This window comes from Peromyscus californicus, unplaced genomic scaffold (genome assembly GCF_007827085.1).
Source record: "Peromyscus californicus insignis strain IS unplaced genomic scaffold, ASM782708v3 Scaffold_23__1_contigs__length_62951481, whole genome shotgun sequence".
Lineage (NCBI taxonomy): Eukaryota > Metazoa > Chordata > Mammalia > Rodentia > Cricetidae > Peromyscus > Peromyscus californicus.
This window is the reverse complement of record NW_026294534.1, coordinates 59,037,823-59,109,911: the sequence shown is the minus strand read 5'-3', so window position 1 is coordinate 59,109,911 and position 72,089 is coordinate 59,037,823. Positions and strand designations below refer to the sequence as shown.

Genomic DNA, 72,089 nt, shown 5'->3' with positions numbered 1-72,089 from the left:
AATTTTGGCACAATCTGTGAGCCTCCAGTGCCCCAAACACAACTATTAATTTTTTAAAAAGATGTCTAAATAACAAGCTAAATGAGGGGATAAATCAAATGATAAACCCAATCCCAAACCAGACACAGAAGCAAATAGTAAGATTCTAGGTAATTTTTCAGAGAATTTGCTCAAGTTTTCAAGGGTTAATTTGAAAAGGCATATGCAAAGCCATTGTGCTGGTTAGTTTTCGTCACCCTGACGGAAGCTACTGTCACCTGGGAAGAGGGAATGTGAACGTGTCTGTGGGGCATTTCCCTGATTGATGACCAATGTGGCAGGGTCCAACCCAACGTGGGCAGTGCTATCCTTAGGCATTTAGACCTGGGCAGTATAAGAAAGGAGGCTGAGCAGGCAAGTAAGCAGTATTCCCCCATGGTCTCTTCAGTTCCTGCCTATGTGTCTCCCGATGACAGACTATTACCTGGAAGCCAAATAAACCCTTTCCTCCCCCAAGTTGCTTTGGTCAGCATTTTACCACAGTAACAGAAAGCCAAGTAGAACATGTTACCAAATTCCATGCCTATCGAGGATTGTGTCATAAGCACAAAACAAGATTGAAGTTGTTCAACAAATTGAACAATTTCTTTCTTTCTTTTTAATGAAAAATAATGATCAAGCCACACATAGTACTACATGATAGTAACCAGCTCAATTAGGGGCTGAGGCAGGAAGATGAGTTTGAGGCTAGCATGGTTTATAAGACCCTGTCACAAAAACAAAGACAAATTCTGGCTGTGCAGACATAGGTCTTGTCTGGTATTTGTAACATGTGTTCAAGTGAATACAAGTATTTTCAATGAACACATGCTTCTCACAGACATATATTTAAAATAAACGAAGAAAAAAAATCATTAAAAAACATTCTCAGTTTTACTTTTTTCTCTCTTAAGAGAAAGCCTCCTAGCCCATGCTGGCCTCAAATTCACTAACGCAGACTAGTCTTTAATATCCAAATTTCCTGCCTCAGCTTTCCTAGTGTTGGGATTAGAGCATGCCACAGCATATATCTCAGATTTGCTTTCTAATGTCAACAAGTGATCCTACCCATAAGCCATATAACATGAGAAAGAGCCACATCCACAAACCACAGAAAGGTTCTTTGGGCAGCTGGGGGAACTGGTGGCAAATGCCTGTAATCCCTGCGAGGAGGAGGCAGAGGGTGGGCCTACCAGGTGTTTCAGGGCATCTTCTCCTACATATTGAACTGGAGACCAACATGAGCTACGAGAGACTGTCTTAAAAGAAAGGCTCTTTGGGCTTAGTAACTTTCACTTTCCTATGGTGAGCAATAGACTAGAAAGCTTGGGAGCTTCCAGAAACTTCTGGAACCAACACTACTGTTTGTTCACTCAGTCAAGGTCACTGGTATTGGCAGGCAGAAAACTAAAGCTCCCTCTCCAAAAACCTATCTGCCACCTTCTTTTGGTGTATTTTTTTTTTTTAATTTTTTTTTCAGACTGGGGTCCTAAGAGGGTGGGCTGGCCTCGAACTCTCGCACCTATTTGTCAGCCTCTGCAGGGCTGGGACTCCAGGCAGGAACTGCAGTCTGCCATCCTGAATCATCATAGAGGGCATGTTGGCTTTATGAGAACTTGGGCTGGGAGGAGTCACCAGGCTCTGGGAAGACATGTTGCCCTGGCCCTTTCTGGTCCTGGGCTAAGAGGAGACTGAGGCCTTCTGGGCCGCTTTATCTTCACCGCTCGTATGGGACCTTGGGATGTGAGGAGACTCTGAGATGGCGGTGTCCCACCCTCAGAGACCCTGAGGCAGGCCACCTTGGCCTGGGGCTGCTCTCACCATGTTAAACTCCACAGATCTCCTCCTCCACGCCTCAGCAGCTCCTTCCTCTGCGGTTTCTAATGTGCATGCACGCTCTGTGTTCCAGGCAAGAGGCAAGTTGAGGGGGAAGGGGAGGAGGAGGGGTGTTTAACTCTTCCCAGAATGCTCATTGGGCTAGAGAGCCTTAGGGGCGGGCTTAGGCCCCACATTCCATTACTTGATTGGATATGTTGGATGGGGCTCTATATGGAGGCTGGCACTTTCTGGTGGGATGTGGCTTTGGTGGGAAGGGTCTGGCGTGGCTGAAGGGGAACAAACAAACCTCTAGAGAATGGAGGCCTGTGCATCTCAGACCTCTGACTTTGGCAGGACAAATGGGGCACTCAGGCCTAGCTGGTATATGCATGAGTGACAGAGGGAAGGCCTATGGCCAGGACTGTACACTTGACATTCATAGTCGTTGGCAGGTCTCGCCTTACATGGAACAAAAAAAAAAAAAAAAAAAAAAAAAAAAAACCCCTGCTTGGCCATAACCCAGAGGCCACCAGAGAGCGTTGCTTTATTGCAAAGAGGAGGAAATTAAAATGACAAGCAGGAAAGTCACTTTCTCAACATCACACGCTGCTTGTATGTGACAGGGACCCTATCCAAGTCAAGTGCACACATACCTGAGTAGAGTTGATTTCTACTCCGCAGAACGGACCAAGAACTACTGTGTTTAGTCCCAGTGGTGAAGTGGTACCTGACAGTGTTGATTTTGTCTTAGGCTGGCGTTCCTGTGACTCAGCATGGACAGGGTTCTTGCATCAGCTGGCCTGCATCCTCACCATTCCCCTGCCCCAGTGATTTGGTAAACCTTAGGAATGTAGAATGACGCAGTGGCTCCTGACTGACAACGAAAGCAAGCGTAAGTTACTGTGATTTCATGACATTGAAGACAGGCGCTGTCATGCAGAAGGGAAAGGAGGAAAACAGTTTGGTGTCAGAGAAACAGAGTGTTTTTTTTTTTTTAAGTCTTACTATGCAGTTTCTCAAGTTGTGCCTCTTCTGTCTTCCCTCAGGGTCTCTTGGGACAGAAGGTGTTGTTGGCTCAAATACCCTTTATGTATAGATTATATATGAACATGTGCATCTGTTGAAGACCTTGAATGTTAAAAAGCCATGTATATTGAGTACAAAGATCTCATTTACTCAACAGAAAAAAAAGTACATATTTACATGTTCTAGGCAGGTAAACACTAAACTATAAACCGTGGTTCTTTTCAAGAGGTAGAGAAGGAGTTAAGGAAGTTTTTTAGTTTGTTTGTATTTTTGAGAAACTCATGAGAGAACCAGGTATTTTTATTTTTCACCATCTAAAGTCACCAGCAAACAACAGCAACAACAAAACTTTTTTTTTTTTAATCTCCAACTGAAGGGTCTTCTGTAAGTTCTTTAGGGCACCAAGATAGCTGTATGTGATTTTCCTCCAGAACACATTCTCTAGCCCCGCGTTCCACAAACCAGCCTCTAGTTGACAGTCACCTGTAGGACGGTTGCCCGAGTGAGGCTGTGAAGGCATTTGAAGCATTTTCTGAATAAACGTTTTTGATGTGTAATTTACGAAGACTAAAATTCCACACGTAAACGTTTGTATAACTATCGTCACAAGATCCATAGATCATCACAGACAGTGTCACAAGATCCATAGATCATCACAGACAGATTGCTACACATTTCTAGAAATTTCTTGTAAGTTTGGGTCTTGCTGTGTAGCTCTGGCTGGCCTGGTATTCTCTTTGCAGACCAGCACAGCCTCAGACCCACAGAAGTCCTCTTGCCTCATCTCTTGAGTTCTTGGGTTATGGGTGTGTGCCACCAAGTCTGCCTGTTTCTTGAACTTAAAATACAGTATGGTGTGATGTACGCACCAACAAAATTAGGATGTACAGCAGTTCTGGCCCCCTGCAAAGCTCTCTAGTGTTGCTGATGTCATCAAACTCTAACATTTAACCCTGCCAATTGGTCCTCTCTTCCCTGCTTCTGGAGCTTACCTTTACCAATACACCATATAAATAGAACCACACAGTTGGCGCCATTTGAGATTGGTTTAGTTCACTGACCATGGTACATTTGAGATTCATTTATGGTTCTGTATTTATCAGTGCATTCAGCCTTACTTGGGGGACTGGATCTGGAGGAGCAGAAGGAGAGGTGTGCATCCACCCTCAGCCTTCTTGTTGCCCTGGCAGGAACAGCCCTTTGGGTCAGAGAGTGCCTGCTGGGGTTGGGAGCTGCCACATAGCAAGGAGTTAAGGGAGGGAGGTTAGAATGGAAAGATCTTCATCCCCAAGATTACACATTAATAAAGATATTAAAAACTTAAGTCCCACAGCCTTACAGATTCAAACATTTTGCAAGGTGTCTCATGAATATCCAGTCTCTTTTCAAATCCAAATTCTCTGCAGAACTCCAAAATCTTTTTTAACGTTTAAAGTCTCTCAACTGTGGGCTCCTTTAAATTAAAAATAAATTAAGTACTTCCTTATTTCAAGAGGGAAGAACCATGGCACAGTCACAGTCTGAACAAAGCAAAACCAAACTGCAACAGTGTAGACGACACAATGTCACTTCTCCAGCTGCACCCTCTGCAGCACACACATCTTTTTTCTGGGCTCTGGCTGGCTCCACTGTTCCATTCTTGGTGGTCAGCCCATGGTACTGTCATCTCCAAAACTGCTGGGGACTTCGGCTGCAACTGGGCTATATTTTCATCAGTAGTCTCTCCTGGGCTGTCTTCTGAGACTCCAGTCCTACCACACAGTGTCAAGCCTAATCTGCTCTCCATGATCACCAAATGCCTTCAAAACCAGTACCACTTGGGTAACTTTAAAATATATATATATATAATTTTTTATTTTTATTATTTTCTATTAATTTTACATACATACCAGCCACAGATCCCCCTCTCCTCCCTCCTCCTGCCCCCAGCCTTCCTCCCAACCCACTCCCTATTCCCACCTCCTCCAAGGCAAGGCCTCCATGGGGAGTCAGCAGAGCCTGGTACATTCATTCAGTTGAGGCAGGTCTACCTGGGTGACTCTTACACTACCAAGTTTGGCTGTTTTTCTTTGTTTTTTGTTTTTTTTTCGAGACAGGGTTTCTCTGTGTAGTTTTGGTGCCTGTCCTGGATCTCACTCTGTAGACCAGGCTGGCCTCGAACTCACAGAGATCTGCTTGGCTCTGCCTCCCGAATGCTGGGATCAAAGGCATGTGCCACCACCGCCTGGCTCAAGTTTGGCTGTTAAGAGGAGGTACAACATTGGACACTTCTGGAACACAACTTCTGCGTCCTGACCCTGGGGAAACACTTCCCAGAAGATTTCACCTCAATGATGCCACTCTCTTCTTAATCATAGCTGGTTCTTCAGGCCCAGTTGAGCAGCGTCTAGTGACCTAACAAAGCAATGCTTTTTCTTATTGGTTGTGGTCTCTTGCTAATCAGCTGATTCTTCAGCTCCAGTTGGCCAGACACAGCAGCTTGTTCACACAAAAAGCCTGGTAGAGTCTTCACTTCCCTCTGAAACTTTGCCAGCCCGACATCCATCGTCTGTACTGTTCTCAACATTCTTACATTCCAAGCTCCTGCAGAACAGCTCAATGAGCTCTCAACACCCAATGGCTTCTCTGGCCCAAAGTCCCAAAGTCCTTCCACAACATGACTCCAAAACAACATGGCCAGTCTTTCACAGGAATACCCTACTTATGTTGCCAATTTGTCTTTGTTAGGGTTACTGTTGCTGTGATGAAACACCATGACCAACGCAACTTGGGGAGGAAAGGGTTTATTTGGATTATGCTTCCACAGCGTAGTCCACCACTGAAGGGTACCAGGACAGGATCTGATACAGAGGCCGTGGAGGTGTGCTTCTTACTGGCTTGTTCCCCATGGCTTATAACCAGGGCCCCTTGCCCATAGATGGCTCCACCCACATCAATCACTAGTTAAGAAAATGCCTTACAGTCTTTCTTATAGCCTGATCTTATGGAGGCATTTTCTCATCTGAGGCTCCCTCCTCTCTGATGACTTTAGTTTGTGTCAAGTTGACATAAAACAGCTAGGACAGTATGTCTGTGTACTGCCTTCATGGATGGTGGCCAAGAAGGCCAGAAGAGCAAGTCATATACCTCCCAATTAGAGTTACAGATGGTCATAGGCTAACAAAGAATGACTTCAATGGCCCAAACAGCCGGGGTGAGGGAGTCCTGAATACATGTTGTCATTTTTTTTTGTTTGTTTGTTTTTGAGAAAATATCTTGCTTATAACCCGGGCTTGCCTAACATCACAGTGATACTCCTTTGTCTGTGTGCTCAGTATAGAGATTTATAGTTGGCTTCCACCCCTAGATGCTTTTTTAAAAAGTAAATATGCAGAGTTGTTAGCTTTCTGCTGACTCTGCCCATGTCCCCCCTGAAAATAGTCTATTAGATGCTGTACTTCTAAAACTTGCTCGGCACGAGGCATCAGCTTATACCAGACCTACTGATTCTCAGGGTTCAAGTACACTTCAATCAACATAGGAGACCTTCACTCAAAACCACTTTTCGAAAAGGCTGGAGATTCAGCTGTTCTAGAATTAATATGCCTTCCCAGGGAGAAATCACACCACCCACTTGGAGATTAATAAAGAAAAAAATTTCTTTAATAGTAATGTACATTCAGGTCTGACTAGTGTTCAAAGAGGAGCTGCTCTGGAATAGATTTTACTAACTCATATATACCTTAGGCTTATGCATTCCACACACCCTGTCATCCTTAAATCTCTCTCAGGTCTGGGTACCAGGTTACACTTTGAACAATTTAAATAGGGAGAGGAGATTGCAAATCCTGGCCTTAGAGGGGGAGATTTACACCCCAAATATATTGTCAGAATAAGGTTTTAAGCAAAATGTCAGCTGCTGTGGTCCCATGTGGTCCTGCATTGCCCTTGCTTAGCGGCACGGTCAACAGTATCTTGTTAATAGCACTCCCTCAACTGGGAAGTGTCTATCCACTTTTCAAAGTCAGTAGAGCTTAGACTTCTTCCACCATTTTTACCTTTTTAAAAAGTCAAATATTGATATCACTTTTAAATTTCATTTTCTGTGCAGGGATCACTGCTCCAATCACTATTTGTTTCTGTTCTCCAATGTTTCCTGGCCATTAAGAACTTCATTCTATTTTCTCTCATGGTTATTATCCATTTATTTCTGCTTGGGGCAATGTCTCCTGTAACCCATGCTATGAATCTCACACTATGTAATTGAGAATGGCTTTGAACACCAAGCCCAAATGATACCCTGTCAATTCCACCCACAGTACTGGGGTTACAAGTGCATGCATCCATGCCCATCTTTTCATGTGGATACTGAAGATTCAAACCTAGGCTGTTGTGTGTGGACACGTGTGTCAGTCATTCCAGGCTTGGCCCTGACTGGTGAGTAAGGAGGAAAAAGAGACAGAGGAATGAGTGTCCTAATGCAGCCCAGGCTTTTATAGGGGGGTGGCGATGCAGAGGTGCTTGTGTAAGAATGGGAATTCATTGTCCACACAATTACAAGCTGTTATAGTCACAGTACAGGAAGGGAGTGGGGCATGAAGGAGCTTGAAAGTTTTCTGGTTTTGACCTCAATTGGGATTACCAATGTGCAATCAGTTAATCAATTATTGGTAATCCATAAATGTCCTGAGTAGTCCTTTCTTGGGCTCCACAGACCAGGTCCCTTGGCCAGGAGTTGACCTGTCCCCATTGAAATGTTAGGTCTGCACCCAGGACAGAGATTCTATTCTCTTGACCAAGGGCCTTTTTCTCTTAACAGGCCTTCATTACTACTTATAACTTTCCTCCTTCCTAGGGCCCCCAGAATCACTTAACATCAGATATCATAGTTCCCAAAACACTTTTGGCATCTTTGGCCTCTGGCAAGGATGAAATTGTTAAGAGTTCCAGTGATACTTCTGGCTTCTAGTCAAGAAAGCAACTGGTTACTTTTCTTTTCTTTTAATCCTGCCTCCAGTTCTTATCTCATCTCCCTATGACAAGGCAACCCTAACTGCTATTATGGCATTGAAACAATGACCGATCTGCCTCCTTCCAGTTGAATTTGGGGTATCACATGGCAGTATTGGAATACTCTTCCAGAGGACCTCTTGTAAAGTCCAAACTGTCAGATACATAACAGGAAAGGAATTACTTTATTGGTGCTTGGAAAGGACTAAAATGTTCAAAGTCCAAAAGATATTCTTGATGGATTCACAATAGGCCCCATCTATTAGATGTTTCTTTTTGACCTCTATGGTTGGTCTCCAGAGTGTTGAACCCACAATCAGCTTTCACACTCATCATTAGCCAAGAGTCAGCATGAAACCTATCCCATGTGGCTCTGGATAGGGAGAGAAGAGGCATTTAGCATCATTTAATTTGGGGCTCAAAACAATCATGGGCCTGTTTTCCTTGGCTGTGGGCAGGTGCTCAGGGAGCCAAGGTCTGACATCTCACATCTGGGCAAAATCCTTTTACCAAGAAGAAAATATCAGTGAGACTGGTTGTTTAAATAACCCCTCATATAGACTTACATCTAATGTCTGTGGAGTGCAATCCCTTGGGGTGTTACCAATTCTCTTAGTCTTTGGTTAAACTTTCCTGCTGAGTGCTGAAGACCATGTAGGTGGCCAAAATTAATATTTCTTACTGTGCTGTCAAGACCAGTGGAGCAACTAGTCCTCAGGGGTCACTTGGGCTTTAGAGGAACCTCAGACTCTTCTAGTTTTTCTTTTACCAGTTGTCCATTAATGTGAGGATGAGTTAAAGGCTTTGCTTTAGGTACTGTGGCTTCCTTTGAAGCCTTGAGAAAATCTTCCCCACAATGAACCTCCTTTTGTAGACTGAACAGTATTTCAGATTTATTGAGTGGGGTCTCCATGATCTCCATGAACAAGACAACAAGTGATCAATGGCTTTAGTCCCTGGGACCTCATTGACATTGTAGGGGTCTCCATGATCTCCATGAACAAGACAACAAGTGATCAATGGCTTTAGTCCCTGGGACCTCATTGACATTGTAGGGTAAGGGAAGAAATATTCTCCCTTTTAGTCCATCTAACCACATTAGAATTGCCTCCAAGAATGATTATGAAACACCCAGAAGATCAATTTTGTTGGGGACCGACTCCGGGCAGCTGTGTCTTGAACTTTGTGTGACCTTCCTTACTTTATCAAACCTTGCAAAAGCAGGAAGTTCCTGGCCTAACTGCAGGATATACGATTAGATAAACTTCCTGGAGTACTGCTAATCAGCCAGCTGCAGGGGCCTGGGACCAAAGTGACCTCACCCTCCCTTAGGAATTTTCTTCCCCTGCTCCCCCTCCCTGCCTGAAGCCCTGCTTATAAGCCTCAATACCCAGTCAATAAACGAGACCTTGACGCGACTCAGACTGACTTTGTCTTCCTTTATGCGCCTGGTCTCCTTTCTCTCTCGCCCCCATTGATCTTTCAGGAGGTGCCTCCTTGGGTCTCATCAAATAACCTGGCCCGCGGGACGGGTCACAATTTTACACCAGTTTGGTATTTTAACTACTGTATATTTCAATAGCCAGACATAACTCAATAAACTTAATGTTTATTGTGATATACATTTTAGCCAGTCTTTGAAAGAGTTGATATCTGACCTTGCCAACTTTAATACAATATATGATCTCTAAATCTCTTCCTTTACGTACCTTAAACAACTTACTCAGACCTTCATAACTTGCCAAAGCTTTCCAGTCTTTTTTAGTCTGGAGCCATCCAGTCATTATCATCTTCATATATCTAAGTCCTTCTTTACTAAGGCAATTTCAATATTTACATTCTTCTATTATGTCCTTCTATGTACTGGTTCCTTTTCCTAATACTGTGAGACATAGGAACATTAACAAATATATTTATGATCTGTTGTGTGAATTTACTCTCCATTTGAGGGGTGCAAAGCAATGTGTATCTCATCCTTATAAGTCACAATGCCGATGCAAAGTGCAATTTTACCAAAGTCCACCATGGAAAACCAATGAGTTTATTGATCTTACTTATTGAACATGGTTGAGGGGATACAGGAGTTTGGATACTGTGGGGGTTTGAACCAAAATGGCCCCCATAGTCCCACAGGGAGTGGCATTATTAAGAGATGTGGCCTCATTGGAGTAGTTGTGTTCTTGTTAGAGAAAGTGTGTCACAGACACTTTCTGCTGCCTGCTGATCTGGATGTAGAACTCTCAGCTCTTTCTCCAGTGCCATATTTGCCTGCATACCGGCATGTTTCCAGCTATGACAATAATGGACTAAACCCTCTGAAACTGTAAGACAGGCCCAGTGAAATGTTTTCCTTTATAAGAGCTGCTATAGTCATGGTGTCTCTTCATAGCAATAGAAACTCTAACAAGACAGATACCTGAAAGCAGCCACACAGGAATGTCTCTACTCAGGCTCTCCCATAGCCGCAGATGTGGAGCTCACCTTCTCTCTACTCTTCCACTGCCCATGTACTCAAGCATTACATTACATTTCTCAGTGTACATAGGTGGTAAACCTGATAGCACTCAAGGTAAATTCTCACCTTTAAGATGGCTTTCTCATAGGTGCAAATGCAGAATCCACCTCCTCCCGAGTCTTTCCCAGGCTATGTGCTCTAGCTCCTCCCACAAACCACAAGGTCACATGTCATTAGTGCTGAATTGCATACAGTTGCCTGGGAAAGAAGCTGTATACTCAGAAGAAAGGAATAACTCCTTCTGAGAAGGAATATCAACAGTCAGCAAACCTGGTGGTGGTCATCCTTTGTAAGCAGGCACAGCTGATCATAGGAAGGTGCCAATTGTTTGTCTTAAGAAAATGCTGAGCGCTGGGCAGTGGTGGTGCACGCCTTTAATCCCAGCACTCAGGAAGCAGAGCCAGGTGGATCTCTGTGAGTTCGAGGCCAACCTGGTCTACAGAGTGAGTTCCAGGACAAGCACCAAAACTACACAGAGAAACCCTGTCTCAAAAAACCAGAAAAAAAAAAAAAAAGAAGAAGAAAAGGAAAATGCTGAGCAACAACAACTAACTAAAAACAGATGAATAGAAACTATGTATAAGATAATGTAATACATTAATGTTTCCTAGGTACAATCTGTTAAACTAAACCTTAGAGAAAACACAAGACAGTCTTTATATAATACATGGCATCACTATAACCATACTTTTGTTTTTTAATGGGTATATGTAGTCAATACAAAGAAGCAGCAAATAAATAACAAAACATTATCAAATTGATATGTACAGTATCCAGTACAACACGATTAAGAAATCCTTCTTGCCAGGCGGTGGTGGTACACGCCTTTAATCCCAGCACTCGAGAGGCAGAGCCAGGTGGATCTCTGTGAGTTCGAGGACAGCCTGGGCTACAGAGTGAGTTCCAGGAAAGGTGCAAAGCTACACAGAAAAACCTTGTCTTGAAAAAAAAATGTGAATTTTAAAGAAATCCCTCTGAAAGCTATGATTCTCCAGCTTACTACAGAGAGATCTTTGCACAGGGGGGGGGTCTCTCTGTCCTCTCCGTGGATGAGCATCCCATTAGCTATTTTAACTACAGACATGTGACCAATAACAGTATACATAAAAGGTGAACATATATTTACATCCTAACATCCTAATCTCTAACAGGCCTGGTTTACATACTACTTATCTTTGAGGTATTTTAGAGGCAGCCCTCCTTTAGCTAAATTCTCCTTTGTGTGATTTACTGTCTCCTAAGCATTGGTAAATCCTTAATATCACCAATTCTACCTTTCTACATCACAGCTTAGTAGTGGAGCTACCCAAAACATGAGATGCCTTTTAAAACCTCCAAAAAATTAACTATGAATGGATCTTACATGTAAAGGTTAAGTGCAAAGTGCTGAACTTCTAGAAGATACTTGAGAAACTAGGCCTCTCTGAGTTTGGCAACCTGCTTGGGCCATGAGAAGTTTCTTTAAGGTCCCGATGTATAGAGCAAAAACAGCTCCTTCTCTAAAACCGGGAATATGCTTGGGAGAGCTGGTCATGTTCTGGGGGCAGAGCCTTTGGGAAGGGGTTGCTTCAGACCTTGAGAATGCAACTCTTTCCACACATCAGGCTATGGTTATCAGTCCCAGGGCCACTGCAAACTTTGTTCATAATGTTCTTGAGTTACCCCGTGTTCTTCTTGGGCAATATTGTCTGATTAGCCTCCTCCTGAATTTGTACACTTCCTTTTAAAATTGACCCCACTGGTTTATAGTAACAAGAGACTTGCTGTTGAATTTGGCACAAATCTGTGTCCAATCTGGGATAGGTCTCTGCTTCAGGTGGAAGCCAGGGCTGGAAAACACTGTGCTGTGTCTCTTCAGCTCACCTAGTCCTGTCACTCAGTCCACACTAACTAATCAGGCCCTCCAGTGGACCCTCCAGTCAGATGGGAGGGTTCTTCCGGGTGCCAGGCTTTTGGCTCAGCTGCTCTGCTGAGGAAGTCGGAAGTTGGATTGTGTACTGCGCCGTGGGCTCCACTGCAGGGAGCTTTGGGGAGAGCATGGGCGAGCTCTGCGGCCGAACCGTGGTGAGCGAAGGGCTGCTGTCCCCAGGCGGGGAGGAGTGGCCGGCCATGGTGAGCAAGGGGTCGCTGTCCGCAGACTAAAAGGAGTGGCGGGCTGATCTGCGGGAGCCGGTGTGATGGGTCCTATCCCGCTCCGTGGGAGCCAGCGGCCAGATGCAGAGCTCAGCGTATTTCTGCCTGGACCTGCGTGGTCTTGCATGGTCCTGCTTGTCCAGTGTGGTCCCTGCAACTCCCTGGGCTGGGGCAGCAGCCTCGGAATAACTTCACTCCACTGGCTGTGTCTGTGCAGAGCACTGGGAGCTGGACTGTGCTTTGAAGTGTCCTTGTTGACGTCACTGTGAAATGCTGATTCCTGTAGTGCTTGTATTGTCCCGATGGAAGGCAGATTTGCCAAACTCAGAAAGCCCTGGTCTCTCTAGTATCTTCCAGAAGTTCTGCACTTTTAACATTGAACATTTAGGTGTAGGATCCGTCTAGAGTTAATTTTGTGGAGCTTGTAAACAGTATTTCCTATGTAAGTAGCACTCCACTGCTAAACTGTGATGTAGTGGTATAAGAATTTACTAATTCTTAGGAGACATTAAGTCACACAACATAGAATTTAGCTAAGGAAGGGCTGCCTTCCAAATAACCCAAAGACAAGTGGTATGTTAACCATGCCTGTTAGAGATTAGTATGATAAAATGTAAATGTTTGTTCACCAGGACTAACCAGCCATTAAGCTACATTCCCATAACAAAGGAGACAACCCTGATTTATAACCAGCCTAAATGCCCACCTCCCCATCACAGAACAGGCTTCTAACTTGCTGCTCAAGGAACCATTACAGGGTCACAACCAGCCTTAAGTCCTGGTGTGCCATGAAGGTATATTAATTCTAGAACAGCTGCATCTCCAGCCTTTTTGAAAAGTGGTTTTCAGTCAAGGTCTCCTATGTTGACTGAAGTGGACTTGAACCATGTCTGTAGCTCCAGATGGGCATTGCTCTTGCTATCCTCCTGACTAACCACCCTAAATCCTTGGATTACAGGTCTGTAGCACCACAGAGAAATTACCAGTTTGAGTCACATAGTAGACTGTCCATTGCAGTAACAAGAAAAGGATTTGTGTGTGGAGCTTGGCTTCTCCCTTCAGACCAGAAGAGGAGGAACAGTGTACTGTGCACACTGCAGGGGAAACAGACTAGACAACAGCTAGATCACAGACTGAAGTTTAAGGCAGTGAGCTGCAGGGGTCTCCACCATCAAGAAGGGGCATGGTGAGTGACTTTCTGTGCAGTTTCCTGCAATGAATTGATTCCTTCCATGTGAATGAACACAGACAGCAATGGTGGGTATACAATTTAGGGAGGGTAGCTACTGAGTATTCAGTTTCCAGTTAGGGAACTCTCCTATGCAGATATGTGCAATCCTGATTGCAGTTGAGTCAGCTCAGAAGTTTGAGACACAGGCCATTGGCTGTAACTCTAGGTCAGCTTACAGCACCCAGCAGCTAACATTTTACATGGACAAAGTCATACAATGTCTTATTAATTGCATTCTCTCTACCAGGGAAGTGCCTACTCTGTTTCAAAGCCAGTATAACCTAGTATTCTTTCAATTATTATTATTATTATTATTATTATTATTATTATTATTATTATTATTATATCACCTGACTGTACTTAATTTGTTTATTATGTATACAAATGTTCTGTCTGCATGTGTCCCTGCAGGCCAGAAGAGGGCACCAGATCTCATTACAGATAGTTGTAAGCTACCATGTGGTTGCTGGGAATTGAATTCAGGACCTCTGGAAGAGCAGCCAGTGCTCTTAACCTCTGAGCCATCTCTCCAGCCCCTCTTCCAATTATTTTTATCATTTTTTAAAAGTCAATTATTGGTATCATTTTAAAATTTCATTTTCTTTAAATGAATTACTGCTTTAATCTTTGTTTCTGTTCTCCAGTGTTTCTAGGTCATTGATAGTTTCATTCCCTTTTCTCAAGTGCTGTTGATTATTTATTTCTATTTAGAGCAATGTCTCCTATAGTCCAGGCTTGCTTCATGCTATGTAATTGAGAATTGCTTTGAACACCCAATCCTGCCTCTGCTACCCAGTGCTGGGAAGTCAGTCAGTCAGTCAGTCAGTCAGTCAGTCAGTCAGTCAATCAGTCATTCCTGCATCTCCTTCTGGGCTGGGCCTTGACTAGTCAGTGAGAAGGAATAGAGACCAGTGAATGAGTGTCCTCCAATATCTGGCTTTTATTAGGAACTTAAAATGCTGCAGGACCTGTCTGAGAACTGAGTTCATTGACCAGCTGTAAAGCAGGTGTAGTCACAGCACAGAGAAGGATGGGCAGGGAGGAGGGTGAAACCTTGCCTGCTTTGTCAGTAGTTGACATTAGCAGTGAGTGGTGAGGTAATCAGTTTTAGATGATTGACACATGTCCTGACTGGCCATTTCTTGGGTCCACAGACCAGGCAATCAAGAATCTGAATACAGAACTGGAGTTCTTGTGAAACAAAATTACAGTAGTTACACTAGTTCAAGCAAATAGAAGATCTGGGTAAAATAGTGTGGCCCTGCCTAACATGACTGTATTTTCGAGTTTGAGATGTTAAGTCTGAGAGAAAAGGTATGAGTAGTACTTGGTATGCTCCAAATCTTGAGTCTCTGGAGCACATGGCCATAAAGCCTGTTTCAACTTCTTAACATAACTTTATGAATATAATTACATCATTTCCACCATATCTTTCCTGCCTCCAAGCCCTCCCATAGACTCTTTATTATTTTCTAATTTATGGCCTCTTTTTGCTTAAGCAACAGCAACTATTTGAATTTGAGCTGTGTTTGGCTGCAGGACTTCCCAACTATGAAGCAATGGGTTGGCTGCACTGGACATTGAGTGTGTAATGGAATGTGCACACAAAGGACCCTGTGCCTTGGAAGAGGAACAGGAAGTGCCCTAGGAGATTGGAAGATTCTACTAAAATACTAATTTCTCAGACTAGAGCCCTGTATCATAGGGTGGAAGGGCAGAGCTGGGAAGGCCTATGCTGTTTGAGTATTTTGATTTCTGCTCACCCAGCAGGGTAACTGCTACTGTCCTGAGGCCCAGCTGGGTGGCCCTAGCTAATGAGGGACCCTTGGAAGGCTTAACAATCAAGAGTCCCTGTGGGAGGTAACTTGCAGATTCTTTCTAAGGTTCTATTCTAATGCAACTGTAAGGAGCTGTGAGGGAGACCACAAGCCATGCCATAGTGAGTGTGGGGTCACTGTCTTCACTGTCACAGAGCAGGAGGAACAGTTCTGCTGAGCTGTCAGAGCTGCTGGGACTGAATTGGACCATAATCCAGACTGGTTCTGTTAGTCCTTGTGGTGACCTGGGTAGTGGCCCTTGGACCCTGACCCTCCTTGAGTGTGGATTCCCTGGGGTTAGGGAGGCTCTTCAGACCTGGCTTTGGGAGCTGTGGTGCTTATAATATCAGGCCTTGCTTCTGGTGTGTGGTGGGAAGACAGATTGGAAAACTGAAGGTCTGGTTTCTAGAAGTTCTAAATGTTGCATTCCCCGTTCAGTTTTGTGTGATAAATTTTACAAATAGCTTAGAAACTGGTAGAAATGAGGTGATGGGGATCATTCTTCAGCAATACTTGATCAGAGAAATTCAATTCCAGAGGACAAAAGGAGTTTCTGAGCTGCAAAAGTTTTTCAGGCGTGCATGGGGTTGCATTGATGGAGAGGGCAGATTCCACATTTTGTGCCTGAATGTGTGTGGCAGGAAGCAGACTTTAAATTATTCTTGTTTATTGTTTTGTGTGTGGGGGCATCAGTGGGGTTGGGCTTGCCTCCTTGAGTGTGGATTCCCTGGGGTTAGGGAGGCTCTTCAGACCTGGCTTTGGGAGCTGTGGGCACAGTGGGCAACAGAGCCATAGTCCACCTTTCTGATGACTTCCATTTCCAGAGAGAGGTCTAGAGCATGGGGCTGTTTGGAAGAGAGATCAGTAGCTGGAAAGTCAGAAATATAACAGTTTAGGGATCCCTTTGAGTCATCTGTGTGAATTTTGAAGTCTGTGTTATTTAATTTCTATACATCTACAATCATAAATAACATTGGCCAAGTTCACAATTTCCCTGGCTGAGTTTCCTTAGGTCTTTTGATGAAAGCTTGACTATATTTTTTTGCTTTTGTTCTTGGCTTTTTCTTTCCATCCTTTTATTTTTTTTTTTATTTTTTTTTTTGGTTTTTCAAGATAGAATTTCCTGTGTAGTTTTGGTGCCTGTCCTGCTGGATCTCTCTCTGTAGACCAGGCTGGCCTTGAACTCACATAGATCCACCTGCCTCCCGAGTGCTGGATTAAAGGCGTGTGCCACCACCACCCCGCTCCATCCCCTCATTCTTTCACAAATATTGTACATATTCCCAATTGTTGTAACATTGTGGTAAGTACAGAAGTCACATTGTATCAATGTGTGTACTATTTCTTCATAATCCTATTGAGAATTCTTAGTTTTTCCACATGGAATGTAGCTTTAGAATCAGGTTTCCTGTTAATTTTTTTTTTTGCAATTTTCCTTGGATTGTATTGAATTTATGCTACAAATTGAACATATACAAAATCTTTTTTTGTAGTATGTCATGTTAATGATGTTGTTTACAGAAATATAAAAGGGTAAAAGATATTATTCTACATAATCATTCGTTTAGCAAACTACAGTAAGTGTGTGAATCTGAAACTGATGTGAAATAATGTACAACACCATAGAAAGAAGACTGCAGTATAGAGTTCATTGACACAGAATATATTATTATGTTCACGTAAAAGATATCCCACTAAGTATGATTTAATTGAGAAACCAAAAAGAGTGAAAATAAAACATGCTCCAGAATTGAACAATGAATCTGAATGTGACATGGGATTATGTAATAAACTTTTGTGATTGTTGGTTGGGATTTTCCACAATATTAACTAAAAGCAGTTAAAGTCATGTTGCGCTGTTATAGTTGATATAAAATTGTACACATTTAGTGCATGTATTATGATGCATTTGGCCATATTACCTACACCCTAGCAACCTCATTACCACAAACAGCAGAGTAAACCATGTTCTCCAGACAGTCTTTTTCTATCCATGTGTGTCTACAGTAAACAGAGTTCTCATAAAATGACAGAATTGCTACGGACCCAGCAATCTTCTCAGTGTAATCTTCCCTGCACTTGAAATTAGTATTAAGAAGTATCAGAACTCTAGCTGGGCGGTGGTGGTGCACGCCTTTAATCCCAGCACTTGGGAGGCAGAGGCAGGTGGATCTCTGTGAGTTCGAGGCCAGCCTGGTCTACAAAGCGAGTTCCAGGAAAGGCTCAAAGCTACACAGAGAAACCCTGTCTCGAAAAACCAAAAAAAAAAAAGAAGTATCAGAACTCTCATACTCATGACAATTATATTCATGGTGGCCTAAGTAGGAAAGTAACATAAGTGTTCCCTTGTTGAGGACAAGTTGGGTGCCTCATATAGTGTTAAATGAATGAAGACATTCACAATGGTTAAAGGACCCTCACGCTTAGTGCTGTGTCTGTCATGACTCAGCATGTGATTTCAGCTTAGGCTTTGTCAACCCACTTCTTTTTTCCTTCTGATTTTAATCTCTAAAGTACTGTCATTTGTTAGATGGATATGAAAGCTTCATCCATCTTGTCTACCCTACAGGTAGCAATAGAAAAAGAAGGGCAGAAAGAATACAGAATCTAGCTGAAGCAATCGTCTTCAAAGGGTTTTTTCTGACAGGTCTTTCATACAAGTCTTTCTTTTGTTTTTTTAGAGTTACTCCAACATGTTTTATATTATTTGAGCCTATTGTGAAGGGTGTTGTTTATCTGATTTCTTTTTCTGTTTGTGATTTGTATATAGGAGGGCTACTTTTTTTTTTTTAAGTTAATTTTGTATCCAGCCACTTTGCTGAAAATGTTTATCAGGTGTACGAGTTTAGTAGTGAATTTTTAGGGTCATGTATGTACTATCATATCATCTGCAAATAATGATACTTTGACTTCTTCCTTTCCAAATTATATCCCCTTGATCTCCTTCAGTTGTCTTTTTGCTCTAGTGAGAACTTCAAGTAGTATATTTAGTAGATATGGAGAGTGGACTGCCTTGTCTGTTCCTGATTTTAGTGGAATTGGTTTGAGTTCCTCTCCATTTAATTTGATGTTGGCTAAAGGCTTGTTGTACATTTCCTTTATTATATTTATGTATGTTCCTTGTATCCCTAGTCTTTCCAAAACTTTAATCATGAAGGAGTGTTGCATTTCATCAAAGGCTCTTTCAGTGTCTAATGAGATGATCCTGTGCTTTTCTTCTTTCAGTTTACTTATATGGTGGATTACATTTACTGATTTTCATATGTTGAACCATCTCTGTATCCTTGGGATGAAGCCTGCTTGATCACTGCGGATGATCTTTTTGATATGTTCTTGTATTCTGTTTGCAAGTATTTTATTGAGTATTTTTGCATCAATGTTCATGAAGGAAAATGGTATGTAATTCTCTTTCTTTGTTGAATCTTTATGTGGTTTGGATAGCTGGGTAACTGTGGCTTTATAAAATGAATTTGGTAATGTTCCTTCTGTTTCTAGTTTGTGGAATAATTTGAGGAGTATTGGCATTAATGCTTTGAAAGTCTGGTGGAATTCTTTACTAAAACCTTCTGGTCCTGGCCTTTTTAGTTGGGAGACTTGTCAAGAGTGCTTCTTTTTCACTAGGTGTTATATGTTTATTTAAATTTTTTATCTGATCTTTATTGAACTTTTGTAAGTGGTTTTTATCAGGAAAAGTATTCATTTCTTTTAGATTTACCAGTTTGGCAGAGTACAGATTATTAAAGCATCTCCCTATGAGTCTCTGAATTTCCTCTTTGTCTGTTGTTATGTACCCATTTTCATTTCTGATTTAATTAATTTGGATATTTCCTCTTTGTCTCTTAGTTTGGATAAGGGTTTGTCTATCTTGTTGATTTTCTCAAAGAACCAACTCTGTGTTTCATTGATTCTTTGCAGTGTTCTCTTTGTTTCTATTTTATTGATTTTAGCCCTTGGTTGGATAGTTTCTTGCTGTCTACTCCTTTCTGTTATGCTTACTTTGTAGTGGGAAATTTAGTAGAGCCGTTGTACCTGGTGGAAACTCTAGAGTGATGGCTTACTGAGGCTTTGAAGTAATGTTTTGTAAATAATCAGTGATTGTTATCTGAGGTTTATGGAGTTGTTTTTCCTGTCGGAGCTTCAGAGCCTTTGCATGACTTCAGTCACAAAACATTTTGGCAAACCAAGAATTCTTTTTATGGCTGAGAATTACTTGGGTAATGTGTTTCTTCAGACAGTTCCTAGATCAGATTGAAGGTTCTGGTATGTGGAAATTGACTTGCTAAAAATACCTTTTGTGTCTTACTTGGAGTTCAGTCCACTGAGTCTGACCTCCCTGCACCTTTAAGGCTTCATTACATCCTTAAGTATCTCTCTTTCTTCAGTTGTCCTGTATGAAATGTATGAAATGTTTGCCAACATTACTTCTTTTTGTTGTAGAGCTTTCAGGTGTGCTGTTAAGTTGCTAGTATGAAATCTCTATTATTTTCTTTAATGTAGGCAATTAGTGATTTGAACTTTCTTCTTAGCACCACTTTCATTGTGTCCCCAAAATTTGGGTAACTGTTATTGATTATGTTCCTATGCTGGCATCTAGGCATCTGGGTTTGGGTTGATTATAAGTTTAGGTGCTGAATTCTGCATTTGTCTTGGTTGGGTGGGAGTTTTGTTCCTAGATTTCTGTTTTCTTTCTGGATTTTCAGAGAGTGTGTATGCTGAGTGTTACCCCTTTTACCAGCCTGCTTGGCTGGTGTGTTCATGGGAATGCTTGCTGCTCTTGGAGGCCAGAGGGAGAACATCTTAGGGATCCACAGGAGGCATGGACAGGGGAGGGGAGGCTGCCTTTAATGTTCTATTTCTGTGCTAGGGGCAACTGTGAAAATTGTGTCTGGGGTAACAGTGTGGTAGATCTTCAGACAACCTACCTGGTCTTTTGACAGGCATGGCTTGTGGCTGAGCAGGGGATGTCTTTCTGAGTTGGGTGGTGGGACACAGAGATGAGGCAAGTGGAAATGGTGTCAGGGATCCAAAGGATATGTGGATGGGGGAGATAAGGAACCTCTGGCATTCTCTTCCAGTGCTGAGGGCAACTGTGAGAATTGGGTCTATGGTAACAAACAGTGGGGTAGGTCTTTGGGCAGCCTGCCTAGTCTTCTGGCAGATATGATCTGTGTTTGTTTGACCAAGCTGGGGGCTGGAGCACAGAGATGGGGCAGAAAGAAAAGGGCAGGTAGGGATGGTCTGTGAGATCTATAGGAGGCTTGGACAAGGGAGAGGGGAAGCTGCAGCTGGTGTGTTGCAGCACTAGGGGCAACCCTGAATACTGGGTCTTTGTAACAGAGTGGCAAATGCCCATGGGCAGCCTACCTGGTCCTGTATCCAACATCTTATTACTGAAGCATCAGGTTCACAGGAATCATTTATACTTCTTTCTTTCTTTAAGTTTTTGTTGTTAATCTTTCAGTTTATTGGATAAAAAGTACTATGTGGGCTGGGCAGGTCATTCATCAAGAACCTGAGTTCAGATACCAACCCCCAAGTTGGGAGGCTCATAATCACCTACTACTCCAGATTCAGGGGATTTGACACCCTCTTCTCTGATGTGTCACTTATATATACGTGGAAGACCTTCTCACACACAAAAAACATACACATAAAGATGGGGATAAACTTGTTTTGAAAAGTGCTTATGACTTATAAAGCAATTAGAGTAAAACAACGTGCTTTAGATGTATAATACAAACCATATACAGTTTCTTTAAAAATCTGTTATCTTGCATTTGCTTTCAAAAGTTTGCATTTCCTCACTCTGGTGTACATAAATCTTCAGTCATAGGAAACAAAATAGTTCCTATGTGATCCTAACAGACACAAGGGAATGAGATATTTTAGTAGTCAAAACTATTTTCTACCATGTTGTTGAAACATCAGAAGGCTTTAATCAAAGCTCTCCCATTATGCTGAAATGGCCCTCCTTGCCAGACCCATATTCTGTTATTGGCAAAGGAAAAAACTGGAGTGCATTGAGTGAATGCTGGCCAGTGATGATTTTGATTTCAATTTTGGTTAGAATCTTGTATTTCTTGCTTAAGGACTGTGTTAAATTTGTAGGTCTATCTTTGTGTCTGCTTTTATCAGTGGTACCATCTATATTGTGTAAGTTTGTTAATTATAGTCTAATTAATTATATTGTTGTTTCTCTGGAAAATGATGGACCTTTGGGAGTATTTGTATTCAGAAAATTTACTATATTATGTTATGAGTTCCTTGAGTTTTTGTTGGTTTGGGGGCTTTCTATGGAGAAGCAGTTTTAGTTTTTTCTTCTTGATGCTGTAGGCTCTTCTCTCCTCAATTCTTGGCACATCTATTTTTCCAGGTGTTGCAATCATCAAAGTTTGGGTTTTTGCTACTTCAAATAATGATATGGTTAACATATTGATTTTGAGTTTTTAAAAACTGTCTCATATATTATTGTTATGTGTCCTAATTAGTTTCAGTTGTCAACATTGCAGGTTCTGTAGTCATCTGAGTGAGCCTCACTTGAGCGTGTGCCCCCGTCAAAATGATTGGTTGCTATGTCTGTTGATTGTGTTGATTGATGATTGATATGGGAAGGCTCTTCCACTGAGGGTAGCAATATCATTAAGCAAGTGGGCCTATGCTGGATAAGAGAGCTAGCTGAGGATGGGACACTGACCAAGGCAGAGAGAAAGCCAGGAAACAATGTTTGCCAGTGGTTTCCCCCTTCACTTTCTAGCTTGATTTTCTATTCTAATCTCCCACAATGGAGTATGATCTGGCAGAATCAGCCAAATAAACCTGTTCATTATGTGAGATACTTTTGGTTAGAGGATTTAATCACAGAAACAGAGAAGCAAGTTGGAAAAAAAGATGGCACAACAAAAGTGGTTATGTTGCTGGGCAGAACCTGGAATGTTGTCTTTTGGAGGAATGTGGAGATACCAGGACTTTAGATGGCAAAAGCCATAGAAAGTTGTGCATAGAGTTTAATTGACTGTTCTTGTAGGACCAGGGGGATGGGAATGTTGAGAGTAATATAAACAGAGGAGCTCAAGGTTATAGAATTTTAGTGGGAAATAGAGTCCATGAAAAATTAAGCTGGAGGTTGTTGTGTGATATTTTGGCCAATTTTTTTTCTTATTCTGCCAATGCTCTGAGAAATTGAGTAAGGCAGAATTAAAAAATAATGGGCTGTTTCTTAAATGGAATATAAAATCTGTTGGGTAACCACCAATGATGACTTTCAGGACTGCAGTGAACAAAAGCAACAACTGGAGCAGAAATAAATGAACAATCTGTGGGTTGTAGAGAAAACACTAAAACATCTTTAGGTAGTTTCAAATGGCAGTCAAGTGCTGAAACAGAGGCAGGAATTTCCAAGGCAGTTATCACCATTAAGTAGAAGGCCCTTAGTCTACAGTGGAAGCCTAGCAAGGTGCCCTGAGGATAACACTCCATCCTGTTAAGCCTTCAATTAATGGAAAGGGTAGGCAAAGTGATTCCCAGTCCCAGGAAGCAATTTCAAACAGAGCCTGATGCAACTGTGGTCCTAGTATGGTAGGGTCCATTCTAATATAGAAGCCAAACTTGGCAGGATCACTCATGTTGTGCTGGTTCTAGAAACAAGAAAGGTGCAAAATTTCAGGTCATGGATTCTTAGTCTGTGGTTTTAGTTCAGCACTGTTACAGGCATCTGTGTTTTTGGCAAAGTCAGAGCCCCAATGAGGAGACTGTGAGAGTCAATTACATGAAGCTGTGAAGATGAAGCCTGGGTTGCATTTTGAGACCACAAGATGTTGAGATTCTTAAGCTATGATTCATCTGCCACAGAGAGCTGCATATATGGAGTGGAGGTAACCAAAGAGAGATGTGTGAGAAGTTGCTGAGATAGGGTTATCTAACCCTTCAAACTGACATCCCCTATGTCTGCCACAGAGGTACAGGATTTTGTGTTTACCCTGCTGGGTTTCAGTTTTGCCTTGGTCCAATCTTCCTATGTCCCCATTCCTATATTTTGGATTGGGAACAGGTATTCTGTACCATTGTATGTTGGAAACTTGTTTTCTGATTTTACAAGATTTCACAGTTGCCTTGAGTATCAGAAGAGACTTTGGACATTTGAACAGTGTTGGGACTATTGTAGATTAGGGGGATCTTTGAAGTTAGATTAAATGCATTTTTATCATGGGATGATCATGATCTTATAGTGACTTGGGTCAGAACGTAGGTGATTGAATAAAAGTTCCCAGATAGGATGTTATATTTGAACACTTGTCTTTCCTTGTTGGCTTTCTTTTAGGCACTTATGGAACCTTCAGTAGGAAGAGCCTTTCTGGATGAAATTCCTCACTGGGGATGGGATTTGCTTGTCTATAGCCTCACCCTATTTTCTGTTCTTTATGTCTGGTGTGTTGTGATTGAAACTGATGAGCCATCTTCCTTGTCTTGCTTCACGACTTTACTACCATTATAGACTATCCCTAAATCACAGAAGATACTGTAGAAGCAATTGCTATTCAATGCCAAAACATTTTGCTGGGCTGATATTTTTGTTTAATTTTTTTGTTTTTGTTTTTGAAGACAAGGTTTCCCTGTGTAGTCCTGGCTTCCCTGAAAGTAGCTCTGTAAACCAGGCTGGCCTCAAACTCAGAGATCCATCTTTCCTGGTCTCCTGAGTGCTGGGATTAAGGTGGGCCAACATGCTGTCTTTTTTGTTTTTATATCATTGGCAGATGGGCCTTGAATGTAGGTTTTTGTACATGCCAAGCATATGCTGCTGTGCTGAGCTTCACCTACATCTTGAATTGTGAAATTTGCAGAGGGTCTCATTCTGCTTCTCTGGGTGGCATGAATTCATGACATCAATGCTGCCTGAGCCTGCTGAGTCATTGGATTACAGATTGTGACATTCTTCCTGCCTATTGTGTTTGTTTTGTAATTTTTTATAAGTTAATTTATTTTACATCCTGTCTACAGTTTCCCTTCCCTTTTCTCCCCCCAGTCCCTTTCCCCCACCCCTCTCTGTTCCCACCCCAAATCCACTCCTCTGTTCTTGTTTAGGAAAGGGAAGGTCTCCCGTGAATATCAATAAGACATGACATATAAAGTTACAGTAAGACTAAGCACTTCTCCATGTGTAAGACTGCACAGGTGACCCAGTATGAGGATTAGGGTCCCAAAAGCCAGTAAAAGAGTTGGAGACAGCCCATGTTCCTACTGTTAAGAGTCCCAGAAGAGGACCAAGCTACACAACTATAACACATATGCATAGTGCTCGGTCAGTCCCATGCAGGCTCCCTGATTCTTGATTTAGTCTTTGTGAGCCCCAGTGAGCCCAGGTTAGTTGATTCTATGAGTTTTCTTGTGGTGTCCTTGACTCCTCTGGCTTCTATAATTCTTTCTCCCCCTCTCCTGCAGGATTCCCAGAGCTCTTCCTATTGTTTGGCTGTGAGTCTGCATTTGTTTCCATCAGTTACTGGATGAAGCCTTTCTGATAACAATTGGGCTGAGCACTATTCTATGAGTATAGCAGAATATTTTTAGGCCTCATTACGTTTACATTTTTCCCCCTCCATTTGTGTGTGGTTCTATCCTAGGTCTCTGAGTCATCCAGCCTGTTGGTCCTTGCTATGGGCTGCAGGAAAATATTATAAGAACTCAGCTGGTTATGGCAAAGCCACTACCTGAAAGGATCAAGGAATTCCTTCAGAGGAAGCCAAATTCCAAGGAGCTTTTTATGCTTTGGCTTGTTATATATCAGCTGTCTTCTGTTATGAAAGTCACGTGTGCCTTCATAGTTTTCCCAATTGATTTTTCCCTAAGAATTGCTAACAGTGTGGACTGATCACTCTTTGGACATATACATTCAAGGTATTTGGAGAACAGCCTCAGGAAAGGCTTCCTTCCCCCAGCCCATCCGTTTCTCCCATTTCAGCACTGGAATCAGATATCTCCCTTAGCCACTTTCAAGGACTAACAGAAATAACATTCCAGACCACCACATGCTAGTCTCCTGATTTAAGGAGACACTGCCTAGGTCAGGTGGACCTTAAGTTATAACTTTACACAATTTAGCTCAGACCCTCCTTTCTTACAGCCTTGCTAACTCTATAGACCCCTAACTTCTTACCTAACCACTTCTTGAAATATAGACCGAGCACATAGACCCCCTTTTTCATATACTAACTGGTCATTAGCACTCAGTTGATCTCTTTTACTACCATTTTGGATTGTAAAGAAAGCCTGATGGTCACTGCCTGAGGGAAATTCTTACCTACCTTTATGACCCCATAGAATTCAAGCCAGGTGACCTTGTTCCACCAGGGGCTTACTGTTGCTTGGGTTTATAACTGGATTCCTGGGAGATTTAGGGAGAACTGAGAGAATAAGGAGTCAGAGAAGAGAAAAGAGAATGGAAGAACTAGATGGGTAAGAACTGGAGAGGAACAAACTGAGATGGGGAAGAACTAGATTGAAGGGCTAGAAGAGAGTACTAGAGGAATGAGATGGAAGATGAACAAGAGCCAGATGAGAAAGAACAAGATGAGAGAGAAGGAGAAGGAGCTGGAGCTGATATAGGAAAGAACTAGATGGATGAGAACTTAGAAGGGGCAGAACTAAGATGAAGGAATTTAGATAGAACCTAGAGGGGACAGCAGATAAATGTAGAAAGAAATCAGGCAAGAAAGGAGCTAAAAATGAGAGCAGAATAGAAGCTTATATAGAGAGAACTGACACAGAATAATGAAGTGTATGGACTAAGGAGTTTTGTGTACATAGATTCATTTTTTTTCATCAAAGATTAATTATCAGCTGGTTGTAGATTCTTCCCAGACCCTAGGAGGGGACTATTGAGGGGCTGGACCTCCGTAGTCCCCCATAGGTCCTGGTGTTCCAGGCAGTGTCAGGGGTGGGTTTACTTTCCTGGCATGGGTTTTAGTATAGACTGGTCATTGGTCGGCCACTCCCTCAATCTCTAGGCCACCCTTACCCCCGCACATCCCATAGGCAGGACAGACTATAGGTCTAAGGTTATATGTCTGGGTTGGTTTCCCACTCCTTCCATTTGAAGTCTTGCCTGGTCAAAGGAGATGGCCAGATCAGGCTATGTATCTGCTATTGCTAGGAGTCTTAGCTGGGGTCATTTTTGTAGATTCCTGGGAGATTCCCTTGCACCAGGTTTTGATCTGACCTTGAGATGCCCCCTTCCATTAGTCTCTTTCAGTACTTCCCCCTTGGTTCCCTCCCCCCAACCTGGTGCACTCATGTTCCCTTTTCCACCAGCAATCTACTCACAAAAATCTCTTCTATATCTCCCCTTCCCAGGGAGAGCCAGGCATCCCCCACCCTTTGAATCTTCCTTGTTACCTAGTCTCTCTGGGTCTGAGATTGTAGCATAGTTTTCCTTTATTTTACAACTAATACCCACTTATGAGTGAGTACATACCATGTTTGTCTTTCTCGGTCTGGGTTACTTTACTCAGGATAATTTTTTTTCTAGTTCCATCCATTTGCCTTCAAATTTCCTGATATCATTGTTTTAAACAGCTGAGTGATACTCCATTGTGTAAATGTACCACATTTTCTTTATCCATACCTCAGTTGAGGGACATCTAAGGTGTTTCCAGGTTCTGGCTATTACAAATAAAGCTGCCATGAACATAGTTGAGCATGTGTCCTTGTGGTTTGATTGAGTAACCTTTGGGTATACACCCTAGAGAGTGGTATAGCTGGGTCTTGTGGTAGATTGATTTCCTGTTTTCAGAGAAACCACCACACTGATTTCCAAATTGGCTATACAAGTTTGCACTTTGATGAGTAATGGAGGAATGTTCCCTTTGCTCCAATCCTATCCAGAATGATCTATTACTTATATTTTTGATCTTAGCCATTCTGACAGGTGTAAGATGGAATCTCAGAGGCATTTTAATTTGCATTTTTCTTATGGCTAACGATGTTGAACATCTCCTTAAGTGTTTCTTGGCCATTTGAGAGTCTTCTGATAAGAACTGTTTAGATCTGTCCTCCAGTTTTTTTGTTGTTGATTTTTTTATTTATTTTACATACTGACCACAGTTTCCCCTCCCTCCTCTTCTCTTGTTCCCTCTGCCCTCTACCCTATTTTTAAATTGAATTATTTGATTTGTTGGTCTAGTTTCTTGAGTTCTTTATATATTTCGGATATCAGCCCTCTGTTGGATGTGGGGTTGGTGAAGATCTTTTCCCATTCTGTAGGCTGCTGTTTTGTCCTATTGGTGGTGTTGTTTGCCTTACAGAAACTTTTCAGTTTCATGAGGTCCCATTTATTAAGTGTTGATCTTAGTGTATGCATTATTGGTGTCTTGTTCAGGAAGTTGTCTTTTGTACCAACACATTCAAGGCTCTTTCCCACTTTTTCTTCTATCAGATTCAGTGTATCTGGATTTATGTTGAGGTCTTTGATCCACTTGGACTTGAGTTTTCTTCAGAGTAATAGATATGGATCTATTTGCATTTTTCTACATGCCAACATCCAGTTAGACCAGCACCATTTGCTGAAGATGCTTTCTTTTTTCCATTGTATAATTTTGGCTTCTTTGTAAAAGTCAGGTGTTCATTGGTGTGTTATGTCTGGGTCTTTTATTCAGTTCCATTGATCCACCTGTCTTTTTATGTCAATACTATGTGGTTTTTATTACTACAGCTTTGTAATAGAACTTAAAATCAGGGATGTTGATACCCCAGAAGTTCTTTTACTGTTCAAGATTGTTTTAGCAATCCTAGGTTTTTTGTTTTTCCATATGAAGTTGAGTATTGTTCTTTCAAGGTCTATAAAGAATTGTGTAGGGATTTTAATGGGATTGCATTGAATCTGTAGATTACTTTTGATAAAATGGCCATTTTTACTATGTTTATCCTACTTATCCATAAACATGGGAGATCTTTTCAACTTCTGATATCTTCTCCAATTTCTTTTTTCAAAGACATGAAGTTCTTGTAATACAGGTCTTTCACTTGCTTGGTTAAAATTACACAAAGATATTTTATATTATTTGAGGCTATTGTAAAGGGTGTTAGTTCCCTGATTTCTTTCTCACCCTGTTTATCATTTGTATATTGGAGGCCTACTGATTTTTTTTACATTAATCTCATATCCAGCCACCTGACTAAAGGTGTTTATCAGCTGTAAGAGTTTCCTGGTAGAATTTTTGGGGTTGCTTATGTATACTATCATCTGCAAATAATGATATTTTGACTTCTTCTTTTTTGATTTGTATCTCCTTTATTTCCTTTGTCTTATTGCTTTACCTAGAACTTCAAGTACTATATTGAATAGATATGGAGAGAGTGGACTGTCAGGGTACACTGTTTAGCTCAGGTTGGTTGAAGAAAGAAGGCACTCCCCAGATGAAATTTTAAGGCCTATGTGGCAGCAGGGAGGTCCAACCTCTTCTGATGGACTGAACCCAGCAAATAGCCATACAAAGGTATATTCATTGAAAGTTACACAAAGTATTTCCTCATACCAAGGTCCTTAATCTAATTTACATGTCTTACTAAAGGAAAGCATCTTATGCCCTCATGACTTTAGTCCTTTATTATGTATCATTTGCCATATACAATAATACAAGAGCCTCAGGTGTGCATCTTGTGATTAAAGTCATGGGATGGCTACAATGCCACTTCAGGAAAACAATCACTGTTTCCCACAAGGATTCTTGAAGGTCAAAGTACTTCTAAAAAAAGCTGTTCATTCTGGTGTCTACCCATATAGTAATTCTGCTAAATTCCTACACAACAGTGGACAGTCTTGTTTTGTTCCTGATTTTATTGGAATTACTTTGGGTTTCTCTCCACTTAATTTGATGTTGGCTGTTGGCTTGCTGAATATTGCTTTTTTTAAAAAGATTTATTTATTTATTATGTATACAGCATGTATGACTACAGGCCAGAAGAGGGCACTAGATCTCATTACAGATGGTTGTGAGCCACCATGTGGTTGCTGGGAATTGAACCCAGGACCTCTGGAAGAGCAGTCAGTGCTCTTAACCTCTGAGCCATCTCTCCAGCCCAGCTTGCTGAATATTGCTTTTATTATGTTTAGGTGTGTCCCTTGTATCCCTAATCTCTCCAATACTTTTAATATGAAGGGGTGTTGGATTTTACCAGAGGGTTTTTCAGCATCTAATGAGATAATGATGTGGTTTTTTATTTAAGTTTGTTTATGTGGTGGGTTACATTGAGAGAATTTTCATATGTTGAACCATCCCCACATCTCTGGGATGAAGCCTACTTGATCGTATGGGTGATCTTTTTTATGTGTTCTTGGATTTGGTTTGCCTGTATTTTATTGAGTATTTTTGCATCAATGTTCATGAGTGAAAATGGTCTGTAGTTCTCTGTCTTTGTTGAATCTTTGTGTGGTTTGGGTATCACAGTGATTTTGGCCTCATAAAGAATTTGGCAATGTTCCTTCTGTTTCTGTTTTGTAGAATAATTTGAAAAGTATTGACATTAGCTCTTCTTTGAAAGTCTGGTAGAATTCTACACTGAAACCTTCTAGCCATAGGCCTTTTTTGTTTGGGAGACTTTTAATGACTGCTTCTATTTCCTTAGGGGTTATAGGTCTATTTAAATTGTTTATCTGATCTTGATTCAACTTTGGTAAGTGGTATCTGTCAAGAAATTTGTCCTTTTAGATTTTCCAATTTTGTGGAGTACAGATTTATGAAGTATTATCTTATCTGATCTTGATTCAACTTTGGTAAGTGGTATCTATCAAGAAATGTGTCCTTTTAGATTTTCCAATTTTGTAGAGTACAGGTTTTTGAAGTATGACCTAATGTTCCCATTTTCATTTCTGATTTTGTTGATTTGTATATTCTTTCTCTGCCTTTTAGTTAGTTTGGATAAGAGTTACCTTTTTTGTTGATTTCTTGAAGAACCAAGTCTTTGTTTCATTGGTTCTTTGTATTCTCTTTGTTTCTATTTTATTGATTTCAGCCCTCAGTTTGATTATTTCCTGCCATTGATTCCTCTTGAGTATGTTTCCTTCTTTTTGTTCTAGAGCTTTCAGATGTGCTGTTAAGTCACTGTATGAGATTTCTCCAAATTCTTTATGAGAACACTTAGTGGTGTGAACTTTTCTCCTAGCACCAATTTCATTGTGTCCCATAAGTTTGGTCATGTTGTGCATTCATTTTCATTGAATTCTAGGAAGTCTTTAATTTCTTTATTTCTTCCTTGACCCAGTGGTAACTCAGTAGAGAGTTATTCGCTTTCTATGAGTTTGTAGGCTTTCTGTTGTTTCTGTTATTATTGAAATCCAGCTTTAATCCGTGGTGGTCTGATAAGACACAGGAGGTGAATTCAATTTTTTTTTTTGTATCTGCTGAGTCTTGCTTTGTGGTGATGTATGTGGTCAATTTTGGAGAAGGTTCTATGAGGTACTGAGAACTGGTGTTTGGATGAATTGTTCTATAGATACCTGGTAGGTCCATTTGATTCAAAACATCTTTTAGTTCTGTTATTTCTCTGTTTAGTTTCTGTCTGATTGACCTGTTCATTGGTGAGAGTAGGGTGTTAAAGTCTCCCACTATTATTGTGTGGGGTTCAATGTGTGATTTAAGTTTTAATAATGTTTCTTTTACAAATTTGGGTACCCTTATATTTGGGACATAGATGTACCAAACTGGTGGATTTTTCTTTTGATGAGTATGAAATGCCCCTCTCCATCTCTTAATTAAATTTGGTTTGAACTCTATTTTGTTAGAGTTTAGTATAGCTACACCAGCTTGCTTTTTAGGTCCATTTGATTAGAAAATCTTTTTCCAACTCTTAACTTGAGATAATGTCTCTCTTTGATGTTGAGGTGTGTTTCTTGTATGGAGCAGAATGATGGATCCTTTTCCATATTCATTCTGTTAGCCTGTGTCATTTTATTGGTGTATTGAGCCTATTGATATTGAGGGATATAAATGACCAATGATTGTTAATGCCTGTTATTTTGATGTTGGTACTGTTGGTGAGGATAGTGTGTGTGTCTGTGTGTGTGTTTCCCTTTTTTGGGTTTTGCTGGTGTGATTTTATCTATTTCTTGTGTTTTTGTGGGTGTAGTTAACTTCCTGGGTTTGGAGTTTTTCTTCTAGTACCTTCTGTAGGGCTGGATTTGTGGATAGGTATTGTTTAAATTTGACTTTGTCATGAAATATCTTGTTTTCTTCATCTATGGTGATTGACAGTTTTGCTGGGTATAGTAGTCTGGGCTGGTATCCATGGTCTTTTAGAATCTGTAAAACATCAGTGCAAGCCCTTCTGGATTTTAAAGTATCTATTGAGAAACCTGGTGTGATTCTAATAGTCTAATGGTGTGATTCTGCCTTTATATGTTACTTGGACTTTTTCCATTGCCACTTTTAATATTCTTTCTTTGTTTTGTATGTTTAGCATTTTGATTATTAAGTGGTGAGGGGATGTTCTTTTCTGATCCAATCTATTTGTTGTTCTGTAAGCTCCTTGTACCTTTATATGCATGTCCTTCTCTAGGTTTGGAAAACTTTCTTCTATGATTTTGTTAAATATATTCTCTGAGTGTTTGAGCTGGGTGCCTTCTCCTTCTTCTATTCTTATTCTTATGTTTGGTCTTTTTATAGTGTCTCAGATTTCCTGTATGTTTTGTGTACAGAATTTTTTAGATTTAAAAATTTTTTACACATTTTCTTTGACTGATGAATCTATTTCTTCTATTGTGTCATCAATGCCTGAGATTCTTTCTTCTATCTTTTGTATACTATTGGTGGTGTTTGTGTCTGTAGTTTCTTTTCACTTACCCAGATTTTCCATATCCATGATTCCATCTGTTTGTGTTTTCTTTATTGCTTCTATTTCCATTTTCAGGTTTTGAACAGTTTCTTTCAGCTGTTTGTGTTTTCTTAACATTCTTTTAGGAATTTATTGATTTCATCCAACTTTTTTTGTTTGTCTTTTCATCAGTTTCTTTAAGGGATTTTTTTTCCATTTCCTATTTAAGGACATCTATCATCTTTATAAAATCATTTTAAAGGTCATTTTCTTGTGCTTCGGCTGTGTTGGATTGTTCAGGTCTTGCTGTCAAAGAATGTTGGTGCCATAGTGCCCTTCCTGTTATTTTGTTCTTACACTAGCATTTATCCATCTGGATTTGGGATAATTATAGGTGTTGATTTGTCTTTGTTGGATAGTTGCTTTGTTCCTTGGTTTCTATTTACTCTCTGGTCTTCTGGCCTAAATGGCCAAGAGTTTTGTTGACTAGTGAGTCTTCAGTCTTCTACTAGTGACTAATGGCCCACTATGGTGTTCCCTCTGGAGTTTTTGGAGCCCCTAGATCTGGTCTGGCCTCTGGTAAAGTGGAAGTCTTTTTCTGAAGTTGTAGGTCAGGAATTGGAGCCCAGAGGAGGGTATGCGGTCTGGGGTTCCTAGGACCAGCCTAGCCTCCAGTACAGCTGCTGGGTCTGGGGTCCCTAGATCTGGCCTATGCTCTGGTAAATCTGAAGGATGCTTCCAAAATTGCTGGCTAGGATATGCAGCCCTGTGGAGGGGGTGCAGTCTGGGGTTGTTGGGCAAGTTTTAAAGAGTGTTAGTGGGCAGTGGGCTGTGATTCTGCCTGGCCTCTGGTAAAGCTGAACAGTCCTTCTAAAGTAGTAGGCTGGGATATGGATCCCTAGGAGGGGGTACAGACTGGAATTGTTGGGTGATTTTTAAGGAGTGTTAATGGGCAGTGGACAGTGTCTTACTTGGGATACCTAGATGTGGCCTGGCCTCTGGTAAAGATGAAGTCTTCAGAAGTTGTAGGCTGAGATGTGGAGCCCAGAGGAGGGGATGGAGTCTGGGATTGTTGGGCAGGCTTAATGGTTAAGTGGGCAGTGGGCAGTGTCTTATCTGGGGTCCAGTAAAACTGCTGGGGCTGGGGGTCCTACGGTGAAGCTTAGGGGAGGAGAGTCTTGTTTTGATTTTTTTAAATGAATGTATTTTACCTGTATGCATGCATATGCACCACATGTGTGCCTGTTTGCATGCATATGCACCACATGTGTGCCTGTTCCTCACAGTAATCAGAAGACAGCCTCAGAACCCCTGAACCTGGAGTTATAGATAGTTGTGAGCCCCTATGTAATATTTGCAATTGAGCCTACCTCTTCTGTGAGACCAGCAAAAACTATTAACTACTGAGCCATTTCTCTTGCCCTATGTTGTTTATTTATGATCAACATTTATATTGCTAATGTTTTCACCTGCCCACTTGTAACTTTAAATACACATTCCCTTTTAGTAAGATCTCATTAATGGTACCATTTAAACTGGGACATTTCAGATTTTTGGGAGATGAATACAGAACTGGAGTGAATGCATAACTCTTGTAGGAACTTTAGTAAAACCTCTGAGTTCTTTCTATCTTGTCTGTTTGTTTGTTTGAGTTTTGGAGGGGAGTCCTGGAACTCATTGCATAGACCAGGATGGCATCCAGCTCAATAAAATTCACCCGCCTCTGCCCCCTGAGTCCTGGACTTAAAGACATGAGCTAATACACCCAGATTACACATTTTTTTTTGGAGTTAGTAATTGTTTATTCAGTTTCTCTGATGTGTACTCAGTACTGTTGATCTGTTTGCTTCTCTCTGTCTTTATGTCTGTTAACTGACATTTTCTTATTCAAAGGGCATAAAAATGACAGGGGTGAATCTCCTTTTCAGTTTCCTTCTAAAGTAATTTGGTAATTGCATTAGAATTTCTGTGTCATGGAATAAGTATGGGAAGCACCAGAATTATATGAATATATTATCAAAGAAGGATACATTTACAGTATTGTCACTATCATGCTTTCCGTTGTACACATGTATGGGATATTTTAGAATGCAGTGACCTATGATGATGTGCATGTTGACTTCACTCGGGAAGAGTGGGCTTTGCTGGATCCTTCCCAGAAGAGGCTCTATAAAGATGTGATGCTGGAGACCTACAGGAACCTCACTGTGATAGGTAAGACTGTGAATGTTCCTTCCCTTTCCCAAATAAGGGGATAACTGTTTCTTCTGTAATTTTGACTGATAAAGACTAAGAATGAGGTGAATAAATCAGGCAGGGTTCTAAGATAAACTGATGATAATAACTTATTTTGCGTAATTTCCAATAATATATCATACATTTTCTGGTACTATATTTTAGGCTACAATTGGGAAGACCATAATATTGAAGAACATTGTCAAAGTTCTAGAAGACATGGAAGGTAATTTTTATCTGCAAGTGGATACAAATGTGCCTCTGAAGAAATTTTAATATTCCTGGAAGTTTTAAAGAAAGCAACAGTATAAATAAGCACAGTTTTAAGTGTATTGATAATTATTAAATTCTCACAAAACCATGTACTTCAGTGTCAGGGAGCTGGTTTGTGTTTGTAAGGCATTCTTCTAAGAAAGAAGACAAGGAAACAACACTTTAACAGATATCACTATTTTAACCATAGCTCCATGATAACTATGCTATAGAACTACCAATATGTTTACTTTATATGATTCCTATATTGCAAAGACATACATGTAGAGTAGGTGATAAGTATATGTCCAAAATCTTCTTATAAGCAAATTGTTCATGGTAAAGCTAGTGTTACTCATATGCTTGTAATGACTTTGCTAAGTTTAGTGAGCAGGGCAGTTTTGCTAAGGCAGAGTGAGCAGAGACTCAAGAACATTGTTGCGGAGAAACCTAAATCCATAAACCACATGTCTTTGAGGAACAAGAAGTCAAACTGTGTGAAGGCAATGTGGAAACCATTCAGTTGTTATTTTTCTTTTCATAGGTATATTAGATGTCACAATAGATACAAGCCATGTGAGCATAGAGATATTTAAAGAAGCAATGTACCTCTCTCTCTCCTAGAATAATTAAAGGATGTATAATAGTCCCCACTTTAAGTAGACTTATAGAATGTGATACAAGTTTGTGATTAATTGGTTTTCCAACTGCATCAGGAATACATTAGCAAACTCATACCGCACAAAAGCTCTATGAGTATTAGGAATGTGGAAATTCATCTGTTTGTCCTGGTTCACTTTGCAAATGTAGTATGACTCACACTATAGGAAAATTTATGAATGCAATTAGTGTGGTAAAGCTCTGAATTCTTCAATTCACTTCAAATATGTGAAAAAACTCATATGGAAAAAGGATGTTATAAATGTGAGCCATGTAATAAAGGCTCTTACCATCACAGGTATTTTCAAAAGTGCAAAACAACTTATAATGAAAGGGAATACTCTAAATGTAAATAAAGTGATAAAACTTTAAGATCTGATTCCTTTTTACAATTAAGCCAAATTGTAAAATTAGTTCATTTAGGTTAAAAGATTCATCAGTGTAATGAATGTGGTAAAGTTTATACATGTGGCAATTTTCTTCATAGGCATGAAAGAAGTCATACTGGAGAGAAACCCTCTGAATATACTCAATGTGCTAAAGCCCTTACATATCACACTCATCTTCAAAGACATGAAAGAATTCATACTGGAAAGAAACTCTATGAATGTAATCAGTGCAGTAAATCCTTTGCATGTCACAATGGTCTTCAAAATCATGAAAAAAATTATAATGAAGAGAAACCCTATGAATGTAAGCAATGTGGCAAAGCCTTCACATGTCAGAGTAGTCTCCTAAGACATAAAATAACACATACTGGAGAGAAACCCTATGAATGTAAGCAATGTGGTAAGGCCTTTGCATATCGTAGTTATCTCCAAATACATAAAAGAACACATACTGGAGAAAAACCCTACAAATGTAATGAGTGTGGAAAAGCCTTTTCATGTCATGCTCATCTTCGAAAACATAAAAGAACACATACTGGAGAGAAACCTTATAAATGTAATGAATGTGGTAAAGCTTTTGCACAAAACTGTAATCTCCAAATACATAAAAGAACACATACTGGAGATAAACCCTACAGATGTAATGAATGTGGTAAAGTCTTTGCACGTCATGGTCATCTTCAGATACATAAAATATCACATACTGGAGAGAAACCCTACAAATGTAATGAATGTGGCAAAGACTTTGCACGTCATGGTGATCTTCAAAGTCATGAAAGAATTCATACTGGAGCAAAACCCTACAAATGTGATGAATGTGGTAAAGCCTTTACACGCCACAGTGATCTTCAAAGTCATGAAAGAACACATACTGGAGAGAAACCCTACAAATGTAATGAATGTGGTAAAGTCTTTGCACATCACAGTTATCTCCAAAGACATAAAAGAACACATACTGGAGAGAAACCCTACAAATGTAATGAATGTGGTAAAGCCTTCGCATGTCATGGTTACCTTCAAATACATAAAAGAATACATACTGGAGAGAAACCTTACAAATGTAATCAATGCGGTAAAGACTTTGTAGATCACACTCATCTTCGAATACATAAAAGAACACATAGTGGAGAGAAACCCTACACATGTAATGAATGTGGTAAAGCCTTTGTACGTCATAGTTATCTCCAAATACATAAAAGAACACATATTGGAGAGAAACCCTTCAAATGTAATCAGTGTGGTAAAGCCTATATATGTTATAGTCATCTTCAAATACATAAAAGAACACATACTGGAGAAAAACCGTACAAATGTATTCAATGCGGCAAAGCCTTTGCACATCATAGTCATCTTCGAAAACATAAAAGAACACATACTGGAGAGAAACCCTACAGATGTAATGAATGTGGTAAAGCCTTTTCACAAAATTGTAATCTCCAGATACACAAAAGAACACATACTGGAGAGAAACCCTACAGATGTCATGAATGTGGTAAAGCCTTTTCACGTCATGGTCATCTTCAGATACATAAAAGAACACATACTGGAGAGAAGCCTTACAAATGTAATGAATGTGGCAAAGACTTTGCACGTCATGGTGATCTTCAAAGTCATGAAAGAATTCATACTGGAGAGAAACCCTACAAATGTAGTGAATGTGGTAAAGCCTTTACACGTCACAATGACCTTCAAAGTCATGAAAGAACACATACTGGAGAGAAACCTTACAAATGTAATGAATGCAGTAAAGTCTTTGCACATCACAGTTATCTCCAAATACATAAAAGAACACATACTGGAGAGAAACCCTACAAATGTAATGAATGTGGCAAAGCCTTTGCCCGTTGCAGTAAACTTAAAATACATGAAAGTACACATACTAGAGAGAAACCCTATGAATGTAATAAATGTGGTAAAGCCTTTGCACTTCCCAGTTATCTACAAAGACATAAAAGAACACATAGTGGAGAGAAACCCTACACATGTAATGAATGTGGTAAAGCCTTTGTACATCACAGTTATCTCCAAATACATAAAAGAATACATACTGGAGAGAAACCCTATGAATGTAATCAATGTGGTAAAGCCTTTTTACGTCATAGTCATCTTCAAACACATAAAAGAACACATACTGGAGAGAAACCCTATGAATGTAATCAATGTGGCAAAGCCTTTGCAGATAGCAGTCATCTTCGAATACATAAAAGAACACATACTAGAGAGAAATCCTATGAATGTAAGCAATGTGGTTAAGCTTTTATATGTAGCAGTATTTGAAATCATGAGAAAAAAATCATACCGGAGAGAAACACTATAAATGTAGTCAGTGTGGAAAAATTTTGCACTTCATGGTAGTCTTTAGACAAGAGTAAAACATTTAGTGTGTAATCAATCTGTTAAAGCCTTTGCACATCATATTAGTTTCTGAGAACCTGAAAGAACTCCTAACAAAGCAGATCTGACTATAAAGTATTTGATAAGATCCTTAGCCAACACAGTCAGTTATACAAGATTATTTATTCCAGAGAAAAAGACCTGACAAGGGTCAAAATCTGTTCAAGCATTATGATGTACATCTTTATTTTACTTGCACCTGTGAACTCATGTGAACAAAATCCCTATGAATTTAAACTATGAGGTAGCCCTTTTAGATTTCACTTTTTTCTTCAATTACATGAAAGAATTCGTCTGGTGTAAAACTTCATCAGTAGTGCCTTTTCTGTTGCTGTGATAAAATGTAATGTCTAAGGCAGCTTATAAAATAGTTTAATTTGGCTTATGGTTCCAAAGGGATATAGTATCACAATGAAAATGGCATGGCAACAAGCATCAGACATGGTAGGTAAAGCAGGAAGTTCAGAGCTCACCTCCTGAATCTGCAGCATGATGCAGAGAGAAGGAGCTGGAAAGGGTATGTGGATGTAAACTCTCAAGCCAACTTCCAGTGACATATTTCCTCCAACAGGATAGAATTTCTTAAATCATCCCAATGATACCACCAACTGAGAAGGATTGATTTCTCTGACTTTAAGCCTACATGCTTGTATTCTGTTCCTTGAACAAATTCATGATGCAGAAAAACTCCATAGGTAAGCCTTTAGATACCTAAACATCTGGGTAACAGGAATGAATGCTTACATGAGAAAAACATCCATGAGTGAAATTTTGTTCAGTGATTTATGTCTTTGTGTGGGTATGTGCATGTGCATGTGCATGCTGGTCCCCAAGATGGTTAGACCCTGTAATCTTCTTGTAGTAGCAATTATAGGAAATTGTCAAAATTCTGGCCTTGGTCCTGGGAATGAACCTGTCTTAACTGCTCTACTATGTCTCTAGCTCTGTAAGTATTTTAAAGCCTTTTTCTTTGATGTTAGGAATAGGAAGCAACTCATACACAAGAAAAACCATATTCATGTAAATGATTTGGTAAAGACTTTAGAAATCACAATTGCCTTCACTTTCAAGAAAAAAGTTTCATCTCTTTTTTCATCATAACCTTGAAGGCAGTGAATTATTTACCATGTTCACTCAAGTGTAATGGTAGAGATCACCAATTGTGGTTTGTACTTTGAAATATTAGGAATATGTATTGAACTGTACTGTATGTGTGGCAAACCCATTTACTGAAGTTTATTTGGTGGTTCACATTTTCCTTCTGTGGCTTCTGTTCATCTTCTAGTGTGCTTTCACCTGGTGATAGGTATTTTTCTGTTGTAATGTATAGAACGGGATGCCCATCATCTAAATGGTCCATCATTTAATTGAATATCAGGCAGTGTGTGATCATACTTTTCAAGTAAGGGAATATGTGAAATGGTGGTCAGTTGTTTTTCCTGGTTTTGCTTTTCATATATTCACAAATTCCCTTGACATGTTGTTTTTACCCAGCCTGGTTTGTATGTCAGTAAATAGTCAAAGCTACATTTGACCTCTTGATTCTCTTGTGTTATCCTCCTAAGTCCAAGTCTAAGACTAGAAGATATACCCCCAACATATCAAGTTTTGTGAACACATTTTAATAATGTTAATGTTAAAATGCCTAGTAGAAGTAACTATAAGAAACATTAAATACCTCCTGTGTGTATCCAAAGCAGCATTTTCATCTCTCTGGTAGAGATGTAATAAAGTAGGATAATCAGCAATCAACTGTATATCTCATAAATACTTTAATGGTTTGGTGGTTTGAAAGAAAATGGCCCCCAAAGGGAGTGTCACTATTAGGAAGTATGACCTTGTTGCAGTTGGTGTGGTTTTGTTAGAGAAAGTGTGTCACTGTGGAGGTAGGCTTTGATGTCTCATATATGCTCATAAAAACTGACCACTTCCTATTGCCTTTGGATCAAGATGTAAGGACTCTCAGCTCAGCCCCATGTTTGCCTGCATGCTGCTTTGCTTGCCACCATGAGTATAAAAGAGTAAACCTCCGAACTGTAAGTGAGTCACCCCATTAAATGTTTTTGTTATAAGGGTTGCTGTGGTCATGGTGTCTTTTCACTCCAATGGAAACCTTAGCTAAGACAATGTACTATGGGCATGTATATGTTCTTTGACATTTCATGCTTCTTCATATCTCCATTAGTTATCCATTGGCACATCATTTTGAAGTACTGCCTAATAATGTAACAGCAACAAAATTTATTTTTTAAAAAACTTTTCTGGTGTGTGTGTGTGTGTGTGTGTGTGTGTGTGTGTGTGTGTGTGTGTGTGTGTGTAATGTGATTATAGGTTTTTAGGCCATGACAGATATATGGAGACTGGAAGACAACTTTGTAGGATATACATTTGGCTATCTATATGTGATGATCAAAGTCAGGTTGCCAGCCTTGCACACATTTTCCACGGAGCCATCTAACTGATGCTCAAATACAATAAGTTGATAAATTGCATCAGTAAACTATTGTGTTTTCAGATGGTAAACATATTGTCAGCTAAGGATGGGGGAAAATATGACAGTTTGAATAATAAATTCTATCTGCAAATGAAAATGATGTACAGCTATTTTTTTTGGACTGTGTTAGTTTATTCTGAGAACTAAATACTTGTTCATAACACTTTGTCAGAAACACAAATGAATGCCAGAGAATTATCTTACTGGGTAAAGTTGGTTATTGCTAAGCCTGATTACCTGAGTTCAATCTCTAGGAGATCTGCATTTTCCCACAAGTTTTTCTCTTATTTCTACATTTGGGCAATGGTATATGCACACTCACATACCCGCACATAAATAAATAATTTTAAAACCCAAATAAGTGCCATTGAGGTCACTTGCAGCCAAACGAACTCCCTATATTTCATCTCTAGAACTCACATAGGAGAAGTAGATAATAATCACCTGTAAGTTGTCCTCTCACTACCACATGTACACTATGGCACAGGTGTATACACACAAACATAGTTCAAACATTTTCAAATGGGTGAAAATTAAAAAAACAAAGAAAATAATTCATTTTTGAGAACATATGGAATGATTTGCCAGTTTAAATTATAATTATAGAATATCAAGAAGTATTACTGTTCATCAGAACAATGATAGTTCCTTTTTAAATATTATTTTATCCTTTCATTCTCTGATTCAAAGATTGGTCATTCTAAAAACATATCTCAGCTGGGTTTTATGCACACCTGTAATTCCAGCACTTAGGAGACAGTGGCAAGCCAACATTTCTGAGTTTTAGGCCAGCTTGGTCCACACAGTGAGTTTCGGGATAGCAATGGCTATGTAGAGATATCCTTTCTCAAAAAAAAAATTTGAAAATGAAAGAGTAATCTCAAATTATGGAACTTATCCTAATATAATCTGACTGGACTCTGACTGGTTTCAATTAAGCCTTTTATTATCTTTACTTACATCAAGAGCATTGTGTTAACAATGAAAATAAGAGACAATGTGGAGAGTCCATTCACAGAGGGATAGAAACCCATTGATTCCTCCTGCAAACATCTGATGGACTTTCATCACTGTCAAGTGATAGAAGGCAGAAGGAATAATGAGACATTGTCACCTTCTGCATTTTAGTAATATATTTAGGAGCTGGAGAGTTTGCTTAGTAGTATTGCTTCTTTTGTGTACCCAAGTTGGGTTTCTAGCACCCACACAGATGGCTGAGGACTACCTGTATTTCCAGATACAGGAGATCTGATGCATTCTTCTGGCCTCCTAGGGTACCAGATAAGCAAATGGTGAATATATATATATTGCTGTGGGATGTTCTGTATGGCAAATGTGTTGCTGATTAGTCATTAAATAAAACACTGATTGGCCATTGGCTAGGCAGGAAGTGTAGGCGGGACAAGGAGGAGAATAAAGCTGGGAAGTGGAAGGCTGAGTCAGAGAGACGCTGCCAGCCGCCACGATGAGAAACAGAATGTGAAGATACCGGTAAGCCACGAGCCATGTGGCAAGGTATAGATTAATGGAAATGGATTAAGTTAAGCTGTAAGAACAGTTAGCAAGAAGCCTGCCATGGCCATACAGTTTGTAACCAATATAAGTCTCTGTGTTTACTTGGTCGGGTCTGAGCGACTGTGGGACTGGCAGGTGACAGAGATTTGTCCTGACTGTGGGCCAGGCAGGAAAACTCCAACTACAAATGGCGTCCAACGTGGTGGCAAGAGTTTCCACCTAAAACCTGAGAAAAGATTCTAAAACGGAGCTAAAAACAGTTCCTAATTGTCTCTCTCAAATGAGCTGCAGCTGCTGGTTTGAGCTACTGGTGGGTTCCTAGCGTGTGTGCTCGACCTGCCTATGGCGGGAATGAGGCCTTTGCAAGTGGCACTTTGAGCTGCATGGTGGATTTAGCCTTTGCTGGTGCAGAGCAAAAGGGGAGGTTTCTGGGCTACACGCTGCTTGGTTAAAAGCATAGACCCCCGATAGCTCCCAGAGCTGGCGGTAAACCATGGCCATGTTGGGAAGCTGAGGTGGGTGGATCCAGCAGCCACAGCTGCTGCAGTTTAAGGCAATAGATTCACAATAAGACAGATTCAGATGTAATAGTTTACAATGTGTGTAAAAGATACGTAGGCTTGAAAGAGACAAAAAAGATGATATATAGAGTTATAGAAATAAATACATAGTTTTAAAAAATAAAGTCTTTAAAGAGACAGTAAAGGTAGTATAAAAAATAAGCCATGTTAAAATGGATATTACACAGAGAATCTGCATTGTGTTGTCTTTGGGACTTTTAACTGCAGAAAAATATTTGATTGTAAAAGCTGTTGAGTTATGCCAAAATGTATATTTTAAAGGTACCTTGACTTCAAAATTTGGATATAAGGATATGTTACTTTGGAAAGGAGACTCTGCTTTTGTTTCCACAGAAAGCCAGAGGCTATGGATTTGTTCAAGATTAAGATACATCAGGTTTGACCAGCCAAGACCCCCTGAAAGGTCTCCTATGACACCATGGCCCAGATGATCCAACATCCAGAATGGTTTCAAGGCAACTGGCTCAGACGATACAGCCTCATGGACTATTCCATAATCCTAAAATTTTCTTTGTTTCCCCATAAGATACAGCGTCCCCCTCCAGCAGGAAGTAGTAAGAGAAGCTACGCCCAAATTCCCAAATTATATGTAATTTTACTTTGTTAAGGTTAAAACCTTCCTTTTTGAAAAAAAAAAGGGAAGTGCTGTGGGATGTTCTGTATGGCAAATGTGTTGCTGATTAGTCATTAAATAAAACACTGATTGGCCATTGGCTAGGCAGGAAGTGTAGGCGGGACAAGGAGGAGAATAAAGCTGGGAAGTGGAAGGCTGAGTCAGAGAGACGCTGCCAGCCGCCACGATGAGAAACAGAATGTGAAGATACCGGTAAGCCACGAGCCATGTGGCAAGGTATAGATTAATGGAAATGGATTAAGTTAAGCTGTAAGAACAGTTAGCAAGAAGCCTGCCATGGCCATACAGTTTGTAACCAATATAAGTCTCTGTGTTTACTTGGTCGGGTCTGAGCGACTGTGGGACTGGCAGGTGACAGAGATTTGTCCTGACTGTGGGCCAGGCAGGAAAACTCCAACTACAATATATATATATATATATATATATATATATATATATATATATATATATATGATTCCATATTGTAAAAAAGGTTTTTATGTATGTATTACTTTAAAAAAATAAGCCGGGCAGTGGTGGGGCATGCCTTTAATCCCAGCACTCGGGAGGCAGAGGCAGGTGAATCTCTGTGAGTTCAAGGCCAGCCTGGTCTCCAAAGCGAGTTCCAGGAAAGGCACAAAACTACACAGAGAAACCCTGTCTCGAAGAAAAAAAAAAGAAAAGAAAAAAATTAATTCAGGTGTATAAGTTTTGCCAGTGTGTATACCAAGTGCATCCCAGGTATCAGCAGAGGCCACAAGAGGGTGTCTAATTTCCCAAGACTGGAATTACAGACAGTTGTATGCCCATAGAGGTCAGAAGACAACTTGCCAGTGTTGGCCCTCTCCCTCCACAGTGTAGGTCCCATGGACTGAACTTAAGTTGTCAGGTTTAGTGGCAGACACCTTTATCAAATGAAGCATTTTAGTGGCCCAAGAATACTTTCTTATAGCCAACTCAAGCAAAGTAGCTGAGCTCATATTTAAATTCAGCACAGAGGCAAGACTGGAAAAAGTGGAGTGCAGATAGTTCAGACAGGAGTTAGCTAGGCTGGAAACATTAGCGTACTTCTGTCAAGTGTCACAAGATCTTTGTATGGATAGGGATCCATTTGGACAGTGTGTGCAGATTCCAAAGGCAAGGATTAACCCCTTCCAGCATTTAGTTTATTTCCTTTGCAGTATATGCACTTAACAGAAACACAAGCCTTCCTCTTCAGGTTTCACTGCTGCTCTGTCTCCATCTTCATTGACAACTCCATAGGTGTCTCCCAAAGTAGAAACAATCTAAGAAAAATGCAAAGCAAGTGCAAAAACAATCACATCATGTATAGCTGTCTCTCTATTGCCAGGGGCAGGAATGCAAACCTTCTGCCCTTTGATTTGTGGCATATCAAAAGGACACCCTGCTCAATAGTGCTTGACACTGCTTTCTAGCCATGTGAAGTGGCTCCAGGACTCTGTCTACTTTGTGTGGATTAGTAGCTAAGAGTGAAAAGACATGTCTGTGACTGGCTGAAGAAAAAGAGTTTTCCTCAAAGTTTGATTTTCCCCTTAACCACTTAACCTGGCAGAATGGAAGTTTTTGCTTGCTTACATAAGTATTGGAGATTTTTGTGTGGGTTTCCTCTTTAAAAGTCCTTCCCCATACCCCTCCTGGACAGCAATCTCAAATTTGGCTCAGAGATTATTCATCTTGTTACTAGCTACTCAATAAATCTTTAAATATAATTGGATTGAGTCTATGGTCTTTTCCCAGGCATCACAAACTCCATTTTCTGGGCATATTCTGGGCACTCATGCAGTATGGGGATTGTAGTTGCTGGGAGCCCTCTCCTGACACCTCTCAAACTAGGAAATAGGGAGTTTGCTCTGCTTTCTCTGCAACTCTCCCTCTTTCCCAGTCTAAAGCAAGCTTCTTTCCCCTCTTCATTGGAAGTCCTGTCTCTGCAGTACAAAGTATGTACTTCCCCTGCTCCTGTAGCACTCCCAGGAATACAAGGCTGAGACTTTCATTCTTGACTTAGGTCTTTACCCCTTTAGTAGATAACAGTTAATCCTATGCTTTTAACTAAATACTCAGGGATTTATCCATTTGGGTCACAAGCTGCTAGAACACCTCTATGTGACTTCCCCATTTATATGAAGGCCAGTTTCCCTAGGCTCTACTTTCCAGTTCCCAGGGGATCAAGTCAGTCTCACCACTGAACGGGAATGATCAGAGAGATCCAGTTCAGGATTTTTTTCCCTCCTGGAAGGCAGTTCCAAGTCAGCAAAATAATTGGGGTAAGATATGATCCTGACATCTCTGCTCACCTTGCATAGGAAGACAAAGAATTACAAAGAGCTCACTGCAATCAGCTTACCTGCAGACAGGCAGAGAAGTCTTAGCACTGAGCCTCTGGATTTGGGCTCAAGTACAATTCAGAGGAGGAAGAGGATTCTATGCAATTAGAAATCATTCTTACCAAAACAGGAAAAAATACATCACAGGTTGATGGAAGGCGAAACCCAAAATTATACCTTGCGGGCAATGAGTTCTATTTACAGCCAAAACAGATTTTTTAAAAATTCCTGTTTATTTGATGCTGTATCCTAGCCAAGAGAAGAGTCAGTTTGTTGTGTTAAGTCCTTGTTAATTAATTCCATTTGTCCTGTGCTAAGGTAATTAAGACTTCCATTTGTAATCAAGAATAAGTTCCTGGTCTGATGTAAACTTGCCATTCACTTGATGTATATCCTTGCCTTTGTTCATCCCTTTTCCATTGTATCCTTTTAACAATGAATAACCGTCAACCTTCTCACCCCTGTGAACACCTTATCTCTCCTATAAGAGAGACTTCCAGGACTTGGGGGGAGACAGTTGGTTGGCCAGTCTTGGGTGCACCCAAATACAGCTTACTTTAAGCTGAACAGTCATGGACTTGTTCCTTTCTTACTTGAGAATCTTAAGATTAACATATGGAGGCCACAGTAGGATAGACTATCCACCCCAATTCTGCTGAAGTTGGGTTTGAGCTCTTCACTCTGGAATCCTTGAGAGACTGGTGAGCCACCGAGGGGTGTGTGCACCTTGGGATAGCTAATCTAGGTGACCCATGGCTCTGGGGAAGTGCTGCCCACTCTGTGAACTCCTGATATGAATGGCTACACTTGAAAAGAAAAAAAGCAAGGATTTTTTCCCTATTCTCCCCTCGCCCCCATGAGGAAGCATCCCTCTGGTAAGTCATTGGTTCTGTGGGATCCTAGTTTGGTGACAGAAGGTCTGATGAGACCCACCAATCCTTTGTCCAGGGCAAAGGGGAATGCCCCATGGCCTACTGGTTATTTCTGGTTAATTGGATTTCAGCCAGAGCCACCAGTTGTTTTCTGACCTGCCCTGGAGCTCTGAGCATGCCCTGATGACACTGGGGACCAAGTCAAAAACTTTGGAGAGGCCCAGCATCTTGATGCCACTGTCAGAAGTGTTCCAATGCCTAGGCTACACAACAAAGCCAAGGATGTCCCAAGACATTGGGAGCCAGACCTAGAGTTTGGAGGGGCCCAGTGTGGGGATGTCAGGCAGGCCAGGGGTTATACAAGGAGTCAACTAAAACAGCCTCTGATCTGTTAAATTCTCTTGGTCAGACTGATGAAACATCTGTGTGACACCAATTGCTACTGTCCTCTCTATTATTTTTGCTTTGTGTCCAGTCTTGTGTCTGGTCTATCTTTGTGTGTTATAACTTGGGGTGACTAAATTAGATGAACGCATGACATAGGAAACAAGTCTGGTAAGGTGGGCAGCCCTCTAACCTATGTTCTAAAAAACTTTAACAAACTTACCCCTATAGTTAGGAAAGATTCCAGCTATCCCATCATCAAAATTGGGCTGCGAATGTCTTGTGAGCTTGAATGGCCCAAATTTGGGGTCAACTGGTCCCCAAGAGCACTTTTAACCCACAAGTGGCCTGGACAATAGTAAATATCCATGGCAATCCTGGCCATCCAGATCAAGTTGTATATTTTTTTGCCCTGGGCCAAGGCCAATTCTGCCCTGCCTTCCTGGATGAGAGTATTCATGATCCAGAGTGAATAGGACAGCCAAGCTCTCCTAGTTAGTAGAAGAGCCTTCCAGGAGGTGGCTGCCAGACTCAAGACCCTCTCCAAAACCTGCTCTAGGAGAATCTGCCCTGCAAGCCCAAGACTTTATTCTAAAGCCAGTCCTTCAGGAGTTGCCAGAGGACTTGGAGTCCCCTCCCCACTTATAGCCATTCCTACCTGAGCTTCCTTCAGTGTCTTGAGTATCATCCCATCCAACACATCTAGCACTGCCCAGAAGGCTACAGACATATGTGTCTCCAGAACCGGCTCCTACCCCGCCACCTCATCACCCTCCCCTGCTCCCTATTTCCTCCACTCCTGGCTCCCATTTCCAGCTCCTGTATTCCTCCCTGACCCCTCACCCTCCAATGACCAACAGAGTACCCCAAACTGTTCTCCAGCCCCTCTACCCATCCCCTCCCAGGTCTCCTTGAACCCTCTCCTGCTCCCTCTTTCCCTGCCCCACAACCTGTCTCCTCTCAATCTATTCCAGCCTTCTTCATGCAACATACCTGTCAGGGAATCCTGTATGCCCACCACCACTCTGCTTATATCCTCTCCTTGAACTCTCATGCCAGCAAATTCCATCCACCTTTCCTGAACTCTCAATCACTGACTTCAAGGCAAGACCTGTTTCTGCCCTTGCCCCCTTGCAGGCAGTATCTGGGTGGATACTATATTGCTTTTTCTACTACAGATCTCTACAGCTGGAAAAACCAGAACTCCCATTTCAGTGTCAGTCCTGATTCTCTGATCGCTCTAATTCTGTCCTTTTCAATCATCTCCCTATGTGGGATGACACTCAGCAGATTGTCCAAACTCTCTTCACCATGGAAGAGAAAAAGCAGAATCTCACAAAGGCGGCTGAGGCAATCACTGGGACAACCACACTGCCTGAAAAATGGAGGGCTGGGAAGAGTGAGTCTTGCCAAGGTGAAGGCCTCCTTGGAATTATAACACTGAGAAAGGTAGGAAAATGCTCAGAATCTATCACCAGACTCTGATAGAGGGATGAACAGAGCAGCATGCAGGCCCACAAATCTGTCTAAGGTAACTGACATAAGGAAGGGACTAGAAGAATTACCTTCAGCTTTCCCAGAGAGCCTCCTGGAAGCTTATTGGCTATATAATTTTATGGATCTGGAGGACATAGCAAACCTTAGTATGATTAACTTGATTATTGTCTCCCAGTTGCCCTCTGATGTATGTAAGAAGATTAAAAAGTTTTATGGATTTGCAGGGAAGAATAAGTCAGAGCTATTAAAAATAGCCCAAAGGATATTGGACAGACAAGAAAAATAAGGCTGACCAAATGGCCAAAAAGATGGGCCAAGTCACAGTGGCAGCACTGCAGGACACAGTCATTGTTATCAGGAAGAAAAACTACTACCAAAAGATCAATGTTCTTACTGCAAAGGAATGAGGCATTGACAAAAATGAATGCCTGCAGGGAAAACAGGTGGACTCCTGGTGAGCGTCAGGACAGAAGACCACCACTGAGGCAGGTAGGCCACAAACCTAAATTGGTCCTGGCTATGGAAGACTAGTAGGGCCAAGGCTCCTTTGAATTGGGCCCCAAGGAACCTATGGTAACTATTAATGTTAGGGCAGCCTACTGAGATCCTGATTGACACTGGTGTCACTTACTTGGTCCTGTAGTAGCCCCTGGGACCTCTCAGCAATCAGACAATGAAGATACAAGGGGCAACAGGGGATGTGAAACAATACAAGTGCACCACTGACCTTACTGTTGACTTGGGTCAAGGAACTATAACCCATCTCTTATCATCCCTGAATGCCTTTTCTCATTATTGGGGGCAGGATCTCCTGAGCAAACTTCAGGCCATGATTTTGTTCTTGGGGACAACCCCCAGGTTACAAGTGGGAGGGCCTGCAAAAGTCTTGACTATAACCTCCCCACTAAGCCAAGAATACCTGCTCAATCCAAAAAAATCCCTCTCACCCCCAAGATGGGAAATGGAAAATGTTATTAATTCAAGATGTTTCCAGAGTATGGGAAGAGGACAATCCCTCTGCCCTGGCCAAATATGTGCCACTTTTGTAGTAGAGGTTACATCTGGGGCCATGCCCATTTGAGCCAAGCAGTACCCTATCAGCCCATAAGCCCTGGATCAGGGTATATATCAGATGCCTCCTTAAAAGCAGGTATACTCATTCCCTGCCAGTCAGCCTGGAATACCCATTTGTGGCCTGTCCCCAAACCTGGAATTCAAGACTATAGATGAGTACAAGGCTTAAGAGAAGTAAACAAATGGGTAGAGGCCATTTATTGCACAGTTCTGAACCCATACACTCTGCTCAGTTTATTACCACCAGAACACAAGATTCATACTATATTGGATCTAAAGAATGCATTCTTCTCCATCCCCCTATCAAAATTAAGTCAACCCATTTTCACATTTGAGCAGACTGACCCTGAATTAAGAATATCAGGACAACTGACATGGACCGGATTGCTTCAAGGATTTGAGAGCTCTCCTACCATCTTTGATGAAGCAGTCAATAAGGGCTTAAGCATCTGTTACTTTGCTCCAATATGTGGATGATTTACTTTAGCAGCAAAAGATGAAGAAGACTGTTTAAGAGTCACTCGGGGCCCTTTAGAGATTCTGGCCCAATTAGGATACAAAGTTTCCTAGAAGAAGACTCAAATTTTCTCACTTCAGGTTACCTACTTGGGTTATGGACTAAAAGAAGGAAAAAGATAGCTCTCCCAAACCCCCATAGTGGCTATAATGCAAACCCCAGTTTCTCTCTCTCTCTCTCTCTCTCTCTCTCTCTCTCTCTCTCTCTCTCTCTTTTGTTTTGAGGCAGGGTTTCTCTGTGTAGTTTTGGTGCCTGTCCTGGATCTTACTCTGTAGAACAGGCTGACCTCAAACTCACAGAGATCTGCCTGGCTCTGCCTCCCAAGTGCTGGGATTAAAGGCGTGCGCCACCGCTGCCCAGCAAACTTCAGTTTCAACTGCTAAACACAAGTTAGGAAATTTCTGGGAACTAAGGATAACAGAATTTTCCCAAGTTCCTGCCCTGAGAAAATTCCTCCCAGAGTCCTGGGAAAGACACTATGTATGGCATGGGGTATCTGAGGGAAAGGAATCTATGTACACTATGTTCTTCTGTCCATAAGCTTTATTCCTCTATGACAAAATTCTATTTATACAGCTTCAGCCCTGTCCTTACATTCATATCCTCTCTGTGCCCAGTTTTCCTGTCCTCATAGTTTTAGTAAGATCCTAAATGCTTTTGACCTGATCTTCATCCTCTGTTCCTTCATCCTCTATCTATCCTTCCTGGCTCCTTACCCCTGGCCCTGAAAAACTCTACAAGAGATCTGTTTTACCCTCTACAGAATCTCTGTCCTTCTGTCCTCTTTCTGGTCATGCCAGTTCTGTCTCCTCTGTTCCTGCATCATCCCTCACTCTTCTCTCCCTGGCCATGCATTTCTGTGTCTGCCTGTGGAATTCTGCTTCAGTCCTTAATGCCACTGTTAATGCAAAAAGCCCTATTGTTCTCAGTCAATTCCTCTGGAAGGCTGGTAGGCTTGAAGGCAAGGGATAGTATGAACTTCATTTACATAAGAAACAAAGCTATGCATCTACTGCCTGCTTGTCACCTAGGCTCTGTAGGGGGTGTTAGTACTTAGTGGAACAGTGTCTGAGAAGCTTAGCTGTTTGCTAAAATGGTCTATAGTATTTGAGCACACAAGAATTTCATAGCAGAAGACAGCTGAAATATTAAAAACTGGATAACACAAAATATTCCATAATAAATGGCTTGCCTCTAGAAAAATACCCTGAAATTTCTAGATATAGCTTTAATATCCAGCTGAATCTCTATAATATATTCTTGTGGCCCACAAGAGGGAACTGTTGGATACTGCCATCTCTGGATACCTGAGTTTTCTGAGATTGTCAGGCCCTTGTGCTCTACAATGGCTGGGGATAACACCCCTTTAAAATGAACTGAGGAACATGAACAAACCTTTAAGAACTTAAAGAGGCTTCAGCCTCTGCCTTGACTCTCCCTAATGTCTCCAAGCCTTTTCACCTCGATGTCCATGAAAGGAAGGACATTGCCAAAGGTGTTCTGAGACAGAGTCTGGGACTGTGGAAGAGAACAGTGACTTATATTTCAAAAATACTGGCTGCAGTGGCCTCTGGATGACCTCCTGTCTGACAGCCATTGCAGCCACTGCAGTCTGGGTAATCAGTGGATGTCAAATGCCTGTCTAATTCATTATGAAGCACTTCTCCTAGAAAAGGACAGACCGACTTGACAAATTCATCCTTCTATTGGACAATGATCCTGAGGAGCTGATCCATGACTGCCTGGAGATGCTGGATGTCATTCAAGGTCCATGAACTGACCTGACAGACATCATATTCATCACCAGAGATGCAGATCTCTACACAGATGGAAACATCTTCATTCAGGAAAGAAGCAGTTATGAGTGGGGGAGATGGTCACAGGCCAAAAAGAAGTAATCTGGTTACAAGCCCTGCCTAGAGGCACATCTGCCCAAAAGAGCAGAAATAATTGCTCTAACACAATCCTTAAGATGGGCTAGAAAGAAAAAGTGGATATCTACACTGACAGCCAGTATGCCTTTCCCATGGCTCATGTTCATGGACAGAGTTATAAACAAAGGGATTATTTACTTCAGAATGAAAGACTATTAAAAATAAGCACAAAATCAGTAAATTGTTAGAGGCTATTTGGTTGCCAGCTGAAATGGCCATAATACACCATCCTGGAAACCAAAAATGCAAAAGCTTCCAGACTCAAGGTAATAACTATGCAAACCAGGTTGCCAGAGAGGCTGCACTCAGGGAACCCTGCCCCCAAATCATCCTAGAGATATCAACTGTTTCTGAACTCCCACTCAGCCTCAATAAAGATGTCTGTAACTATGATCCAGAAGAACTCAAGTCATATTCTGACTTGGAGGCCTATTGTTTGATGTACGGGGCATTTACCCACCAACCTCACAGCTCCCCAGAGTTTTCTTGAGTGAGGGCAGCAGGAAATATTAGATAGAAGGATTTAGATTGTGGAGATAAACAGATAGAAAATACAGGATAGCCATGAGAGGGCCTGGAACCTATTCCAATGGGCCCTGACTGTCTCTGGCTGAAGGTATTTATAGAGACACCAAGGGGTGGAGCAAAGGACCTCCTCCCCCAGCACAGCCAAGTGCAGACCATTTCAGACACCTGTACTCAGGCCCGTGGCCCTAATCATCCTCTATGCGGACCTGCTGGGTAAAGCCACGAGGAACCTGAAAACCGCCTCCCATATTGATGTTAGGTCATAGGTGCCACAGTAGAGAAAGAAGTTCACCAAGATGCAAGCCTTCATTGTCTGAAGAAGCAGATGGGTTCAGACTTCTTGGAAAAGACTGACACACAGCTAGCTCACTCCAGTTACTTTATTCAAACAATTACAAGTGAAAGATCCAACTATAAAAGTCGTCTTGCTCTTGCTGCCCATGAAAGCAAACAACCCACACAAATCCCAGAACTCCAGGTCTTCCAGGTATGTTTTGGGACCAATGTCAATGGAGTTGCAAGCTCTCATGCAGTACCAAGTGCAGACCCTCCAGAGAAAGAGCATTTCTTCAAGGTTCACACAGTCTCAAAACAATTTCTCAGCCTCTACTGAATAACCCAAACATAGCAAAGGCTTTGCTGAAACATTTTTCTCAAAGATAGACACAAAGACTTTACTATACATTGCACTTAAAGCCAGACATAAAGGCTTTACTTTACATATGTTTACAAAGGCCTGAGAAAACAACATGGGATGTTGGATCTTACTAGATGAAAGAATTTGCATGCCAAAGGTGTTGGGCCATAATTGGCTTACCCAGCTCCACGCACTTGTCACCTAAGAAGATTTCAGATCTCATGTCCCTTTATGCCTGGCTGCCTGGGCACAGGAGATACTTCAAAATATTTCAAACCATTTGCCTAACCTGTGCTTAGGTAAATATAAAACAGGATATGCTCCCATCAGGATGATGGAATCAAGGTACTGTACCTGGTGAATTTTGGAAAAATTGACTTCACTAAGTCAACACAGGACCATATGGATACAAATATTTGCTGGTTCTTGTGGATACTGTCTCAGACTGGGTAGAGGCCTTTCCATCCCAACAGAAACAGCCCAGGCTGTAGCCAAGAAAGTAATAATGGAAATCACTCCCAGATTTGACCTCTGGGATCTACCAATGGGCCAGCCTTCATGATCAAATTGTCTAAATTACTCTCTAAGGCTCTTACTATAGGTTGGCAACTCCATTGTATGTATCATTCTTGGAGTTCAGGGAAGGTAGGAAGGACAAACAGGACTTTAAAGGAGATTTTTAACTAACTACACTCTTGAGACTTGGGGTAACTGGGTTAATCTCTTGGTTTATATTCTTCTCAGGATCTGCTGCACCCCTACTAGGAAAAGTTTACCTCATATGAAATAGTGTATGGAAGACTACCCCCTATGATCTTTGAGTGCAGCTGATGTTCAGATTGTCCCACCATGACTTCTGAGTCCCAGGAAGGATTGCAATTAACTTTGGATAAGATTTTCCCCCAAGTACACACAGCTCAACTTGTTGGGTACTGGTCCCTGATCACTTGTTCCAGCCCAGAGATGCTGTGTTGATCCACTGCTTCAAAACAGACAGGCTTGAACCCAGGTGGAAAAAAACCTTAGATAGTAATTCTCCAGACTCTCACTGCCAACAAAGTTGCCAGTATTTCTACCTGGATTCATCACTCTCACCTTAACAAGGCACTGGAGGACCAAGAACACCCAAAGGAGAAAGGGAATAAGAAGAGGTAGACTGTGACTGAATGTGGTCCCTTAAAAGTTAAGATTTCTAAAGTTTAAAACTTTTTCACTTCTTTTTTTGTTGCTTTTGATTGCTGCTGTAGTTGCTCTGTGGTTGACAATTATGCTCAAGTTAGCCTTAGGACTTGCCCCTAACTGTAAATTAACTGGGAAAATAGGACACCTGCTACAGGAAATACATTAATATTACTTTCTAAGACTAGGGACTTTTCCAACCAACCAGGTCCCATTGTTTGGCTGTAGGAAGGAAAACAAATTGTTTGTTTGTTTTTAACCAGATAGAAGGACAACAAATGGGATCAACTAACCTGACTGACCAGTCCCCAAAAAACAACACAGTCTTGAGCATAATCAAGTATTCCTTAACAAGTTCTGATAAGGGAAAGTAAAAATGTGTTAAGATAAGAAAAGAAAAAGAAAACTCTTTCACTGAAATTAAAATACCAGAAATGCCACTGTCAGCAGCTAATCAGTTATATACCACTCTGTGGCTCCATCTAGTGTCAAACAGTGGACAGACATATTTCTTTTGTTTCACAGGGGATTCTTCATTTCTGGACTCTTAAGAAAAAAAATCTTTAAGGAATAGGAGTCACATATAAGCATTACACCAACTTACCAGGTGATTCAATGGAGCATGCCTCTGTAAATGTTTCCAAAGCTATAGCCTATATTCCTGTAAATAATACCCTTTTCACCACTGTCCATGTTTTTATTTTACTAATGTTCCTCCCCACTACAACATCACTTCCAATCATGTACTCCCCTGATGCATAAATCTAATTAATCTTGCCAATAAAAACCAGGAGTCAGATATCAGTGTAAAAACCTGAAAAATCAGAGAAGCACTGGAGCAGCCACCAGTTGCTTCCTATCTCTCTGGTTCCTCTAACCAAAAGGGCCAAGATCCTGTCTCTGCCCCACCTTATCACTTCCTGTCTTCTCTCTGTACAGACCTCTAGACCTTTATGGTTAACTAGTGGCTGGCTCTACCCTCTGACTTCAAGCAAGATTTATTTGTCAGAATACAAACAAAATGTCATACATTTCCCTTTTTTGTCTAAATAAAAAGCAAAGGTTAGAAAAACTCTATACAATAACTATATACAAATGTATACGGGCAATAATTATATTAACAATATCTAATTCATGAACATTTGACAAATTCAGAGAAAATACTCCATTATCTGTCCTATCTTGGTGAGTCCAAAATGTTGTACCTAATTCACTTTCTATCCTAACTTGCATTACCAACCCAAAACTATCTTTTTATATCTCTCAACGTTATACACTTTACACCTATTTTGTGAGTTTCTTTTCTGAATTTGGCAACAGGAAAAACTATAACTGTCTAGTCTTCAACTTCATCAGAGACTTGGGAAGGATATAAAATTACCTGAGTAAATAGGAAGTGCAGAGCAAAACAACTTCCAAAATTAAGAAATGACAGAAACAGCTGGGTGCCTGGACAGTCACACAAGGTTCCTCTGTAACATTGGGACATCCATCTTTAGCCTACAGGCCTAGAATATCTGACAGACTTTTCTGTGAAGCAGGACTTTTGGAGGACTGTCCCACCTTGTCTTGGCAAATTTCAACAGTCACTTTCTTTTGTGTGTTGCTTATCCAACTTAGACAGCATACTATCAGCAGTTGAGGCAAGGGCACTTTCTTGCCCAGTGGCTAACTTTTGCCAGAAGGAAAGTAAACTCCATATAAAGTTTCTTCAATGCCCATCATCTTTTCTGAAGTAGATTGGTGCTGCCAGGAGCAAACATAGCTCATTGTCATAAACAAAACAAAACAAACTTAATGTTATCAAAATGCCACATTTTATAGGTCTCTGAAGAGTTTGAAGACTACCTGTCTTTATAAAATATATCTGTTTGACCTTGAAAAGATAACTAACATGACTACAAGTTTGATTGTAGTAGGTGATTAACTACTATACTGCATTTCTTTATTATTCTAAATAGTTTGTAATAATAATTTTCAATGACTGGAAATTTACATTACATTGCTAAATGAGCTTTATAGGTATAATACCTTGAACAAGAGTAGAAACATATGTAAAGTAGGTTCTAACAAAATAACCTTAAATATGTATCAATATACAAAAATATCTTAAACAAGAGTAGAAATATATATACAGTATAACAAAAATAAACTCAAATTTGTATCAATATATAAAAATCCATACCAATGTAAAATATTTAAAACTAGTAGTTGCTTTTTTGGTTTAAATTTGTAGATCCAAAAATCTGCCCTTTTTGCTTATCATTTATATATCCTCCTTTTTCTTTTCAGAACAAGATCCCTGAATCTAATCTTCTTTGTTCAGCTTTCTTCCTGACCATTACCAATAACAACTTGTAACCAATCCCTTAAATGATGACAAATATCCATAACCCACTGAATGACCAAAATCTGCCCACCCCACCTCTTGGTAATGTAGGTGATATATTCTAAAAAGTTGCTTCCTATTGTCTGGGGGTGACAGCATCTTTCAGGACCCTGAAAACAAAAATTGGGATAGTTGTCAAGTCCTGGGAGAGCTAGCTCTATCATTTGTTGTCTAGTCTCTGTGTGATGGGAAAGTGCCAGGCTTGTCTCAAGTCCTGGTTAGAACGGTCTGTGAGGCTAGATCATCTCAGCTAGCCACCAATGGCTGTTGTATAAAATATTGGCACAGGGTGGGGCTGGTTAAAACCCTTTGTGGGAGAATCTTTCATTGATATCTCTTAACATGCTGAGAATTATTATAAGTAGGTACTATGAAGGCAAAATTTTCTCTATCCTTTTCTTGTATAGTGACAAAATGATGTTTAAATCAATAACTGTAATAGACCATCCTTTAGGTAATAGGGAAGGCAGGGGAATTCCAGGCTGTAAATAGCCCTTTGACTGAATCACCTTATTTATGGCTCTTATATCTGTTACCATTCTCCATTTTCCAATTTTTTTTTAATGACAAATACAGGAGAATTCCAAGGACTGGTCAATTCTTTAATATGCTGAGCATTTAGCTACTCCTGTGCCAGCTTTTCTAACGCCTGTAATTTTTCTGATGTCAAAGGCCATGTTCCACCCAGACAAGTGTTTCAGTTAAACATTTCAAATGTAGGGCTGTGGTACCTTTGGAAGATCAGCAGCTGATAGTTAACTTCTATGGTTAACTAATAGCTAGCTCCACCCTCTGACTCCAAGCAAGCTTTATTTGTTAGAACACAAACAAAGTATCACACAACAATTACCAGAGGAAAACATTCACCCCTTGGGATTGAACTTTTTCTGTGAGAATAACACTTATTTTGCCATCTCCACAGGTTATAAAGCATATGTGTAATAGGATGTATCACTTACCAAACCTGTTCCATTTAGTAAGTCTCTGTGATCTATTAATAGAATCAGGAGATCTCTCCCTGAAGACTGTGATGACTCACTATATCTGCTAGACTCCACTTCAGTGGCAAATGCAGCCACCTTTCTGTTACCTGTCATGGTAGTTTGAATGTAATTGGCTCCCATAATCCCAAAGAGGAATGGCAATATGATTAGGTGTGGCCTTGTTGAAGTAGGTGTGGCCTTGTTGGAGGAAGTGTGTCACTGTGAGGGTGGGCTTTGAGGTTTCCTTTGCTAAAGCTTCACTCAGTGTGACTGACAGACCACTTCCTGTTACCTTCTGATCAAGATGTAACCAGCACCATATCTACCTACACATCACCATGCTCTCCACTATGATGATAATGGACTAAACTTCTGAACTGTAAGCAACCACCTCAAATGTTTTCCTTTGTAAGAGTTGCATTGGTCATGGTGTTTCTTCACAACAATGGAAACCCTAACAAAGACATCTATTCCTGACTTGGTTGTAGCAATGCAAAAAGAGATCTCTAAAATAGCTTGTATAATAGCTGAGACTACTAATACTACAACAAAGATATTAGCAGAAATTAATCAAGAAATAGGAGAATTAAGACAACAGTCCTACAAAATAGGGCTACAATAGATTTCTTATTGCTAAAATATAATCCTGGATGTGAATAATTCCCTGGAATATATTGTTTTAACATATCAGATTTCTCCTACACCATTGATAACAAGATCAATGACCTGCATACAGAGATTAACAAAATTTCTCAGGTTCAACATGACTGACCCTCCTGGCTGAGATGGTTCTCTCCCTTCATTCATCCCCTGATAGTTATCTTATTGATCATAATTTTGGGCCCCTGTGTTTTTCAATGTAACAGTAATGTTATTACTTGTTATTTATCAAATGCAAGGATTCTGTTCTCCCAATTTCAACCCCAGGCAGTGTTTGATCACTTTTTAAATATTTGAAAGGGTTACACAGGCCAGGGGGGAATATAAGACCAAAAACAGGTTAATGAAGACCAAAATGTAAGACAGGAATGTAAGACCAAAGCAGGTTAATGAAGACCGAAACCAAGAAAATATAACTTGCACGTTAAAAGTTCTGTTCACAGATAAAACAATTAAAAAGAAGTTCCTGGTTGTTTGGTGCTACATTATAGCTAAGAGGTAAGTGTAGCTGGAGAGTTTCTCTCCAGGTACCACCAAGCCCTTGCAATCCACAGCCCAATTATAAAATAATCACTCAGACACTTATATTACTTATAAACTGTATGGTCATGGCAGGCTCCTTGCTTGCTGTTCTTATATCTTAAATTAACCCATTTCTATTAATCTATAAGTTGCCACATGGCTCGTGGCTTACCGGTATCTTAACATGCTGCTTCTCATCACAGTGCTGGCAGCATCTCCTTGCTCAGCTTTCCACTTCCCCCGAATTCTCCTCTCTCCTTGTCCTGACTATACTTCCTGCCTGGCTACTGGCCAATCAGCACTTTATTTATCAATCAATCATCCACAGCAGATAAGTCCATTTGTTCTGGGTTAAGTACTTGCTAATTAATGCCATTTGTCCTGTGCTAATTCCCTTCTAATCAAGAGTAAGTTCCTGGTCTGATGTAAACTGCTTGAAACTCCCATTGACTTGATATATGTCCTTGCCTTTCTTCTTCCCTTTTCCATTGTATCCTTTTTAACAATGAATGACCACCAATCCTCTCATTCCTGTGAACACCTTATCTCCCCTATAAGAGGGACTTCAAGAGGCCAGTGGGGGCTGCTCTCTCAAACCTGGACTTGGGGGAGAAACCTGACAGACTAGTGTTGAGTGCACTGAAAGACAGCTTGTTTTAATTTGGACAACTGAGGACTTGGTTCTTTCTTCCTCAGGATTCAGGATTAAAATGGGGAGATCTACCAGGTGTTCAAGGGCATCTTCTGCTACATAATGAACTGGAGACCAACATGGGCTATGAGAGAATGTCTTAAAATTCCAAAAAAAAAAAAAAAAAAAGACTTTTGGGGCTCAGTAACTTTCACTTTCCTATGGTATAGGCTAGAAAGCTTGGTAGCTCCTAGGATCTTATGGAACAAAAGCCATTCTTGTTCTCTCAGTCAAGGGCACTGATATAAGAAAACAGAAAACCAAAGATCCTTCTTCAAAAACATGTCTGCCATCCTCTTTTGCTGTATTTTATTGAGACTGGTGAACTGGCCTCCAACTATTACTCCTCTTTTGCTAGCCTCTGCAGTGTTGGGACTCTAGGCAGTAACTGCATCCTGCCATCCTGGGTCTTCAAAATAGGCATCTCACCCTCAGGGGTGGGCTTAGGCCCCACATCCCATTTATGATTAGATATGTTGGTTGTGGCTCTATTTGGAGGCTGGTACTTTCTGGTGGGGTGTGGCTTTGGTCCAAAGGATCTGACGTGTCTCAAAAGGAACAAACATTGAGGAACATCTGGAGACTGAGGGTTTCCACATACCAGACCTCTTGCTTTGCACAGGACAAGGCCTCACTGAGCTACTCATGAGTGACAGAGGGAGGGCCTTGTGTCCAGTGCTGCACACCTGCCATCCCATAGTCCTTGCTCTGCTTCACCTCACCTCATCTCACCTTGGCCTGCTCACTTCACATGGACCAGAAAACCTGTTTGACAGACTGGTAGGGCACCAGATTATGCTGCTTTATTGCAAAGAGGAGAAAATTAAAAGACAAACAGGTGCCTTACTGTCACAACATCGCACAGCTGCTTGTATGTGACAGGGACCCTACCCAAGTCAAGTCTACTCATAGCTAGAGTTTGCTTTTACACCCTAGAACCAGCCAAGAACTATTTTTTTTGTCAAGAACTATTATGACTAGTCCCAATGGGAAAGTGGTACCTGATAGTGTTGATTTTATATCAGCTTGGCAGTCCTGTGACTCAGCACAGCAGAGAGCTTTCAGTTGGCCTGCATCCTTATCATTCCCCTGCCCCAGTGATTTGGTAAACACAGGAGTGTAGAATGACACAGTGGCTCCTGGCTGACAAATAACAAAAGCATAAGTTACAGTGATTTTATGATATTTAAGATATTAACTGTCATGAAGAAAGGTAAGGAGGAAAATAGTTTTGTGTCTAGAGAAATGCCTTTTTTTCTTTAGTCTTACTGTAAGGCTTCTCAAGTTGTGCCTCATCTGTCTACCATCAGGTTCTCTTTTGGGACAGAAGGTGATGTTAAATCAGTCTCCAAGATAGAGAAATTATTTAGGGCCAGGGATAAATTGGAAAGGTGGAGGCATGTGCCTCCTTCATCCAAGTATCTCACCCAGAGCTTTATTCTTGCAAAATTCCACTCAATATCATCATGACCCTATGAAAGACATAAGTGCAAGGTTTGAGAGTGAGGAAGTGGGAAAATACACTCATGTTTTATTTTAAGCTCTGTAGTTGTTTCTAGAGAAGACAACCTGGCAGTAGCTATATAACTGAAATTACATATACCCAATTAATACAAATTATATAGATCTGACATTCCACTTTAGAAATAAATTTTATTGTTATGGTAGTGCATACATCTAAACCTAGAAACTCAGGAAGCTGAGGCAGTAGGATAATGAGTTTGAGACTGGCTAGAGCATAAGATTCTACCTTAAAGTACAAAAAATATTGTAGGGATATGGTCACATGTTGGGGTGCTTGGCCCTCTGTCCAAATACCAGGACAGATAAAAAAGAAAGGGGGAGAAAAAAATGGGAGAACAGAGGGAGGGAATTGTAAAAATATTATAAACAGGGCACCTCAATATAATATGCTTAGCAATATCAACCAACTGTGAAGAACCTAAATATTGAATACTAGGAGGTAATTTAAATAAATTATGTCACAACAACAGTGGCACACAATCTAACTTTCAAATATAGATGACTAGCATGGTGAAGCATCTTAATTGTGCCTCTTCTGTCTTCCATCAGGGTCTCTTTTGGAACAGAACATGTTGTTGAATCAAATAGCCTTTATATATAGATAATATGTAAATATGTGCATCTGTTGAAGACCTTGAGTATAAAAAAGCCAATGTGTATTGAGTGCAAGAATCTCATTTATTCAGCAGAAAAAAACCATATTTACATGTTCTAGGCAGGTAAATACTAAACTATAAACCATGGTTCTTTTCAAGAAGGGGTGATGGGGTTAAGGAACTTTTTAGTTTACACTTTTGGGAGGTTCTTGAGAGAACTGTATATTTTTATTATTCACCATTTAAAGTTGTCACCAAAAGAAAAAAAATCAATTTTTCATCTCCAACTGAACTTTCTTCTGCAAGTTCTTTAGGGCAAAAAGATATCTGTATGTTGTTTTCCTCTAGCCACGCATTCTACAAACCAGCCTCCAGTTGACAGTCACTTGTTGGACGGTTGCCCTAGTGAGGCTGTGCAGGCATTCTTAGCATTCTTTAAACAAACATTTTAAGGTGTAATTTACAAAGACTGACATCCACCCATTGTGTTTTCACACATATGTAGCTGTGTAATTACCATCACAAGATACATAGACCATCACACATCTATTGTTACACATTTATAGGACTTTCTTTTGAGACTGGGTCTTGCTGTATAGCTCTGGATGGCCTGGTATTCACTTTGTAGACAAGAATGGCTGTAAATACATGGCAGTCCTCCTGCCTTACCTCTCAAGTGCTTGGATTATAGATGTGTGCTACCAAGTCTGCCTGTGTCCAGAACTTGAAATACTGTATGGTATGATGTAATTACCATCAAAATTAGGATGCACAACAGTTCTGGCCCCCTCCAAAGTTCTCTGGTGTTGCTCTTTGTCATCAAACTCTCTAACGTTTAACCTTGCCAATTGGTCACACTTCCATGCACCTGTAGCTTACCTTTACCAATATGTTTATAAACAGAACCATACAGTTCATCGCATTTGATATTGGTTTATTTCACTGAGCATGATACATTTGAGATTCATCTATGGTTTTGTATACATCAGTGTGTTCAATCTCACTGCTGGTAAGTTTTCTATTAGTTGGATGTATGATAGTTTATTTATTCACCCCTTGAAAAAACACTGAGTTGTTTCTAGTATTTAACAATTAATGAATGATGCTGTTATGAGATGTATGATTTTTTGTGTAAACATAGGTTTCTTTTCTCCCTCTTCACTAGGAGGTTATTACTAAGTTGTGAGGTTAATTTTTATGTAACTTCATAATAACTTCATAATAAGCTGCTATTGGTTCTCCATATCTCTTTCCGTGGGGGTTTGCGGCAGGGGCTCATTGTGGTTTTCAATAGCATTCCTCAAATGGGTGACAATGTTGAATTATCTGCAGATGTGCATATTTGTCACCTGTCAATCTTCCTCGATGAAGTATCTGTTCAAATCCTTTGTCCATTTTTATTAGCTTGTACATGTATTTATAGCCTTTTAGATTTGTAGAAATATGTTTGAAGTTTTCAGAAATATCAGACAACTCATTCTTAACATTTCCTTCATGTGTTTGTCCAGCCTCTTGTCAACCCCACTGGTTTCATTTTCCCATGCAATGCCACGTTATAAAACAAACATCCTAAAGAGAGCTTCCCTCCGTGAATGAGCTCAGGATGAGGTCGCATAGGGTAAATCTCAGTGAATAGAGGTTAGTGAGGTGGCTCAGTGTGCAAGGTGCTTGCTGCCAAGCCTGACAACCGGAATTCAAGTCCTAGGAGACAGATGGTTGAAGGAAAGTATTCACTCAAACAAGTTTTCCTCAGACCCCCACATGCATGTTGTAGAATGTGTGCATGTGTGCACACCCATATACACATTCCAAGTAAACAAATTAATCTAAAATATAAAGTCTGTGTGAATAAATCTTTTATGGAAGCTGCTGGACTGATGAAGTGGGCTAACTATCTGGAGAGGATGTGGGCTGGGATGCCAAGCCTGTCCCTTCCAGTGGCTTCCAGGACATTGCTTTTCACATGGGACTCCTTGTTTTCAAGGCTAGAGCATGGTCCGTGATATTAACAACAAACAAATTTGGCAAGACAAATGGTGGGGAGAAATTGCTGTGAAGATATTCTCTTTAGGGAAGAATACTCATGGTTCTGAGAAACAGACATTTATCAGACTGTGATTGCTCCAAACCACAGAGGAGGCACACACACAAAAAAATCTAAAGGGAACCATGACCACGTCTAACAGCGACTTTGAAATCTTCAAAAGGATGACGGGACCCCACAAAGATGATTCCACATGGACTATGATAAAGCCATTAAGCCATTTAAAACCATGGAAAAATCGACTTTGGACTACAAACTGGTCAGGACAATTTTGAGATGGCTAGCTGAGATGATCCAGCCTGACAGACTACTCAAGCAAGGACTTATGACAAGCCCTGAACTTTCCTTTTATGCAGAGACTGGACAAATGATACAGGACTTGACAATTAACCCAAAAATTTTCTTTTCAAGATTCCCTAAAGATATCTTCACCCCTAGGAAGCTAAAAGAAAAAGAGAATAAGATATGAGATAGATCATTGAATCTACTCTGAGAAAAAAGATAAAGAAATAATAGGATAAATAGGTAGATCACTGAATCTACACTGAAGAAAAAGGGGACGATATAAAAATGACAAAAGGTAGACTACTGAATGTATTATGAAAAGAAAAAAGATGGAATATGGATATGATAAGATTAAAAAGGGAGATTATGGAATCTACTTTTAAAAAGGAACTACTTGTTTTAAATAAGATAAGTATGAAAATTTTTTGGTCTGAGTTTATCAGATGTTACTGCACTGGACATTGTCAATATATATATTGGAGTTTTTTATCTGAATCTGTCAAATGTTAATGGACTAGACATTGTTAATGCAATCTTGACTGTGTATATTGTATATAGTTACTGGATATAATTTTTCTTGTATTAGTTATAAGCTTTTTTAAATTTTAGACAAAAAGAGAGGAAATGTGGTATTGTATTCCCCCAAATATTGTGCATGCTAATAAACTTAACAACAAACAAGAAGACCTTTAAACAAACTAAAATGACCTGATGATTAAATGCAATGAGTGACCCTGGATTATGTGTAAAGGACACGCTGGACATGGTTAGGTGATTATGACAAAGAGGGACTCTAAGTAATTATCAGCATTAAACTTCTCAGCAGTGTTGGACAATAGATATGTGCTTCACCATTTTTGGAGAATTGTTAAGATATTTGCAACATTCAAATACTGAAAGAGATAATGTAGGGCCTCTTCATTTTTTTATTTTATAAACTTTATTTGCTTCAAGGAACATTTTAGTTTATGATTGATGATTCATGCACATTGACTTTTAACTTGACACAGTGCTTGATAAGAAAGTTTCCATAAGGGGTTAGAGTATAATCAGGGGTAAGGTACATATTTAGCTTGTACAAGGCCGCCAGGGCTCTCCCCAAAACAAACATGGTTTGCCTGTTATATGGAATAATGGCCTCTTTAAAGTCTGCTTTTTTGTGTGAGATAGGGTCCCACTACACAGCCCTGGTTGGATAAGCAACCAGGCTACTCTTGAACTCAGAGATCTTCCTGCTTCTGCCTCATGGTGCTAGATTAAAAACAAGCATCACCACACTCAGCTTGAAAACATCTTTTAAAATGTTTAATTAACAAATAGAAGACCTATATATTTCTGGAGTACAACATGATTATTTTTCTTTTCTTTTTCTTTTTCCAGACAGGGTTTCTCTGTGTAACAGTCCTGGATGTTTAGGAATTCACTTTGTAGACCAGGCTGGCCTCGAACTCACAGAGATCCACCTGCCTCTGCCTCCCAAGTGCTGGGATTAAAGGCATGTGCCACCACCACTGGACAAACATGATGTTTTGATATATGTATATGCAGCGGATATCGTTCTGTATAAATAAAACACTGATTGGCCAATGGCCAGGCAGGAAGTAGGTGGGACAAGGAGAGAGGAGCATTCTGGGAAGTGGAAGGCTGAGTCAGGGAGACACTGCCAGCCACCGCCATGACAAGAAACATGTGAAGATGCCGGTAAGCCACAAGTCACGTGGCAAGGTATAGATTTATAGAAATGGATTAATTTAAGATGTAAGAACTGGATAGCTAGAAGCCTGAGCCATTAGACCCAACAGTTTAAACAATATAAGTCTCTATGTGTTTACTCGGTTGGGTCAAAGTGTCTGTGGGACTGGCAGGTGAGAGAGATTTGTCCTGACTGTGGACCAGGCAGGACTGGAGAAAACTCCAGCTACATGTATACACTGAAATGATTTAATTAAACTCATTAATACATCCATCACCTCACAGAGTCAACAATTGTGGTGAGAACATTTAAGCTGTCTTGATCTAATCTTTGAAAAGTAAATATGTGGAAGCACATGAAAGGGGAAGTTAGAGTTGCCTATGAAATTAAGGCAAATAGTTAGATGACCCTTGGAGTGAAGAGATTTTTCCTAGATCCTCTATGTGGGCCAAGTATAATCATTAGGTTGCTTGTAAGTGTAAGAAGGAGACAGAGAAGAAGTGTCAAAGTGATATAGTGTGAGAGACTCAGTCAACCGTTGTTACCCTTGAAGGAGGAAAGGTTGTGTTAACCAAAGAAAGCAAGAAATTTCTAGAGACTAAGAAAGAGACATGAACGTGGACTTCCTATTAGAGCTTCAGAAAGCTCAGTCAACACTTTGATTTCAGTGGCAGAAAGTGAAGACCAATAGGCTTCATCTTGCTCATTTGCATAGTGGTCTTCAGGGTTCAGTATCTCACAGCCCATTGGACTGGGGACTTAGTTGCTTGCTGGCTCTTGACAAGACACCTCTCTCTTTTCCTTATCACATATTCCAGGGCAGCTCATAGCATTGTAACTGTCTTTAATCAGAGAGAGTGAAGAGAGAAGCCAGTATGTTCATAGCCTAATCCTGCAATTCTCACCCAGCTTTTGAAAAGTATAATTGACAAATGTTGTGAAGTATAGGTAAGAGTTCTTCCAATTATTTTTATCTTTTAAAAAAGTCAAATATTGATATCACTTTTAAATTTCATTTTCTGTACAAGGATCACTGCTCCAATCACTCACTATTTGATTCTGTTATCCAATGTTTCTCAGTCATTAAGAACTTCATTCCGTTTTTGTCCCATGGTTATTATTCATTTATTTTTGTTTGAGGCAATGTCTCCTGTATCCAAATGCTTGCCTCACACTGTGTAATTGAGAATTGCTTTGATCACTAATCCCGTCTCTGCCATCCAGTTCTGTGAAGACATGTGTGTCAATCATTCCAGGCTGGGCCCTGACTGGTCAGGAAAAAGAGACAGGGGAATGAGTGTCCTAATGCAGCCCAGGCATTTACTAGGGAGTGGTGATGCAGAAGTCATTGTGTAAGAATGGGAATTCATTGTCCACACATTACAAGCTGATATGACCACAGTTCAGAAAGGGAGGGACATGAAGGAGCTTGAATGATTTCCAGTTTTGTCTGCAGTTGGGATTACCAATGTGCAATCATTTAGTCAATTATAGGTGATCAATACATGTCCTGAGTGGCCATTTCTTGGGCTTCACAGACCAGGTTCCAAGGTCAGGAGATTGACTTGTCCCTATTGAAATAATAGGTCTGCCTCCAGGCCAGAGATTCGATTCTCTTGACTAAGGACCTTTTTCTCTTAATAGGCCTTCATTGCTATTTTTAACTTTTCTCCTTCCTAAGGCCCCCCAGAATCACTTATTATCAGAGATCAGAGCTCCCAAAACACTTTTGGCATCTTTGCCCTCTGGCAAGGATGAAACTGCTAAAGTCACTTCTGGCTTTCAGCCAAGAAAGCAACTGGTTATTTTTCTTTGGGTTTTTTCACCCTAAACTGTAGCTAGAGTTTTCCAGTCCTGCCTGGTCCATGGTCAGGACAAATTTCTCTTACCCGCCAGTCCCACAGCTGCTCAGACCCAACTGAGTAAACACACAGAGACTTATACTGCTTATAAACTGTATGGCCGCAGCAGGCTTCTTGTTATCTAGTTTTTATATCTTAAATTAACCCATTTCTATTAATCTATAAGTTGCCACATGGCTTGTGGCTTACTGGTATCTTTTACATGTTCCTTGTCATAGCGGCTGGCAGCGTCTCTCTGACTCAGCCTTTCACTTCCCAGAATTCTCCTCTCTCCTTGTCCTGCCTATACTGCCTGCCTGGCTACTGGCCAATCAGTGTTTTATTTATTAATCAATCAGAGCAACACATTTAACATACAGAACATCCCACAGCACTAAACTGCCTAGTCCATTTCTACCTCCAATTCTTAATCCTATCTTCCTCTGAAGAGGTTACCTCAACTGCTATTATGAGATTGAAGCAATGACTAATCTGTCTCCTTCCAGCTGAATTTGGGGCATTAGGTGGCAGTGTTGTGATGCCCTTCCAGAGGGCCTCCCATAAAGTCCAAACTCTCAGATGTACAGGAGATAGCAATTCCTTTACTGGTGTCTGGAAAATGTCACAGTCCATAAGACATTCTTGATGGCCTCACAATAGCTTCCATCTATTAGATCTTTCCTTTGATCTCTAGGGTTGGTCTCCAGAGTGGTGAGTCCACAATCAGCTTTCACACCCTGTTTCATCATCATGGTGCCCTTCCCATGTGGGTCCTAGATAGGGAGAGAAGAGGTATTTAGCATCATTTAATTTGGGGGTTAAAACAATCATGGGCCTATCTGCATCGGCTGTTGGCAGGTGCTCAGTGAGACAATGTCTGACATCTCACCTCTAGGCAACATCTTTTTGTGAAGAAGAAAATATTGGTGAGATTGGTTGTCTAAATAACATCTCATGTAGACTTTGTCTAATGTCTGTGGAATGTAATCCCTTGGGTGGTTACCAATTCTCTTAGTCTTTGGTTAAACTTTCCTCCTGAGTACTGACCATGCAGATAGCAAAAATTAATCTTTCTTTCTGTGCTATCAAGACAAGTTGAGCAATTAGTATTGAGGGGTCACTTGGGCTTGAGAGGAACCTTAGACTCTTCTAGCCTTTCTTTTGGTTTTCTTCAGTGTAAAGAGTGTAAAGATAAGACAAAGGCTTTTCTTTATGTATTGTGGCTTCCTTTGAAGCATTGAGTAAATCTTTTCCACATTGACCCCCCCCCCCCCCCCACTTTGTAGACTGGACAGTGTTTCTTTCTTTTTTTTTTTAAGATTTATTTATTTATTATGTATACAGTATTCTGTCTGCATATATACCTGCAGGCCAGAAGAGGGCACCAGCTCTCATTACAGATGGTTGTGAGCCACCATGTGGTTGCTGGGATTGAACTCAGGACCTCTGGAAGAACAGTCAGTGCTCTTAACCACTGAGCCATCTCTCCAGCCCTGGACAGTGTTTCAAATTCATTGAATGGGGTCTCTGTGGCCTCCATGAACAAGACAAGTGATCAATGGCCTTAGTCCTTTCAGTCCCTCATTAGAATTGCCTTCTAATAAGAATAATAATAAGAATGATTATTAAACACCTAGAAGACGAGCTTTACACCAGTTTGGTACTTTTAACTACGGTATAATATTTCTACAGCCAGATATAACTCAGTAAACTTTTGATTGACATATATTGTGGTGATATTTGTAATCTAAGAAATAAAGCTTGCCTGAAGATCAGAGGACAGAGCCAGCCACAGAGTTAGCCACAGGGGTCAGCCAGTGGTGGCACACACCTTTAATCCTAGCTCTCAGGAGGCAGAGGCAGAGATCTGTCTAGATTTCTTTTTTTTGTTTGTTTGTTTTTTTTTTAATTTATTTTTTGTTTTGTTTTTTGAGACAGGGTTTCTCTGTGTAGCTTTGCGCCTTTCCTGGAACTCACTCTGTAGCCCAGGCTAGCCTTGAGCTCACAGAGATCCATCTGCCTCTGCCTTCCAAGTGCTGGGATTAAAGGTATGCACCACCACCACCCAGCTCTGTCTGGATTTCTGTGAGTTCAAGGCCACACTGGGCTACACCAGATTAATCCAGTCTAAAAAAGAAATAGAGCCAGGCAGTAGTGACACACACCTTTAATTCCAGCATTTGGGATCACACACCTTTAATCCCAGCACTAGGAAGGCTGAAACAGGATGTAATATGGCTGGGCAGAGAAAGGAACCTAAGGCGTGAGGAGATAGGAAATTTTCTCTCCCTTGCAGAAGCTCTGTCAAGCTGAGGAGTTGGTGAGGTAAGAGGTAGTAGCTGTGGCTTGCTTTGCTTCTCTGGTTTTTCAGCTTTCACCCTGATATCTGGCTCTGGGTTTTTATTATAAGACCATTTAAGATTCATGCACCAATATATTTTAGCCAGTTCTTGAAAGAGTTGATATCTGACCTTGCCAACTTTAATACAAGATATGATCTCTAAATCTCATCTGTTATGTACCTTAAATTATTATTCAGATCTTCATAACTTGCCAGAGCTTTCCAATCCTTGTTATTCTGGAGCCACCCAGTCATTATCATTTTCATGTATCTAATTCCTTTACTGAATTCATTTCCGTATTTACATTCTTCTAACATTTTTTTTTAAATGTACAGGTTCCTTTATCTAATACCATGAGACCTAGGAACATCAACAAATAATATTTATGATCTGTTGTGAGAATTTTATCGCTGGTGGAGGGGGACAAAACAATGTCTTTTCTACCCCCATAAGTCCCAACTACAATGTAAAGTACAATTACACCAAAGTCCACCCTGGGGAAACAATGAATTTATTGAGCTTACCTACTGAACATGGTTGAGAAGATACTTACAGAAGCTTGGATACTGTGATGGTTTGTATCAAAATGGCCCTCATTGTCCCCTGGGGAGTGGCACTATTAGTAGGTGTGGCCTTGTTGAGGTAGGAGTGGCCTTGTTGAGGTAGGCATGGCCTTGTTGAGATAGGTGTGGCCTTGTTGAGGTAGGCGTGGCCTTGTTGAGGTAGGAGTGGCCTTGTTGAGGTAGGAGTGGCCTTGTTGAGGTAGGAGTGGCCTTGTTGAGGTAGGCGTGGCCTTGTTGAGGTAAGAGTGGCCTTGTTGAGGTAGGAGTAGCCTTGTTGAGGTAGGAGTGGCCTTGTTGAGGTAGGAGTGGCCTTGTTGAGGAAGGAGTGACCTTGTTGCAGGAAGTTTGTCACAGTCACTATCTGCTGCCTGATGATCTGGATGTAGAACTCTCAGCTCTTTCTCTAGCATCATATTTGCCTGCACAGCACCATGTTTCCCGCCATGATTATCATGGACTAAACACTCTAAAACTGTAAGCCAGCCCCAATGAAATGTTTTCCTTTGTAAGAGTTGCCATAGTCATGGTGTCTTTCCACAGCAATAGAAAATCTAATTAAGACAGATACCCAAAAGCAGCCACACAGGCATGTCTCCACTTAGTATGTGCAATGGCTCTCCCATAGCTGTATATGTGGAGCTCACCTTCTCTAACTTCTTCCACTGCCCATATACTCTACATTACATTACATTTCTCAGTGTACAAAAGAGGTAAGCCTGATAGCATTGAAGGTAAATTCCTTCTTTTAAAGATGACTTTCTTATAGGTACATATGCAGAACCCATGTCCTCTGAAGTCTTTACCAGGCCATGTACTGTAGCTTCTCTGTAAACCACAAGGTCACATATCATTAGGGCTGATTTGCATACAGTTGCCTGGGAAAGAGGCTGAATACTCATAAGGATGGGATACCTTCTTCTATGATGGACTATTAACAGTCTGCAAATCTGGGGGTGGTCATCTTTTGTAAGCAGGCACAGCTGATCATAGGTAGAGGCAATTGTTTAATGTAGTACTGAAAAATAAGAATTAAATAAAAGAAACCTGAATAGAAACTGTGTATAAGATAATGTAAGAAATAATATTTCCTAGTTACAATCTGTCAAACTAAACCTTAGAGAAAACACAAGACAGTATTCATACAATACATGGCATCACTACTATAAGCATACTTTAGAATTTTAATGTGAGTATGTAGTCAATACCGAGAAACAGCAAATACATAACAAAACATCATAAAATTGATGTTTACAGCATCCAGTACAACACAACTAAGATATCCCTCTTAAAACCATGATGCCCTAGCTTACTATAAAGAGATCTTTATGCAGAGGGTCTCTTTATCTTCTCCATGGGTGAGCATCCCATTAGCTGTTTTTACTATAGACATGAGACCAATAACGATATACATAAAATGTGAACAAACATTTACATGCTAATATCCTGTCTCTGACAAACCTGGTTAACATACTACTTATCTTTGGGGTATTTTAGAGGCAGCTCTCCCTTAGC

The 72,089-nt window shown here is 40.6% G+C and overlaps 1 protein-coding gene across 3 annotated transcripts; it reads left to right on the top strand.

The window, feature by feature from the left end:
* Positions 1-12,344: 12,344 nt before the first annotated feature.
* Positions 12,345-64,978, top strand: LOC128119183 (zinc finger protein 431-like). 3 transcript variants are annotated; one of them, XR_008221488.1, is made up of 5 exons: positions 12,345-12,478; positions 34,432-34,558; positions 34,745-34,805; positions 38,846-38,969; positions 63,794-64,978. XR_008221488.1 is itself a non-coding variant. In XM_052752433.1 (4 exons), exons 1-4 carry the CDS (start codon positions 12,404-12,406, stop codon positions 38,871-38,873), a joined length of 291 nt encoding a protein of 96 aa, XP_052608393.1. In that variant the 5' UTR covers positions 12,345-12,403; the 3' UTR covers positions 38,874-40,350. The 3 variants fall into 3 exon arrangements, 2 of the variants coding, with proteins under 2 accessions (XP_052608393.1, XP_052608391.1); XM_052752433.1 differs by lacking the exon at positions 63,794-64,978 and having other exon boundaries at positions 38,846-40,350; XM_052752431.1 differs by lacking the exon at positions 63,794-64,978 and having other exon boundaries at positions 35,979-40,350.
* The last annotated feature ends 7,111 nt before the right edge of the window (positions 64,979-72,089 follow it).

Excerpts from the sequence above, each read along its gene's own strand:
- LOC128119183 (XM_052752431.1), top strand. The coding sequence starts at position 12,404 with ATGGGCGAGCTCTGCGGCCGAACCGTGGTGAGCGAAGGGCTGCTGTCC. Across the intron at positions 12,479-34,431 it reads GGGAGGAGTGGCCGGCCATG|AATGCAGTGACCTATGATGA; the intron begins GTGAGCAAGGGG and ends GGGATATTTTAG. Across the intron at positions 34,559-34,744 it reads CAGGAACCTCACTGTGATAG|GCTACAATTGGGAAGACCAT; the intron begins GTAAGACTGTGA and ends ACTATATTTTAG.